General features: G+C 34.0%; 7 protein-coding genes and 1 pseudogene across 8 annotated transcripts in view; 6 read left to right on the top strand and 2 right to left on the bottom strand.

Moving 5' to 3' along the window:
* The window catches only part of LOC122587680, a 1,482-nt gene extending 1,353 nt beyond the window's left edge, over positions 1-129 (top strand). The window contains exon 2 of the mRNA XM_043759848.1: positions 1-129. This exon is cut by the window's left edge and continues 920 nt beyond it. Coding sequence (XP_043615783.1) covers positions 1-129 — 129 coding nt within the window.
* A 2,698-nt stretch (positions 130-2,827) lies between these two features.
* Positions 2,828-4,440, top strand: LOC122587679 (GDSL esterase/lipase At5g33370-like). Its single transcript, XM_043759847.1, has 5 exons — positions 2,828-3,092; positions 3,177-3,325; positions 3,437-3,670; positions 3,896-4,145; positions 4,217-4,440. Exons 1-5 carry the CDS (start codon positions 2,828-2,830, stop codon positions 4,438-4,440), a joined length of 1,122 nt encoding a protein of 373 aa, XP_043615782.1.
* Positions 4,441-5,058: 618 nt separating this feature from the next.
* Positions 5,059-6,507, top strand: LOC122590255 (protein IQ-DOMAIN 20). 2 transcript variants are annotated; one of them, XM_043762586.1, is made up of 3 exons: positions 5,059-5,324; positions 6,078-6,200; positions 6,320-6,507. In XM_043762586.1, the coding sequence occupies exons 1-3, from the start codon at positions 5,064-5,066 to the stop codon at positions 6,338-6,340; spliced, it is 405 nt and encodes a 134-aa protein (XP_043618521.1). In that variant the 5' UTR covers positions 5,059-5,063; the 3' UTR covers positions 6,341-6,507. The 2 variants fall into 2 exon arrangements, with proteins under 2 accessions (XP_043618521.1, XP_043618520.1); XM_043762585.1 differs by having other exon boundaries at positions 6,078-6,507.
* A 15,702-nt stretch (positions 6,508-22,209) lies between these two features.
* Positions 22,210-23,514, top strand: LOC122587678. The gene has a single exon (XM_043759846.1). It carries the CDS (start codon positions 22,210-22,212, stop codon positions 23,512-23,514), a length of 1,305 nt encoding a protein of 434 aa, XP_043615781.1.
* Positions 23,515-35,860: 12,346 nt separating this feature from the next.
* Positions 35,861-40,635, bottom strand: LOC122589059 (bifunctional nuclease 1). The gene is made up of 10 exons (XM_043761301.1): positions 40,244-40,635; positions 38,845-39,063; positions 38,676-38,722; positions 38,543-38,599; positions 37,629-37,694; positions 37,460-37,531; positions 37,156-37,265; positions 36,962-37,053; positions 36,562-36,612; positions 35,861-36,285 (listed from the first exon to the last, which is right to left on the bottom strand). Exons 1-9 carry the CDS (start codon positions 40,524-40,526, stop codon positions 36,563-36,565), a joined length of 996 nt encoding a protein of 331 aa, XP_043617236.1. The 5' UTR covers positions 40,527-40,635; the 3' UTR covers positions 35,861-36,285; position 36,562.
* Positions 40,636-44,773: 4,138 nt separating this feature from the next.
* On the top strand, positions 44,774-45,743 carry LOC122590053 (EG45-like domain containing protein). Its single transcript, XM_043762386.1, has 3 exons — positions 44,774-44,890; positions 45,108-45,390; positions 45,499-45,743. The coding sequence occupies exons 1-3, from the start codon at positions 44,776-44,778 to the stop codon at positions 45,503-45,505; spliced, it is 405 nt and encodes a 134-aa protein (XP_043618321.1). The 5' UTR covers positions 44,774-44,775; the 3' UTR covers positions 45,506-45,743.
* A 485-nt stretch (positions 45,744-46,228) lies between these two features.
* On the bottom strand, positions 46,229-49,531 carry LOC122587460 (ankyrin repeat domain-containing protein, chloroplastic). Its single transcript, XM_043759639.1, has 7 exons — positions 48,683-49,531; positions 48,168-48,244; positions 47,787-47,885; positions 47,571-47,669; positions 47,322-47,420; positions 47,126-47,224; positions 46,229-46,625 (listed from the first exon to the last, which is right to left on the bottom strand). Exons 1-7 carry the CDS (start codon positions 49,416-49,418, stop codon positions 46,506-46,508), a joined length of 1,329 nt encoding a protein of 442 aa, XP_043615574.1. The 5' UTR covers positions 49,419-49,531; the 3' UTR covers positions 46,229-46,505.
* Positions 49,532-62,565: 13,034 nt separating this feature from the next.
* LOC122589721 lies at positions 62,566-64,953 on the top strand (annotated as a pseudogene).
* The last annotated feature ends 7,136 nt before the right edge of the window (positions 64,954-72,089 follow it).

Here is a 72,089-nt window from a genome sequence, read left to right as displayed (position 1 = left end):
TTCACCTACACTCAGCGTGATCTTCGTACTAATGGTACATGGGTATCCACTGTAAAGCATGATGGCGTTTACACTGGCGCCAACGCTTACAACTTTTATTATGAATCCACAGAAGTTCCATTGAATTAAGCATATCTATAAGTCGATTATTGTCCACGGATCGAGCTAATTAAGCTACTATATATACAGGTACGTAGCTGCTTGTGGAAAATAAGGAATGTATGCCGACCTTAATTGCATGCTTATGATTTAATTAATTTGTACGTGTTTCTTATTGTGGTACGTATTGGTGTACTGGCAGATACTACGTCTTTTGTTTCATGTAAACCTTTGTACAGAATAAGGCACTGCACGTACGTACGCATGCATACATGCGCGCAGTCCATCGTTGTATATGTATCATATTACTTGATGCGGTTCTATATATATAAAGTTTGTTTTATTATACGGATACAAATTTGCAATTGATTCAACATTACTTGGTGCGTTTCTCAAACTTAAGTTTTGCTTCATATCAATTCATTGCTAATCCGGCCAATTTCTCTCTGTGTCCACTTTTTCAAAGTCAATTTTTTGCAAGTTTGACCTTGAATATCTTTGTTTGTATTTTATAATACTCGATGAAAGTTATATCGATCTAAAAATTTATAAAACTCAATCAACTCATATAATTTTCATCAAGTATTACACAACACAAACATAGATATACAAGGTCGAAGTTGTAAAAAATTGACTTTGAATATTTAACAGTGAAAGGTGATGCAACTTTTATACTTCTTCCGTCCTATTAGAAGTCTGATGTTTTGAATTTTTAAAGTCTAACTTTACTAACTTTAAATAAGCGTTGAGGATTGTATATCTTAAGTTAAGACAGGAATTTTATAACAATCTCTGCTTCGATGCCATAAGTGACTGCCTGTGTTGTGTATCCAATCATTTAATCCCCCACAATGATGAAGCTAAAATAAAGACCCAATATTTGTGTTACCATTAAGTAGTGTCTAGATTGAGGTTGGGAATTATTAGTAGAAGTCATAATAAGTATATTTGCTTAATGACCATGTACACAATTCCTAAAACAGATTCATTACTTCTGCATCTCGCAATAACATTGTTTTAATTAGTGATCTGATTTTTCAAGTTTAGACAGAAACAAAAAGTGAATATGATTGTTTTAGAAGCTAACATCTAAAACATTAAATTGTTTTTATTTGTATAGATTACTTTAGGTTTGTGTGATTGAAAGAGGTAACAAAAAGTTGAATGTAATAGTATATGTCGCTCAAAGAGATGGGTTTCACAAAATGTGCCCATGGTCAGTCTATACGGTTACACGCATCTACTTCTGTGCTTATAGTAGGTGTTTATGTTGACGTTCTTTTAGTCACGGGTTCACACGAAAGAGAAATTTTGAAACTCAGAAAGAAGATGAAGCAGGTGTTTGAAATGACTGACCTTGCTTTCTTATTAATCTGGAATTTGAAGTTAAGCAAGAGAAGGATTATTGAATTCTGATCACCAGGAAGCATATGCAAACAAAAAATAAAGAAGGGTAATATCTTTATGTGGAGGGTGGCCATATATACCAGATTCTGAGTATATAACTGCTCTTCATTCAAGAAATTGTTCTGTTGAGACCAATGTTTGTGGTTTATGCGACCAGTATGAGGAGACCATGGATCACCTTCTGTGTTTGTATGAAGTGTCTACGGATATATGACATCGTGTTGGCGAATAGTGCAAGGTCAGTCCTATATTATTTTTTTTTGTTAAAGTCATTATCGAGATGCATAAACACATTGGTATTTGGAAGAAGTTGAGGAAGGTGTTTAAAGGGATTAATTGGTTTTGTGGCTTGGTGGTGTTTATGGAAAGCTATAAACGAAGAGAGGTTTGACAATGCGAAGATAAATGTAGAGAAGGTATTTCGGTCATTTCTTTCTATCTTGCTTGGTTACCGGTCTTTCTGTCTTTAAAGAGATCGGTTTTTGTCCTTTTTCTGGTATCGCTCAGGAGATTAGATCAATTGGATTCTTGTGGTATAAAAGTTGATCAAGTATGGCCAATAAATTAATTAGTTGGGAGACTTTGATTAAATCAATGTAATGTAAATATATAGATTGTATTCTTGTTGCCACTTTTTACTGTGTGAGTTGGCGTTTTGTGAATAAAAGTGAGTATCTCACAATTAAAATTGTAATGAGTCAGGCATTTTGTGAATAGTAGTTATCTTTCGGAAAAAAATTCTAATCAGTTGAAAAACCTAAGGCAACCTATGCCGACTACTTATAATTATCGAACAAAGTGAAGCATTCTACAGAAATATTCTCTGTTCTTTCCTTTATCTGAGTTATACTTTGATACCAGATTCTAACACTTGTGTATTGTAAGACCATGCCTATATTTAAATCGTTTCCTCCGATTTTTAACAAATTTATATGCTATAAGTCAAACCTTAATCTGGTTTGTAGTAATTGTCTTTATGTTCTTGTAGTTAACCAACACGCCAAGGGCATAATAGTTAATCAGAGAACCATTGGGCTAAAACTAGTTCCATATCTTGCATGATATCATTATTAGTATCTTTAGAATAAATCATATATTACCATGGTAATCTACGTACATTTCTTGATGTCAATGATAATACAAACACAAAAATACATTGGAAATTACTAAGGGGTAACTCAAGGTGGATACAATGATGAGTATTATTATTGATCCAGTTTTTTCTGTTTTATCTTTATCTTCTTGTCCATTTACCTTAAACTCTCTTATAAAAGGTTAAGTTTTATCACACTAATCCACATGCAATTGATCGATCGATCACATGGCTAGTACTGCACAAAAGCTTTTGTTTTTTGTGTTATATGCGGTCGTAAATGGTGTGACGCTGATGAAAGTAATGGCGGAAACAGAGTATAAGACCAATTCACCCATATTTATATTTGGGGATTCAACCGCAGATGTTGGGACAAACAACTATCTGAATAAATGTACTGCTAGGGCTGATCATCGTTACCATGGAATCGATTTTGCTTACTCTAAACCTACAGGACGGTTTAGTAATGGCAAAAACACTGCTGATCAAATTGGTATCTCTTTCCGTTTTTACTATTTCCATATACTAACTTATTTTAACACATTTTGCTGATATGAATTTGAATTCACTTATGCAGTGAGGCTATTGGGGAATCACCAACTAAGCCCACCACCTTATTTTGCTCTTCTTTCGCATAAGCAGACCCTTCAGCGTAACCTACTTCGTGGATCCAACTTCGCTTCAGCAGGGGCTGGCCTTTTTAGCGAGACAGGCCAAATACAATTTGTTAGTCAATTTTCATATATATGAACAACGTTTTTACCAATTTTAGTAAACGTATAGGGAAATTAAATTGACTTTATGTTAATATGTTGGCAATTCACAAAAAAATTACAGATCAAGGTAATATGTATGGAGGAGCAAATACAACAATTGGCTGCAGTTCGTCGTGCTATAACAGATTTATTAGGTTCACCAAAGACTGTTGATAATTTATTTCACAATTCATTATTCATCATCAGCGTTGGAAGCAATGATCTAGTCGAATATACAGTTTCTCATGGCGGTATAATTGAACACCCCAAAGACCTCATTGCCAATCTCACTCAAGCCTATTCCAGACATTTAACGGTTCGTTAATCAATAATACCATATATTTTGATCCGTTATATCTTGGGTAGAATGTGTGTGTTTTCTTTTTTTGAACGGCTGAACTATTATCAGTTAAAGGATCACTAGCAAGATGCTAGAGACTAAAAGATACAAAAAATCTAAGAATACAACAAATTACACAGACTACCTAAATTCTTCGGTAGAAAGTGTTACATATTGATTTTAATGACGTTGTACGTGCAGAATTTGTATAATTTAGGTGCAAGGAAATTTGGGATAATCGGTATTCCACCAATTGGCTGTTGTCCAGCTTCACGTGTATTCAACACTACCGGTGGGTGTTTTGAAGTAATGAACGACATCGCTAGATCATTTTACAAGTCAATGGAAACTCTTTTGGTCGATTTCAGTTTCTTGTACAAAGGATTCAAGTACTCACTTGGGAATACCTACGCGATGACCATGAACATTATTGACAATCCACGTGGAAACAGTACGCATACGTTTATCTTGTTTCTTTATATTCATAGATGATCAAGACTCTTAATGTTGATGTATATGCAGATTTTAAAGAAGTGAAAACCGCATGCTGTGGAAGCGGAAAATTCAATGGAGCAGGAGAATGTAAAGAGGGAGCAAATCTTTGTTTCAATAGAGATGATTTCTTGTTCTGGGATTGGTTTCATCCGACTGAAAAGGCATCTGAACTTGCAGCTCTAACACTTGCTTATGCTGAAGGGACTGAATATGTGACGCCCATGAATTTTAGTAGCTTGGCTATAGCATAATGGGTTACTTGATATTTCTTGCTTTTTTTCATAAATCATTTATTGAATGAAAATATCAATCTTCATTCAATAGTGTGTGATGATCATGTATTGTGTCAGACAGGTTAGACACAGAAATAAAAGAAGAATTGGAGTATTAATTATACATATTTTTTCTTTAGCAATTTTTAGTAGACAACAAAATTTAATTAACTATTATAATAGGTTCGTAGCCTCATTGAAAAATAATTATACATTAAAAGTGTTGTATTCTTTTATGTATTAGTATATCGTTTTTCCGGTTCATAGCCTCATTGAAAAATAAGTTGACATATAATTTTCTTAATAAAATTATTTCATATTTGAATAGATTAGAATGTGATTTTGACTTGTTCAAAACTAGCTAGAATAGTATCCCAAATGTTTGAAATCTTGAAAATGACACAATGATTTTCTTGAGCAATTTATTATATTCATCCCCTCACGTTCTCATACACTCTAACAAGTATGGCCCAAACCAGTATTACTATTATACTATATGGTGCGCACATCTCCATTCTTTACGTCTACTACTTCTTCAACTTTCATATATATTCAAAGCTTTGAAACCAATTTGATCATATACGATTATCTGTTACATTCCAATGGCAAAAACCCGAAGATGGTTTGGGATTGTCCGACGAAAGCTTCTCCGATCGCCTCCACGTTCTTCTGAAACCGTCATTGTCCTTCACACAAATAATACAACGTTCTCCCAAGAACAACAACCATTAAATAAACCATCGCCGTCACCACCTCCCCCGTCAACCACAACCACCATTATCGATGATCACGTATCCGAAGTTTCAACCATCAACAAAAGTGTTGCAGCTACTAAAATTCAAGCTTCCTTTCGACGCCACCTTGTACATCAATCGCACCTTTTTATTTATTTATTTAAGTTGTACGCTTTGTGTATATATGGTGGGATAGTTAAAAGGGGGACTTATGAGTTTAGGGCGAGCCAAAAAAAATCATAGGCTAAGTGCAAGGAATTAAACTATACAAACTATTTTTTCAAAATGACGATATAATATTATATCAATTAACATACAAAATTTATTGTTCAATATATATATATAAAAAAACATGGCAAACTCATACTATATGACATATATATACATAACTATTTAAAAGTTCAAGCTCTTGGGAAATCAGGTCCACTTCATCCTATGCTTAATTAGGCCGCCCATGGACAAGATTGGGCTAAAATAGTTCATGTTTTGGGCTTTTGGCACCCTAAAGTTGGGTTCAGGCAAAACACTTTCTTTTCCAATCTTCTAAAAGACTAGCCTTGTAGTGACTCAAGTAATTAATCGAGAATTATAGTGCGTCGCTACATTTTAAAAATTCCAACCGAAATCTAATTTCTTGTAAATTGTAATTTAGATATGATGAAAGTGGTTTATCGCATACTAGAACATATACCGAGTGACTTATTTGATCAATTCTGTTTTTTTAGCTAAGAAATTACTAATTTCTAATAAATTAATTTTTAGAGATTAAACATTCCTCAAATTTATCCATTAAATGAGCAAATGGGTCGAAAGTCCCATTGGCTGGATCTACATTCTTTGTTAGGTACTGATTTATAGGAACATGTGAATATAATGGTGTAGGCAAAAAGAGCGTACAAGGCATTGAGGAGTTTGGTAAAGCTGCAGGCAGTAGTACGAGGCGCGTACGTGAGGAAGCAGTCTCGTATAGCTTTAGAATGCATGCACGCTCTTGCACGTCTTCAGGTTGTCGTTCGAGCTCGCCAACTTCATCTCCTCAGTTCTAACCCAAGTTATACTCCAGCTGTTTGAATGTTTTCAAATTGAAATCTGAATTTTGTTTTTTTTGTTTTTTATTCATATAGCTTTGGGGTCAAAAGCAATGATGGATAATTTTGGGGCCAAAATCTAAAATGTTTCAATTCAGTTATTCAAGCTTTGGGCCCGCATTGTGATCGAGGTTATTTAGGGCTTGTGTTGTGACTTGTGAATTGTGATGGTTTTAGGCCCGTTTGATTGGGATACAACAAATAAACATAACTATTTCTGCTCAGTAAAGTTCCAGGAGAAATACATTTAAAAAAGAAAAACATCAATGTTTATTTTGATAGCATTTTTGCTCATATTAAGTTTTGAACTTAAAGAACTTAGGATCTCATATCTTCTCAAATACCAATTCATTTATTTAATAATTACATTTTTTAAAAAAATAAATAAATACATACCTTTGTCATTGATATTTTTTGAATTCTGTTATTGTTGTCTATATTTAGGATCAAACCTGGATAGACCCTCCAATTTTAATCTATAATTTAGTCGTGTACTTTCAATACATGGACTTTATTATTTATAGGATTTGCTAAATAGTGCCTCGATTATGATGTATTCAATAAAGTCAGATATTCCTTAAATATAAAATTATTTGTTATGATTCATCCAAAAATGATAATTATCAGAATTAATGAACATTAAATATAAATTTTGATAATTTAGGAATGCTTCATAACTACTGTCCCAAGAACACTAATTAACAAATCTCATTATTTATTTATGATATGATTTTGTTTAGTCAAAGTTGAAACCGAAAAAAAAGAGACTTTTTATTACTTGAACTAATTATTTTTTGAAAAGCAAGTAATATTGGAAGTTAATATATATTTATACTCCTTATAATATAAACTGAGAGTTCTTAAATCATCATTTTTTTCTACCTAAAATACCCCTGTACATAAAACAAAAACCCTACACGTTATTCATTTCCCCCCTTTTTTCTCCTCTGTCCACACTGAACACAAACACATATCTCATCATAACCACTTACCGTCGTCAATCACCGCAACCAAAAATTCTCAAAACCATCACCGTTTAGCCGTCGTAACGCACAGACATCATCTAGTCTAAATAGAGTACAAAAGCACATTTTTAAGTCAGTGATTTATGGGTTGAACCCAGAAAAGTATAGTATCGAACAATTTAATCATTTGTTTAGTTAATGAATTAAAAACATTTTCGTTTGTTTACATTCTTGTGAACGTTTTGTTTAGTCTTATACTGTATTTTAATTTCCACATTCGTGAAGTTAAAGAACTAGACATATTCTTTTTAATTAGAGATAAGTATCTTATAACAAAATTTGAACGAATGTCTATAGTAGGAAATAACTAAAGTTATGTGTATTGTATATAAATAACTCAAAAATAATGTTTGTTGTATGTAAGAAAAAAAGTATTCAACCAATTAAAATCAGACAAGTAACACCTCTATATGGTTGACACGTATGTTTTTTTACATACAATAAACATTTTTTAAAATTGTTTACATACAATACGTACACACAACTTTAGTTATTTCCTACTATAAACATTCGTTCAAAGTTTGTTACATTTCAGGATATTTATTCCTTTTAATTACCTACCCATAACTATAGATAATTCCAATCTTCGACAACTTTATCATTTCCTGCCATTAGACACAACCCTGTTTACCTCTCATTTTGCATACGATTTGTTTTTATACTTTATTTATGCGATACTAATATTCAAATTCATTAGACTATATGTGCTATCCACATAGATTAAATTTATGGGACGGGGCACAACACGTACTTACATAAATGAGATGTTGACACAATATCTTTGAAAATTCTATTTGCCCTTTTAGTACAAATCCTCATCTTTATTAATTAAGCAAATCCTCCCCATTCTCTCTTTCGTCATATATATTCTCTCAAAGGCAAAGGTCGATACTTTTTCGACCAAAGCATAACTAAACTATGAAGTTTTATAAGATGACCAAAAATGCATGTGTGGAAATATCTATATAAATCATATTCGTTAATCGTTATCACAAAGACAGGATAATCAATGCATGTGAAGTATGAAATTTGCATCAATAAAGAGGAGGTTGATGACACAAAGATATAGATTGAGGTTTTTACTTTAGAACAACAATCATACTCCTATCTTTTAACTACGAATGTCTAGTACATCCAATATTTGCACCCACTATTATATACCTTCATGGAATGTACACAATTACACATTATTTTCTTGACAAGTGCGGATTGTATATATCAATTCAGGGTTTAGACCATATTGTTTGAAACGGGTCCACGCTACGACCTTTCACTCAATACCTAAGAGAACCCCTAATAGTCCACTCATAATTTTTTAAATTTAAATAAAAATATATGATAAACGAAATGTCTATGTTATAAACAAACAATTAATGTACATAATATTTATAAATTAAACATCTTTACAATATCGAAAGACAAACAAAATTGAGCGATGTTAATCTTTAATTAAAAGCCCCTTCCAGATCTTACACTCTTACGTACATACTATAACATTGTCACTTCTATTTCTACAAATGAAAAGAAAAAAAAAATACAAGGGTTGACGTACAAAGATGTTTTTAAAAAAATACATGGGTGAAATATATATTTTGTCACATATCTATAGTTGACTATATGATTTCGATTTATATATAAAGAACTTTTTGAAATATTTATTTTTTATTATGTTTAAAAAACAAATTAATAAAATCTAAAAAGATGTTTAGATAAAAAGATTGAATATTTGCTATGAAAAACGTAGTTTTAAAAAAAACTTATATTAATATATACAAGATTTTCAATCGTAGCTTTCAAAACACATATTCTGTTTTGAAACGAAACGCAACACCAATGACCTCCTTAGCTTTAATGGCAGAGAAACAGTGAACAAACTAATGAAGTAACCATACCTATCTTTGTTTTAATGTCATAAGATCTTAAAGCCACAACCTAAGCAGTGAATTTAACAATTTTCAAAAAAAAAAAAAAGAAGTGAATTTAACCAAAAAACAAACGTATTATTATTTCAATAATTTTTAAAAAAAAAAGAAAGAAAAGAAAACCTAGACGTAATTTTTACACGTCTCATTTTCTATTTTTCCTAGAACGACATATTAATAATGAGACATTTTTTTTGTTTGAAAGGTAAATATCGTCGCTGTCGTGATCGAAAAGTATATCATGTTTTGTCTTAACCGAGTCGCGCTAGAGAGTTCCATTGAAGTAGGAATGCCTATTTCAAATACCCGATGAAGAAAAACTCCCTACTAATCCGCTCGAAGGCACGACACTTAATAGAGGTAAACTTTGTCCCCTCTAACTTGATCACTTGAATCAATTCCTCTATCCCCTCAAAGGTTGAACACGAGACCTCGTACAAAGAGATAACCATTCAACCATTAAGCTAAAACTCAAAGATAATAAGTCACAAACAAAAATTACAAATACAATGCCTAGAAAACAACACACAACATAATCGAAGGCACAACTTGGGATTTTGCGAGGTTTACAAAATTAAAATGGTAAAAAACACTCTTGTCAACTACAAGTAAGACACAAGAAAAACCCTTAACAATGACGAGTTATCGGTTTTCACTCTTTTAGTGTTTTGATATAAACCCAAAATAAACCGCAAAGGAACGTACGCGAACACTAAAATTAAAGAGGGTTTTAAAATCACTCAAAAAAAAAAAAAAGATGCGTACGTAATACCTCCGACGTTGTTCTAAATGCTTGAGAAAATATGAACATCGCTAACCTTGAATCTCCTAGAAATTTACAACCGATCGATATAATATTACACACAAAAAGGAAATGTTTAAGTTTAATTTCAGTATTTTAACAGCTTATAATATATCAATAACAAACATTACATCTATTTTCTAATTTTTTTTTATTTTAAATTTTTATTAAATAAAATGCACATTTTACATCTAGGTTGATTAGCTAATTACACGAAAATGTTTAAATTTAAATTCTGGATGACTTATAAATAATTTTCAATAACCAAATAGTAAAATAATAATAAGAGAAAAATCTTTCGGATTTAACATTAAAAGACCAAATTTTCTATCAATAATTAATAATCAAGAATAATAATATTCTATCAACCAAAAACTCGTTATTCTATAAAAAAAAAAAAAAAATCTAGTGATAAAACAACACACAAGAAGTGAAAGAAACCCTTTCTTAAAGAAAAACAAAGACAAACAATAAACCCTAAACGCACAAAAAAAAAATAAAAATTGAAACAACCATTTATACATGTCGAATAAGTGTTCAAAAAGAACTCTTGAGTCAAGATCTTTTCAAGTTGTATTGGATATACGCTCTTATTTAATCTGCCATGAAACTTAAAGAAAAATAAAACACATGATCAAAAGATGGAAATCTAACCTTAGTGAAAAGATGTCGAAGGATATTTAGAACAAAATGAAAGAAAACTAAGATATTGGCACGGCTCAATCAGATGACAAAACCGAGACGTTTTTTTAAAATCTGAGTGAACCAGGCCAATATCATAGCCACACTTTCATGCTAGCTACATGATGATAATGAAATGAAAATGAGAATGAAAAAGAGGAGAGAGGTGAATAAGGAGGGAGAAGGTGAGAATGTCTTTCGGTAGGTATTTAATAGCGAGAGAAGCTCCTTACACAAGCATTAAACATCTCCGGCTACCAAAACAGAAAAAGGGTCCATTGCATTTAACTCCCCATATTCTTTCCTTTTGATATCCTTTTTCTATAATTTATTTATTATATCAATATATTTGATATAATTTAGTTATGTACATATATAAAATTCTCCATTAGATATGATTTGTTCCATAAAAGTGCCTTTCGTATTTTGGATTTTGATTCACTACTAATATATTAGGGTTTAATTAAGTGTGTATTTGTCGTGTCTTATTTGTTCTACAAGAGTTCTTAGCCCACTAGATACAATTTTGGGAGTGATTAAGGAAAAGTTTGAAATCAAAACAACGTTTATGTTACGAGGGTTGGTGCTCGCGCGTTGTGGCGTGATATCACACCCCACCTTAGGCGGAATTGTAGGATATAACGAAAAGATATAGCAATAGTACATGGAATTTGTAATAGAGTTATACTAAATGAAATCCAAATAAATATAATTCCCACAAGCGGGATAAGTTTAGGCAACACGCCTCAAATAGCAAAAGATGTAACAAATAGCAAATAGAGTTCAATGATTAAATACAACTAGGAGTCCATGAAGGATCTCTTTATTAGTCTTCCTAAAGTCCTTATGCTCAATCTCCTTAAGCATTGTTATTACCTGAAAATGAATGCTCGAAAATGTCAACATAATGTTGGTGAGTTCGTAGGTTTATAGGAATACAAATGAATTTGTTGTGCATGATAAATGAGGTTTGGACAATAGTGTAAATATAAACATGTAGTAGCATACTAAATACTGATCAATGACATCATTGTTATCCAACAACACAATCCCCATCACTCCTGCCAACAACTCAATCACACATTAAATACCAACAACTACCAGCTGGAGTATAAAGTTGGTCGATAGTTATCCAATAGTCTTCAATAGATATCAACAGACATCTATTGTATCATAGAAATCAACACAAGCAAGCTAACATACACATTTCATAAGTACACGTATATGTCCAATAAACAAACTAGTTTTGGCACAGCTAGTAAAGAAATAAAAATATTTGAGCATCATTTTCCTCCAAAGAAATAATATAAAAAGGGCCACGAAACTCACCTCAACAAGCAAGTACAAAGTCCATACAAGTCCAAGGTCGCTAGAATCTACAGAACATATATATGAACAAGTTACAATTATAGACATGGTCAAGAACCATCCATTGTAACCCGTATTTGATGATATATACATATATGGCTACTTTCAAAATATTCCCAACTGATTTGTCATATATTATTAAGTTACAAGTCACATAACTTAATATAGAGTATTTGTTTTAATGATTTATGATTTAGTTCTACAAGCTCTTATTCGCTGAAATTTTTGGTAACTTTATCTATTTTTTATTAAGATGAGACAAACAATTCAAGTTTTCAAATCTTAACTACTGTAACCTTAGAGTGTTATAAACTTACATGAATTTTTACTTAATTTATTTCGCATGTTAACTATTTTTAAAAATTTCATAATTACAGACTAGTCAGAAAATTCACTGTTTGCGCGCAGAAAAATTTTATAAAAGTTAAGGGCCTTCGAAGCTTCAAAAAAAATCCAAATTTTTACTGTACACTCTTAACATCTTAAAAATATTTCTGGAAAAAAATAATTTTCCAGTTCATAAAATCTACCAAGATATGACTATTTGAATTCGACCTAAATCTGTTCAGAAAACTCAACTTTGTGCAGTTTTGTTATAAAATTCGTTTGACAACCTAAAACTTCATATTTTGACACGAATCCACTTCCACCAGAAAGTAGACTTACTTAATTTTAGACACCAAAATCGTGACTTAACCATCTTCCATGACCAAGATACGACCTTTCAAAGTTAACAAACCGAATCTGTCCAGATTCTGAAATAACTCAACTTACTGTTATAAAGGCTATTACAACTAAATATTTATAGATAAACTTTCAAATTTTTCCAACACCTATTTACATCTGTTATTATGATTTCCATGCCTTCATAATTGGATTTCTTTAGTTACATTAATTATTATGCTACATTAAATACTTAAACTTTTAACATTAATATGATTTATACTTCAAGCTTTTGACTTAACCCTAAAAAAAACACCTTTCATTCATTATTATAAATTTTGCCATAATATATATATTCATCAACATAGGTTACTTATAAATAAAGATTAATAAATAAAAAGATATGCTTATATATATATATATATTATATGAAAAGAGAAGACAAGTGATTTACCCCAAGATTGATGATTTTTTTCTTAGATACCTTGAAAAAGAATAGAATATAATCTTTAAGAATTTTATTATTAATTGTAATTTAAATCAAGATTCATAAGAATTAAAATTAAGCTTACCAAAAAAATTATAAATTTGATCTTGAGAGTTTCCCTCTTTTTTTCTCTTTGGGTGGACGCAAGAAAAGAGAAGAAGGAGAAAAATAGTTTTATTTTTTTTTGTTTAGGTATTTACTTATATTTATTATAAGGATAAGTGTTTTAGAGTTTGAATGTAATTGAGATATATATATATATATATTTTAACAAGAGTTCTAATAGAAATATAACTTCTCTTTTTTTTTTTCTTTTGGTCGTCCCCCTCTCCCCCTAAATGTTATACTCCACCATTTTTGATGTATAATCTTATTATTATTACTATTTTACTACTTGTATTGATTATAAAAATTATTTTGATAATTATTGATTTTATTCACAAAAATTCTACACTTGTTATACTATATAGGCACATTGACTAGTCAAGAAATTTGGAATTTAAGTTAGAGGCTATAAAAAAGTACCGGTTTTGGTGACGGATGTAACACGTGATGATAATACAAAACAGTAGGGGAAGAATTGATATGCGTGTGTGTATATATATGAAGAAGAGAAAGAAGTTACTGTGTGTTATATTATGGTAGGGTGTTTGTTTTATTGTGTCTAAAGATATAGAATTAGAGGATATGTGTGAATTAGAGGTAATATGAGGATATTGAAAAAAGTGTTTAAATTAATTAAAATAGAGTTTCAATATGTTTTATAAAGGTTTATAGATTTATAGAAATAGAAATGTGTAGATTTTGAAGTCTAAAATAGTTAGTCTTTCACGAATAACCTGAGTATAAAAAGTCTTTGGTTTACCCGTTTTTAAGAATTTTTGAACTCAACATAAAAATTGTGTACCTTTTAATATTTAAAACTTAGACCTACTCTAGCTATACTTGATTATGAAATAGTTCAAAGATGATCTATATGTAGGTTTGCACACGAGGGGCCTTGCTTGCTCTGATAGTCTTGACTCGTGAGAGTGATATATATATATATATATAAGAACGCAGAACAATTCTGAACCACTCATTTTCTTATATTTTCTCTCTCTTCCATTAAATAAGAAAATTCACCCAAATCATTTAAAATGTTTTATCTTACAAACCATAAATCGTTAGACGAAACAAAAAGTATGGGTAGTCTTAAAATTTCGCCCTCTTTCATTAGAGATACAATTCGATATAATTTTGACGACTTTTTAATTTTTATTTTTTTTCCCATCGCGTTCATCCTATAAATGTGTAGGTTCACCCTACACATGTGTAAGATCATTGTTTTCACATGTAAATTAGGAAATGAACATATGTACACAACAATGAAGGTCAAGGGCGGAGCCCGTCAATCCATGGCAGAGCCATGGTAGCCAAGGATGGAGCCCGTCAGTTCATGGCGGAGGAATAGCGGCTAAGGGCGGAGCCCGTTAGGTAGATCACCCCTCACTGGTCACCCCCTATGACCTGTCACCCTCTATGACCTGTCACCCTATGACCTATCACCCTCTATGACCTATCACCCCCACTAGCTTTGTTTTATGAATATCCTTAAGGGCGAAGCCCGTTCCGAATCATAATTTTTGTTCAACCTACACATGTTTAAGTTCAACCTACACATGTGTAAGTTATGTGTAACTACCAAAAGAAAACAAAAATTAAAAAGTCGTCAAAAGTATATCGAATTAGATCTCTAATGAAAGAGGACAAAATTTTAAGACTACCCATGCTTTTTGTTTCGTCTAACGATTTACGGTTTGTAAGATAAAGCATTTTGATTGATTTGGGTGAATTTTATTATCTAATTGAAGAGAGAGAAAGAAGAAAAGAATGTGTGGTCCAGAATGGTTCTTGAATTCTTTTTTTTAGAAGTTCTCAAAATAACTCACCCCTATATATATATATATATATATAATTAAATAAGAACCCTTTTAAAATAAGAACGGTGAGAACACTTAAAATAAATCATTTTGATACATTAAAAGTACATAAAACTAACATAGTGATTAACTAATTATCATTATTTAAGTGTATAACAACACATTGGCCTATCAAAATCAAGAGAATCATGTTTTTTATTTTGTGCATCCATCTTGGATGCATATTCTTCAAAATGATGCATCCAACAAAAAACGTAATTTTTTCGATTTTGACAGATCAATGTGTTGTTAAACACTTAAATAATGATAATTAGTTATGCACTATGTTAGTTATATGGACTTTTAATGCATCAAAATGATATTTTTTAAGTGTTCTCACTGTTCTTATTTAAAGATTGTTCTCACTGGAGTGTTACCCTATATATATATATATATCAAATGAGAACACTTAAAAACTACATTTTGATGCATTAAAAGTCCATAAAACTGACATAGTGCATAACTAATTATCATCCAAGATGGATGCACAAAACAAAAAACATGATTTTTTCGATTTTGAAGGATCAATGCGTTGTTAAACACTTAAATAATGATAATTAGTTATGCATTATGTTAGTTTTATGGACTTTTAATGCATCAAAATGATGTTTTTAAGTGTTCTCACCGTTCTTATTTTAAAAGTGTTCTCACCGGAGTGTTACCCTATATATATAGGGTAAAGTTATTTTGAGAACCTTTTTTTTTGTAAGAACCTTTGAGAACTTTTCAAATCAACCCCAACCGATGATTGTTCTTTACATGAAAATTGTTTTTTGATTGTTTTTTGAACAACTTATGTGTAATTTTGAAGTTTATAATTGTGTAAAGCATGAATTATCATCCGTTATACAATTATGTGAAGATTTTGATTCTTGATCACATGTACACGAATATTGCTATGATCACATGTATACAAGTCGATCACATGTAATCATATCAATATTTGTGCACATGTGATAAACAATCCAAATCTCCACATAATTGTATAACGAATTATAAGACATGCCTCCACACAATTATAAACTTCAAAATTACACATAAATTATTCAGAAAACAATCAAAAAACAATTTTCATGTAAAAAATAATAATTGGTTGGACTTGATTTGAAAAGTTATCAAAGATTCTCGTAAAAAAAGGGTTTTCAAAACTTTTCAATATATATATATATATATATAGGCTTCTCTGTCAAAGTAATTGCATAAAAATTAATTACTAGTTTTTGATTATCAAGTTGATTTTATTTTCCTTCTTGAAAAGCATTCCAAGAGTTGAAGGTAATGATGAGTGTGAAATTACGCACCTATATGATTTTTATCGAGTGAGTTTAATTATGGCTGTTACGAGGGACTCGATCTTGACTCTTGAGATTGCCATACTACTCACTTTACATCCAAACAACCTCTTGTCACATGTTTTTGTCGATCACAAGAACCAATTTTTATGTATCTAACATATGGGAAAATTAACTATAAATAATACAAAGTAGCTGAAGCATAAAAAAGGTTTTTTTTTTTTATATATAAAAGTTACAACTTAACCATTTCGATCTATAAATATACATTACTGGCCTGATATTTAACATAGATGTACCTAATTTTAGTATAATGCTAGCTAACAACACCCATGGTATTCCCATCTAACATACATACACTTGATCATTCTTGTCTTCTTTACCATTTTCGACATGAAAGAGAATACCGGCCTTCCTTTTACTTGATCTGAACTTTTGACATATAAGGAGTAAAACATGTGTAACAGCCATTATGTAATTTTTGTCTTCTTGTTATTTAAATTTTTTTCGCCTTGACCAACAAGTGGATAAAAATGATTAGTTGTCCAGGTGTTACCAGACTCGTTGATGGTTCACTGATTACCTGCATCAGTGACCACGTCTTTATCAACGAATCCTTGTTCCAACAATAGAAATGTTCCCTTTATAAGAAGAGTAGTGGAAGAAGGGGGAGGGGGAATATAACTTAGAAAAGTTTCCTTCTGAAGTCGTCATTCCTCTTATATCCCGTGAACTCATCGACGACCAGTATCAACGAGCAGCCGTGCAGGTCAAGCTAGTGCTTTAAGTATGTTTAAGCACTTGGTTAGGGAGATGTTATTTGCCATTCAATAGGTGCTTCTGTCATGTATGTCGAACTTAATATCATATCTCTCACCTTGTCATAATTCATTGAATTTTTAATCAAATAAAAAATTATCTATTTAAAAGAATATCTAAGTGTTGTGCTTCAAAATGTATTTGTGTTTGTGTTTTTTTACTCGGTTAACACGAATTTGGCGAACCAAACAAATCCGTCTATTTGGACTAAGCTAGCATTGAATTAAAACATGGTTTGGGAACAATGGATTTCATTATGCGTAAGTTTGGACTGTTCCTTCAATTCATAGGGACCAAGAATGCAATTTACATTTTATGATTATGATAAAAGCTTACGTAAAAAGCAATATATTGGAGATGGCTATAATAAGTGCTAAATACGAATGTAGAGAGCTCGAAACATGCAATGCGAATGAGGGGTGATTTAATTTCCAACTTTTTCTCGGTATATATAGTATAGTGTATATTTAAAAGATTTGAAACAATAACAATATAGCCAGAGGTGGCTCAACAGTACTATGGAACTAGGCGGTCGCTTTAGGCCCTTAAATTTTCGAGTCCTCAATATTTTGTATATTCGACTTAATGTTTAGATTTTGGACTAACTACGATATATAATTTGCATTATAGTAACGCCCTTATTGGTTTTGGTATCAACTTCTATATCTTTTTTATTACTAGTAGCTTATAATAAAAATCGAGTTACTTTTTTTTTTTTTTTGTTTTTCTCTTTTACTCTAATTTATATGGTAATGAACTAGGCCTCAAAAATTGATACCATTTGAGGCCTCAAAAAACCTTAAGCCGCCACTGAATATAGCTTGTTTGTTGTCTGGATTCCTTCAATTCCCTCCTCAGATGCGAGTTCAAATCACTGTCTTTGTATATGTTTTTTGGGTATTTAAAAAGGGTTGAATCGAACCAGATGATCAATAAAACCGGTTGACCCTATTTTGGAAAAGAACCTCTTACGGCAGTTGACAACGAAAACTTTCCAGCTAGCGATTGATCTATATCTAGAACCAGGCTGATTCCTTTTTCAAAACCATTGAAAAACCACGAAATTCACTGAGGGTTGCATGAGTAACTGGAGTAAGAACATGCTTAATCTGAACTTTTTCTTTTATTTTTTTAAAGTTGAATTTCGCTAGAAAGTTCGTGTCATGATTCTCGATGTAGAATTGCATATTACGAATATCCGATAGAGAAAAACGCATTCTAACGTTAAATAAGCCCCCCCCCCCCCCCCCCCCCCCCCCCGCCGACTTCAACTTCCTATGTTTTTCCTTATAAGTTTTGAACACAAGACTTTTTAAATGTAGGAATGACATTTCTAACAATTGATTTAATGCTAAAAAACTTATAGTTGCCTTTCTATTAAATTTTAAATTTTAAATATCCAAAACAATTAATGTTCAAAAAAAAAAAAAATCCAAAACAATTAATTTGCGTATAATTTGGTCTATATTATATTGTTATTAGGACCTAATTAACTAATAATTAATGACGACAAGTAAATTAGTCCGAATAATAGAAAAATCAATCATGAAAACAAGCTAAATTATCACTCTAAAGTTGGTCTAATGGTGTGACTTGTGAGAGGAATGATAATATGCGTTAGTTGGCCAAAGGTCATCATCATATCGATTTAAACATGAAATACTACATGGTTATGTAGTATATGGACGGTGGGTTTCCCCGAATTTGGAGATGGTGCGCTTGAGTTAACCAGCAGTGTTTGCATTTTGAGCGTATTCAGTCGACCTTCGTTATTACATTATCCCGAATAGTCAGATTTTATATGTTAGACATTAAAATTAGAGGCAAGGGTATAGAGCCAAATATTTGGCAAATAGGCTTAGTTTTCATCCAATAGGAAGATGACAACTGTTTTTGTCAAAATGAAGCCAAAACTTGCCAAAAGTCATGGTGTAGTGTCAAAACTTGTCAATTCTTTGGTAAAAAAAAAAGTTATCAAATAAACCCTAAACTTTCATTAATTTTAAAAACACAATACAAATAAATAAAATATTTCATTTAAATCTTATACAATCAAACAACTAACGGTTATATGCCATTTTAATTATTATTATTTTTTCCTTTTATACTCTATTTATACCCAAGAAACAAACCCATTTGAAACCACAACCATATCTCAAATCCTTTCTATTTTTATCAAATCATTTCATTCAACATCACAACCAAATGGCGTATCATCCGTGGACTAAAGCAGATGATATTTTGTTGACGAGGTGTTGGATGTTGAGGCGACCTGACTCTTTCACAGGTAGATGTGAAATGGCTAACCCAACTGAAAGCTTGTGGAACGACATCAATGAAATGTTCAACAGGGACACGACTAGAGGTCCACGGAGCGAACATCAACTAGCAAGTCACTTCAGAAGAATTCGACACATATGTAAGCACTTTGAGGCAATATGAATACCGTCTCTGATGAGTTGTTTTATGCAACGACGCATCAGGAGTACCATAAGAAGTTTGGGAGGCGTTTCAGTTACGAGCACTGTTTAAAGGAGCTTATCATGGTTGCTTTTTAATTGTTTTGAATTATGAAGTGTGTTTTAGTATTTTAAGTAAGTGTGTTTTAGTCAACTTGGTTATGTTATGTCTTTATGTATTTTAATAAAAGATGTCTACTTGGTAATTTAATAGCAACGGAAATTTATTTATAATTTAAAAACATTACAAACTTAATAAAGAGAAACATACAACATAATTGTGTTCCAGAACAATTTAAGAACAGAAATTATTCATTGCTTTTGCCCATATGATCAGATGGTCCAAGGTGATGACCGCAGAAACTCCATAGCAATTGTAATCTCATCGATCTCCCCCTGCAAATAAGCAAATAAATAAAGTATTGACACTCAAGATCAGTACAATACCCGGCTTGTATATAATCAATTTCTTGTTGACACCATTGTTTCTTCGTATCTAGCTTTCGCATAACTGCAAGGAGTTCCTCTTTGACCCTTTGGTGGTCGAGGATATCAATCATGATACTCTCATGCACATGATCAACGGTCATTTTATTTGATGAATAAGCCATTTTTCAGATGTATAAAAAGTTTGTGTTTTGAGATAATGTATCAGATGAAGGACCCAGTATTTAAAGTTAAACTACAACAAGCTCCTTCAACGTTCAAAATTCAAGATAGTTACACAATTAGTCCCTCCAACGGCAAATTTCAAAATATTTACACTTTCAGTCCCTCAAACGGCCACTACAAAAAAAATGTTAATTGCTCACATTTATTTCCTCGCATTTCTAAAAAGTGTGAAAAATTATATTTGTAAGTGTAATCTAGAGGGGGGGGGGTGAATAGATTATACCAATTATTTAACTTCTTTTTGAAAATTAATTTGTAAAACAAATATTCAATTCTTAGTTTGTGCAAGATACAATCACAACAATAATTATATAACAAATAAGATTGATATGAAAAGATAGAGTAAGAAGATATCACCAAATCAAGAGACACCACGATATATAATGGTTCGGGCGAATGTTAACGAATTCGCCATAATCTACTCCCCGATTCACTAATCGAGAGTTTGTAGCACTAATCTCTCCAAACCCGGTGGAGAATCCAAAATTACACCAAGTATTCTAACCACTAGAATACACCAAACTCTTGACAATTCAAGAGATGAACACACAATCTCTAACCACTAGAGATATCAATGAAGATGAAATCCTAACCACTAGAACTTCAACCCTCTATCACACTCACTAGTATGAATACAACACAATTTGTAGGCTAATCAATATAACACATATATTTCCTCACTACAATTGTATCACTCTTGCTAGATTGATGTTTGATATAAGATATGAGATATGAATATGTATTTTCCAGGAGATGTAGATGCAAGAGGTGAAGTCCAAATATGTCCAAGTCTTCAATTTATAGTCAAAAAGTGCTTTATTACCGTTTGACTCGGACTGCTCCAAACAGAGGCCGTGCTTCATGGCACAAGAGTCGTGCTCCAAACAAGAGCCGTGCTATACCTGGAAAACTACAAAAAGCCTTTGCAACCTCCCATGAAATCCCACTCACAATAACAACTTTCCTAAACCAATATTAACTTCAAAAGATAAAGAAGGAAAGTTGAGAAGATGCTTACCAAGAGAAGGAGGTTTGGAGAATGGGATAGTCATAAGATGAGTTATGGAAATGAATCAAAATCCAACTATCTTTTCACATACACATCTGAATTTAATCACATGTTGACCAATTTTGACAACTTAACCAATTTTAACTTTTGGTGACCTTCAACACTTAGAAAAAATTTGGCCTCCAAATTTTGGTGAAAAATCAAGTTGTTTAGATTTGTAATTTGACACTTTCAAACACCTTAGAATGATACTATAAGTGAAACGCCCCAAACCATATTAACTCGAAAGGCATACAATCATTTGAAACTCATGTTAAACAAGCTAGACGATTTTATACTTAGAAAATTTAAGCCAATTTTCGCCAAAAATCAAAGTTCTCAAATTTGAAAAATGACAAATTGAACCTTCTTAGAATGTTAATATGGTTTGGGGCATTTCAAGTTGGTATCAGAGCCGAGGTTTAAGGGATTTAGGTATTCCCTCGTTTAGTGAATGCCTAGACTTAAACCTTAGACATGACTTGACCTTAGGTGTTCGGTAATTTTATATGGGACCCGAAAGAGTGTTTGATGATGTTAGCTTATAAACTTGCTATTATTAAAGCACAATAAGAAGCCGACCTTATTGTACTTGAAATACTAACAATTTTATAAACTAACAACATCAAACCTTGGGACGGTTTTGTATGAAGTTATAGGTTGGCTTTAGTTCGTAGAGATAATAGGGTTATGTGCTTAAAATCCGTTTATCTATTCTTATTATAGTATGGCCGAACATCACAATGAGGAGGATGAGCATCGAAGGAACGAAGAAGAAGTGATATTTCCGGAGGGTAGTATGGATATCTCCGATCAAATCGGGAGAGCTCTAGAGAAGTACACCCCTCTTTTACTTAAGAGGCTTAATCAAACAATGGAAGGAGCAATGAATGAGCATATTGCTCAAATGATTAGGGAGGAGGTTGCAATCAATGTGCAACGGGAGTTTGAAAAATGTGAAGCCAAGGATAAGGGTAAGAAGGATGAGGAGGAAAAAGATGTGGAGGTTACGGGAGGAATAATTTATAAGAAGAAATTCACATTCCGAGACTTTGAGGTATGCCACCCACCTGAGTATCACGGTGATCGTGATCCTATTGTTTGTACTCGGTGGATATCGGAGATTGAAGGGGCGTTCCGTACTAGTCAATGCCCCTCACATTTGAAGGTGATCTTTGCAGTTGTTATGCTGAGAAATAGTGGAAAACGTTGGTGGGACGGATTGTTGGCAATCAAGAAGGGGGCTTTGGATAATGTTGAATGGCCCGAATTCAAGGCTATGTTCTTTAAGGAATTTCGGTCGGAAGCCGAAGTGACCAAGTTGAGAAGTGAATTTCTCAACGATTGTCAAGATAGCATGAGCTTGAATGAATTTCGAGCCCAATTCTTGGACAAGGCTCAAATTTGCCCGGAATTTCTCGATAATGATCAATTGCTCAAAGAGCAATTTTACTTGAAGTTGAAAAAGAGCCTACGAGAGAAGATTAGCTTATGTCAAATGGAGTCCTTCTCCATGTTGGCGGATGTAGCACGGGACCATGAAATCGAGCAAAGTCGAGTCGATGAAGAAGGCCCAAGAAGAAAGATTGAGGGTAGTAACTCCCCAAACAAGAAGCCTAGGCAAGTTGAAGGTTCAAGTGGAAGGTTCGCAAGGAACGACATTCCTTTTTGCCATCAATGCAAAAGGAACCATCCGGGTGTGTGCAAAGCGTCGATGAAGGGATGTTATAATTGTGGACAGGTGGGGCATATGAGTCGAGATTGCAAGGCGGGGCCGGAGAAGTCAATCATATGCTTTAAATGTTTTGAAGGGGGACACATGAGGAGTTCTTGTCCTACACTAACCGAAGAAGAAAGGCAAGAGGAGAAGAGGAAGGACGTGGAAAGAAGGAATGCTCGAGCTTATGGAAACCAACAAGGTAGGTCTTTCCAACTTATCTTAAAGCAAAATGAAGATGTTAATAATGTGGTCCCATGTACACTTCTTAGGAGTAATGTCCGTATGCGAAATATTTCAATTCTTGGAGTCTAATAGGTCGTTTGATGTCTCTAGATTGAGTCACATTATTTCCGTATTGAAGCTCCATTCCGGCATCATGTTACAAATCAAGGTTAGAAGTAATAAAACAAAGTTAGTGAGGGATGAGTATAATAAATGTATCGCCAAAATTTTCTCAATCTAACTTGAAATCCCTTTCCGATGATGGAAATTGATGTAGTAATAGGAATGAACCGGTGGAATTTTTGAAATGTTGAGTTGTGGGTGTGATGAAGAGGCGGTGCAATTAAAGAACTTTAAAGGTGGAACTTGGTTGACAATCGAAGGGAGCGTTCTATACCATTGTACTTTTGCCCGTGCCGTCGTTGTTTATCTCGTAGTTGTCAAGCCTATTTTGCTCATAGCTTCGATGTTGAAAAGAAATCTTCCTTTCAAGTTGTTTAAAAGAAATCTCTCTTTAATGAATGTAAGCCTTTATTTCTATGCATTTGTCAATGTTTTACCCAAGGGCTTAACGGGCATTCATTCCGAACGTCAAGTGGAATCTTTTATTGATTAATTCTGGGGAATATCCCCATACCAATCTCTTTATCGTATGATTCCAAGGTGAATGCAAGGAGTAATTAGATGAGTTCAAGAATTTCTCAACAAGGACCTCCTTCATCTTAGTAATTTCCTTTAGGGTGTGCCTTTTTCCTTTCGTCAAATGAAAGATAGTAGCTAGGGGACGTACCCCGATTATAGCAAGTTCAACAAGGTGGCTAGCAAGAACGACTATTCGTGGTCAAGAATCGATGGTCTACACAAGTCAATGACGAGGAACTACATACATCTTTCCAAGATAAACCTTTGTACGAGTTATCACAAACTAAGAGTGTGCATTGAAGGCATACCAACGCTAATTTTCGCTATTGTTTTAGCCATTTCGAAACCTTTATCATTCTTTCCTAGCTTTATTGACGTTTATGCAAATTTTCACGAAAACCTAAGAATCGTGTTCGTCAGTCATGTTTAACGAACCCTTTATCTTTCTCATTGAAGTTATACTCTTTCATCCCGGATCATGCCAATTATGAGATTTATTCATGAGAGGTGTTGGAAAGTTTAGGCAAGGAGAAGTTTTATGTAAATGTCGATAGTATGCGTTGAAAAAAAAGGGAGGTGTAAACCGTGACTAAATGGCCGATAATGAAGAAATCACAACTAGATTTGGTAAGGTTGTGTATCGTTTAGAATTTATAAATAAGTTTTTGGGTATTTACTCTATCATTTTCACGTGCTACATCTTTGAAAGTGTCTTGACAATAATGCTACCTAGGTGCCTTGAAAGAATCGAAGCCGTCAATGAGTTGAATTGAGTTGAAGGACCTTGGTCATAATAGAATGAGAACTTAAAAGAGTTCAAATGAAATGATAAGGATGTGTAAGATACTGTGAAAGCTTACGAGGATGTGCGTTTGCTCTAGGGAGTACGAGAATGACTTCGTGTGTATCATTGTCTTGGGTTATAGCGCGGATCACGAGGTCGTGATCCATTCCAAGTTGGGGAGAGTTGTAACACCCCAAGTTTTTCTAAAGATAAATAAATTAACCTTTTTTGTAGTTTTGACATTAAAATAACTTCCTAGTATTATATTTTTGAATCGGGGGTTAATTTAGTTGGAACTTTAACGGATAGCGGGTAAAATATCCACAAAAGTTAGTCAAGGGTGTGGCACTCATAGGAAGTGCCAACCATTTCCTTTTTCCACTTCTCACATTTTCACTCTTGTTCATCATCATTCCTCCATGCAACTTCATCTCAATTCTTCCAAAATCAAAGACTAATTCTTTCAATCCAAGAATAAAAATCATAATAATAATCATCACCATCAGATAATCTCCATTCAAGAATTGAAAAGCTAGGGCTTGCGGGTTTCGTGGTGGTGGCCAAAATTGCTAGAGAAAAGAAAGAAAGAAGAATTTTCCAACTTAAGACTAAGCATTAACCTATTGTTTGTTGAGGTATTGAATTCCCCTAATTTAGTTTTTTTTTTTTTTTTGAATTTAGGGTTCATGGATGAACCAAATTGGGGGTTTTTGCTAGAAAATGAATTATGGTTAATTTCTCCCAATTCCTTAGTTAACCTAGTTGTCATTGAGTTATATGATGTGTTTGATTATGAAATTGATAAGTTCAAAGTAATAATTTGAGTTTGTAAGAAAAGATAAAATTTTGCTAGTTATTGTAATGTGGTTGAAAAAGGTAAGATGAACTACCTAATATAGTTGTTAAAGGTGAAAGAAACTCAATGACAAATGGGTTGGGTTTTGGGTTTGGAAAAGGCTAGTGAATGAGAATTTGGTAATTTTGAGAAACTAGATGAAATGGCCACATGTTGGTGGTAAAATGAGATTTTTAGCAAAATGATAGATAATTGAGATTGATGAGTTAGAAAGATTGAGCTTGGTTAAGTGAAACTTGATTTTAAGCCAACTCAAGGAAATTGAGTTTGGGTGAATAGGAATGCTAGTGAATCATTAGTTTGGCTAAGTGAGTTAGCCAAGATTGTGAATAAAGTCTTATGTGCATATTGTATTGAATTGATAGGTTGAAAGCTTTGCACTTGTTGCATTGTTGATTGTTGATAGTCGCGGAGGAGGTGAGTACTCTTGCATACCTTTATGTATACGTTGGGTCAATCGACCACATCATGTTGAAGCCTTTTGTCCATGTGTGGTGTTGACCACATCATTTTGAAGTTTATTTATCCATGTGTGGTGATTGATTCGGCGTAGGCCGATATGGGGCATAGTGTTTATGAGGCCTAAGAACCTCCAGGGCCTAAGAATCCCGATAGTTAATCATGTTGATGATTGTTTAGCGTATGTGGATCCATGTATGTTTTGCTAGCGCAAAAGTGAGTATGCAAGTGATGATATGACGGTATCATTGGCTACATGCGATACTCTTTTGTGTTTTTGCCCTCCTTCGTATGTATATTTGTATGCAAGTTTATTCACTAAGCATTCGCTTACTTTTTAGTTGTTTACCATTTTTATAGGTAGTTAAGAAGGAACTTGTTGTTGATTAAAGCTTGAAGTTTTAGAAGTAAAAATCTTGCAAGACTTGGAGGTATTTAGGTCATTCATGGAAGAATGACAATCTTGTGGTTTAGAGGCTTAGACATCCCTCTCCTCATGGCTCTTGGTATATTTAGTTTTGATGGTCTTGTTATTGTCAAATTTCTGTAAATGGTCAAGTGTGGTTTCTTGAATTTGCAAAACTTGTATTTTGACTTAAAAAGCGTCAAAATGGGTAAGATGACCCATTTACTTGTATAAACTTGGTTTGTATAAATGGATGGTATGGAGACTTTTGGAAATGTTGTGTTAGTTGATTTATGTCAAAACTAAGTTGCTAATCAGTTGTCGGAAGCTCGGTTTTGAGAAAAAGGGTCAAAATTTGTTCAAAGTGTCAAAAGTACAAAACCTGAAGAGGACGGCCTTTGTGCAGAGGACGGCCTCTGCAGGACACAAGAGCCGTCCGCCTGCTGTGATTTTTACACTTTTTACCGAGGCTTCGTTTGACATTTCCGGGACCTGAAACTCATACAATAGACTTATATTAACATTCTAAGAAGGTTCAATTTGTCATTTTTCAAATTTGAGAACTTTGATTTTTGGCGAAAATTGGCTTAAATTTTCTAAGTATAAAATTGTCTAGCTTGTTTAACATGAGTTTCAAATGATTGTATGCCTTTCGAGTTAATATGGTTTGGGGCGTTTCAATAAGCCTTAGGAACAAGTTTCGGGTCAATAACATAAGTAACGAACGCTTGCTAAAATTCTTTGATTTGGACAGAGAGAGGACGACCTCTAATCCTGCAAGAGTCGTCCTCTGGAACCGTGCTCTGAACAAGAGACGTGCTCCATGAAACTTAGAAAATATTTCGACCTCAAATTTGATGAAAAACGAAAGTTGTTATTTTTGAGATTTGTCAAATCCAAACATCTTAGAATATCAAAATAAGGTTATGGTACAAGTTTGGAGTCACGGAAGTGAGTAACGAAAGCCGGAGAAACAAAGTGTATATTGGACAGAGGAGGACGGTCGTTGCAGGGCACAAAGGCCGTGCCTAAGAGTCGTGCTACCAAAGTGGAGCCGTGCTCCAGGATTTGCGACGAAGTGCTACACCAAACTCAAACTTGACGTTTTCATTGTTTTAGGTTCGGAAATAGCGTATGTATGCCTAAATTAGCTTTTATACCATTTTGCAAACATTATATGTATTGTCGCTCATTATCAAAACAACGGAGACGTTTGAATTAACCGTAATGCCTAAAATGCACCAACAATATTAATTTACTCACATTTAAAATTGTATAAAAATAATTCACACTTAGAAGTGTAAGAAAAATTTTAAAAAATCATACTTTTTTCACAACTATAAATGTATAAACAAAATGTTCACACTTAAAAGTATGCAAAAATGTCAAACATTTTTACACTTAAAAAATGTGAAAGTTAATTTATCACACTCAAATTTCTCGCACTTCCTCTTGTGTGAGAAAATTTGGTATCACAAATTAATTCCACACTTTAAAGTGTGAACAATATTATATTTTTACACGATTGAAAATGTGAACTTTTATTTCTACATATATAATTATGAAAAAATGTTGATTCTTTAACTTTTTTCACACTTTTAAATGTGAGTTCTTTTCACACATTTATAAGTGTGAATAAATTAACAATTTTTTCAACATTTTTAGAAAATGCGAAGAAATGAGTGTTAATAAATAACATATTTGTTGTAGTGGGCCAAAAATTCAAATATATTTACACTTTCAGTCCCTGAACGGCTAGTTGTATTGATCTATAAGTACGAACCCAGAGCTCAATTCAGTTGCAAATTACCATCAAAATATTTTCATCATTATAAAAACTCACTTTTTCTAATCAAATGGCATCCTCATCATCAAAAAAGAATGTTCACCGACCTCGTCTGACCGAAGATGAGATGAAAACACGAATCATGGCTGATATCAAAGAGAACAACACCCTCCTTCAAACTGAACTCTCTAGGTCATGGGATATCTAAGGGAGAAAAGACGACAATGCGAGCAAATGGTAAAGGCAATACAAGCATCAGACCCAATATTTCGAAGCACGAATAGCACTATTCTTGGTTTTTACAGGGGGTATCAACAACGTCAAGAGTGTAGTCGATGATGTTTTTAAGGCCGGTCACATGTTGGGTGACCAGTACACTTGGGCTGAATCATTCCACGACAATTGCGAGGAAGACAAAACCATGTGGGAAGTCAAATGCCTACAACACGACAAGTGGTGGCTCGACGATTACGCTTACCGTGGCTTAGGAAGTATGTCAATCAAAGACGATGATGAGTAATCATACGCAGTGTATTTCGTGTTTTTATCATGTACTGTCTTTTTTAATTATCATGTATTTTTTAATAAGAATAAAATGTATTTTGTTTAACTATATTTGAAAAATTTATATGTATGTTGTATATGTAGAAGTTGAGGAGGGAAAGTATAAAAAAAAGGCACTCTCTCAAACCCATTTTTTTAGCCAAAAGTGGTCACGTGGCACAAGCCCAACGTTCACTATCATCGGCCAGAATTAGCCAATGTATCTTGCCAAAACTTGCCGATACAAACTGATGCATGCATGTGCTATAGAATTGCCAATAAGCCGATGCTAGCCGATGTTTTTTTTCCGACTATATACTTGCCCTTATGTCCCTCAAAAACGAATAGAAAATGGTAAGCTTAATTTACGCTCGTTCTCTCGAATTCAAATTTGAATTTTATGTAGAAAAATGAAGACGCTAATTACAACTGTAGCTACCGTCGTTCGAAAACACATAACCAAACAAGGCAAAGTCACTATCGGGGTTCGGAAATCGAGGACATAAATGTAATTTCACCAAGAAGAGGGTGGTATGGGTACGCTTGAACAAAAGAGAAGTGTGGCTCTTAACAACAGTACAAAATAAACGTATCGCCCATGATCGTGATACTCGCTGTCCTACCAAACTTCTAACCCTTTCTCATCAATGCTTCAAGAATCTCTCTCTCTCTCTTTCTTATTCACCCATCGAACTACCACATTTATTATTATCTTTCGTTTCTTCAAATAAGTCCCAATAAAGATTAATGTTCAAGAAAAAAAAAAAAATCCCAATAAAGATTTACTATTACCAATTCACTATTGCATATGTCTTAGTACACATACATTCGAAAATTGACTCGTTCTTAAGTACACTTATTCATTACACTTGTATATATATATTCATGTTCTTACACACAAACCATACATATATATGAATCAATGGTCCAACTAATAAATATACAAGTAATTATCCAACTAAAAAGTACTAGAAATTAGACCTACCTAGTGGCTACTGGCTAGTGCTATAGGCAGGACTACATAAACTCCAAAGGGTACAGATGAACTCACTGAAAAAAAAAATTCACCGTTATTAATTCTAGTGTAATTTAACATAATTTAATATAAAATTATATGAATTTCTTAATTAGAGGCGGATCCAGAAAATTTAATCGGGGCAAAAAGAACTTTAACTTGAAAGTTTTAAGGGCATTAATTACAATATATATACACTTAAAAAATTTGGGCCGTTGGGGGCCGTTGCCCCCGGTGTTTCTATACTACATCCGCCAGTATGACATAAGCATTGATGAACCCAATTACCCACTGATCACGAATTAAGTTTTCTGACTCCGCTCTGGCTAACCCGGCCGTTTCAAATGTAGCTATGTAAAAGAATCTTGTATGTACGCACGAGCAATATATGTACATATGTATGGTGAGGCATTTATTAATATACATACAATTAAGTATGTTGTATATATGTAACTATATACAAATTGATTAAATGGATGTATGTATATGATGAAAGGATGATAAGGGCATGCAGTGGTAGTAAATGCTATGCAGGGGAATCAAACAGTTAGGAGAAATAAGTGAGTGTGTCTGGTGATCAGTACAGTGTGGCCATTTGAAGTATGAAGAAGAAGATGTTGAGCAAATGGGTTGCTCGTGAATACGGTTCAGTTTTCAGACACCTCCATTATCATTTAATTTATGGCTTTGTTTTTGCCTTATATGTTACATGAAATTAATAATCGAATCGAATTAAATGCGCGCCTGATGTATCTTTGATTTACATACATTTCACAAATTAAGTGTACAAGTGAAAATCAAGCGTATGGTTATTATTTGAAAATGTAGAACAAAATCAATTCGGTTTATTAAAATCACACCAATATTAAAATTTAAAAAATATAGTTAGTTAATGAAAACCACTCATATATTTTTGTTTCTTAATCGTATTTTTTATTAACAATTAGATGTTAAATATATAACTTAATAAGCTAACGACGTTAGATAAAAAAAAAAATCAAAACCAAAACCGACATCCAAATTGAACCGGGAAACAGACAAACATAACCGAAGAAAAACCGAATCCAACGATTTTGGATTCTAAAAACCGAAAGGATCGGTTCAAATTTTAGTTTTGAGCCAGAACCAACAGAAACCGACCCTAGCTCGGTCCTAATGAAAAAGGAAATTTGGATAAGTAGTACTCGTATCATTTTATAGGATTGATTAAAAATGCTTACTTACGCTGTTTGTGTTTCTATTTCTTTTAATTCCAAATTAACCCGTCAAATTAAACTCAACCATTGATGCTTGTTATCAAATCTCATTTCCAATTTCAATCAACTTTTATGTCATTTCAAATCTCAACTCATCTTCCTCAACCCTATTAGAATACAACTTGTTTACAATTTCCAATTGATTTTCTTCTGAACGTTCATATCTCGGGTAGGTTTTTGTAATGAGTTTTCCGTACTCTCATTAGGCCTAAACGAATGTGCATTCTTTCGTTCATTTTCTCGCTTGTTTTCTCAGAAAGTCGATAGTAATGCTTTTTCTGGAGCCTTATTCTCAGGAAAGAGGTGAAGATTTTCTCATGAGAAAAAGCGAGAAACGTTCACATATATAATTTTGTTCAAATATGTATGTTCGTTTGTTCATGGAATCACAGGAGCACTCTTTTCTTATCCATGAAATTTTTTCTCATTAGTTTTTTCCTTAGTGTAATTTTTTTTTTTATGTTTAATGAAATGTTTAGTTTTTAATTTGACATATTCTAATTTTGTTACTAATAAGTTATTATTATTGATTTTTTTTTTGATTAATTGGAAATAATAAATTAAATATTTGAAAACTAAGTGATAAAAATTAATGTTTTAAAAACCGGTATTTTAGTCATACCGGTGTGAAAAATTTTTACAGTTTTACCAGTATTATCGGTATTACCGGAAATACCGGGCGGTACGACTGTTTTTAATTTATTATATTTTTTGTGTAAAAATCCTACAACACTTGTTACAATTTAACAAAAATAGTTAAAATGCAATTATAATTACTCAAAAATAATACCAAATATGTATTTCATAACAAAATATAAGTTTTAAAGTTCACAAACAACAAAAAATAACTTTAAAGTATCATAAAAATAATTTTTTTTAAAAATCAAAATTTATTTTTTGAAAACACCGTAAATACCGGAATGGTAATACCGAAAAATACCGAGAATACCGGAAACTCCGACCGGTATTGAATAGTGAAAATACCGGAAAAATACCGGACTTAAAATACTGGCGTTGTCTCCGGTACCGGTAATACTGGTAATACCGACTGTTATTTACCGGTATTTAAAACATTGATAAAAATGTGAGAAAGAAGTAGGATTGGTAATAATTAATAATGCTGAAATATGAAATGGCAAATATATGATATGGTATCGATGTGACAGTGAGAAAAAGATAAGATAAGAAAGAGGTGTGGGTTGTGAGAGACCTTACTAGCTACTGTATTATATTTTCAAAAAAACTACGAGGCGATCAGAACTTCATGCTTTGCAAGATATATGACGATATTAGATACTAGGTATAAAAGACACATTTCATATACTAACAAGTAAATCTTTGATAGTTCAAAAAAAAAAAAAAGTAAAAAAAAGTAAATCTTTGTTTCGCCTTCAATCGATTTACATTATATAAAATCAAATTCCATATGGAAACTAAAATACCATAACCCAAACAATAACTTTAAGATGTATAACATCTGTGAAATCTATGAAGGATTCACCACATAAGATGGAAATACCATTTTCACACTCATAAAAACCTAGAAAAAACCTAGTTGAGGAAGAGTCAAGATAAGGATAAATTTTTTTTTTAAGTTGATATTAATTTTAAAGGTGAAGATGAACAATCCTTAGCCATTAAAATGAATGGTTAAATTTCAAATATCAAGTTTGAATTTTGACCTTTGAATTTAATCTAAGTCCAACTTTATCAGTAAAATTATTCTAATTTTAAAAGATCCTAGTCCTCAAGTATTTTAAGCCGGTGAAAGTATAAAGCCGAAAGGAAACCTTGGTCATTCCAGTAAATCCATATCGACACACACCCATTTACATTAGGCAAGCCCAATAGCCCATCATGTTTCATATGGTTGGTTTCAAATACAATACAACCCCATACCTTAACATGGCTTACTAGCTATCGCAAAAACCCACTAAAGATTTATTCGCGCTATCATTTGAAAAAAAAAAACAAAAAGAATGGTTCGTTCGCACACCAATGTGAAATTTGATATCTCTTCCCCGTAACTTTTTTTTTCATCAATCATTTTCGTTTTTTAGTTGTAAAACTTTCGCCGAAAGCTACGAAACCCATAAAAACATTACCAACAATATATACTACTTGATCATATATTTGTTAATGTCTAAAGTCAGTGAAAAAAACAAACATTTTTCACTAAAAATGAGAAACAAATTAAATAGCCATTGTCTTTCCAAGAAACCATTACACGTAAATATAAATTATTGTGATCATATTATGCCATTAATTATACATATATGATTAGCGGAAACAAGCACCAACTGCCACCATATTTGATAATTAAGTAGTTTCCAACCAATGACAGCATGAACGTGGAATTAAGATACCAACTTCACCTTAAACCATTATTTTTAATTTGTCCTCCTACCACCATATATATTCTTTCGAGTACAAATATGATTGATAAATAGTTAAAATACACACTTAACTTATATATATATAGACAATAGGTTTCAATTCCTAGCTTAAACGAGCCAATATATATATAAATATATTGGTATGTGTATTCGTGCATCAACTGTGTGAGCTAGGAAAGAATTGAAAGAGAGATATGGGGCAATGCGTATCGACAATTGCAACGTCAAATGTACTAACTCGGTCAAGGATGAGGAAGAGAAATCGTAGAGCATTAGTATGGGTTTATCAACATCGTTGCAAAGAGAAACGTGTGATCAAGAAGAATAATACCGGGTGCTTGGCCACAGTTAGAGAAAAACGATCAAGATTTTACATTGTTCGAAAATGTATCCTGATGCTCATTTTGTCACGCTAAAGATGTGTAGAGCAAGTTTCAGGTGCTTTTTTGTGCTGTTTGCTGTTATCATTTTGTGTTTACCAATCTTAAATCATGCAATGAATCATCAAATATGTTAATACGCGTACGTAGAGCATTTCAGGTTTTCATTAAAACTGGCAAGTCAAGTGGATCAAGTGGAAAAATCCATAGTTTTTAATTAGAGGCCAAAAGGTTCAATATCGTGTCTACCTTAACTCTATGTGGTTCCGCCCCTGGTTCTCATGAACGAACTAGATATTGGTTGTTAATTTTAATACTAGTTCGTTCATGAGAACCAGGGGCGGAACCACATAGAGTTAAGGGATAGCCCGGGACGGGCCCGTTAAATTCATTTAGTTCAAATTTTTTTAAAAATGATGTATTTTTTATTGATGTTACGGGTAAAATAAATATGGGATACTGGTCAATGTAACCAACAAAAAACTTTTGAAGCATTTTTCTATTAATAGTACTTATAAAACTTCATCTGTACAAGTAAATGATAAATAAAAACTACTAAAAGTGTCAAAAAAATTCTTAAAATCCTTTATAAATAGCTAAAAGTCATTTAAAAAAAAGCTAAAAATCGTAACAATTTAGTCGTTATCATTGTTATCGTTACTTTATACTGATAAAAGACTAATAGGAAAAAAAAATGTGCTACTGGTCATTTTCGTTTTTGGTTTCGCCACTAATGACTGATGAGAACTAAACCGTAAGTATTCAAAATTTCGCAATCTTAACATCATAGGTGGACCAATTAAGTGAATTTAATATGTTAAATGTCAAATGTCATAATCACCAAAAAAGCATTTTTCACGAAAACTTGTATACATACATGCTCTACAACGAGAGAAATTTTTCTTCAATTTAAGTTGGTATATTGTCGCAATAAAACATTGCTAACGACTTTGCTTTGTTGTGGAGCGCAGCCGAGAGGATACTCGCGGGCCATGTTGCAATAAGACGTACTTCCTTTTTTTTTTTTTTTTGCTAAAATCACCAATTGACGTACTCGTGACTCGTGAGTCCTGGTCAATCAACACCATCACTTATCTTTCTTCATTACTTTATTTTTTTACCAGTATTATTATTAGTTAATTTAAAATATTAGATATAATAATTTTTAATTAAAAATCGCGTATTTATATAAGCTAAAAACATTATGTTATTAAATAAAACTTTATATTGATAAAAAAGACATTACATTAAATAAATTAAGTTGATTAATATAAAAGTTACATATTGCCTTTCAAAAAAAATTTACATATTATAATTAATAAAATAAGTAAATTAAAACATTACTTTAATAAATACTAGAAAAGAAAAAACAACCAAAATTCACGTCAACAAAAGTTTGACAAGAAGTTCCAAATGTGATCCATTAGAATACGAAGCCGATAGTGCATCCGAATATATTGAATATATGAATGTGTACTTTTAGTTGTTTTAATAAAGTGTGAATAGAATGGATGCTGCGTGAATGTGTTATGTGTATATAGTCAGCAAAATATGAGTAAAATGGATGTATGGATGTGTATTTATAATAATAAAAAAAGTTTTAGAAAATCGTTCATAAGTTTAACTAAAAAATTACTTTTTTTCGGCTCACTTCATTCACTTGCTCGTCGCTTATCTGAACTTTCCAAAACGACGACCTAAAGTGGCATGGCTGTACCAACGATTCCAAAAACCAAGAAGGCTCATCAAAACCAATGAGGCTCATCACTTAAGTAATACAGGCCGCTGGTAGAGGTTTAAGAATTCTACATACTCTGTCACTACTGTCTCCTTACTAGGAAGACTTGGGATAACATTGTTAATGACTTCAAAAGATGGTTTGCATCACAGACAAGATCTAAGTAAGAGCGGTCTAAACAATATGCTTCTTGTTATTCACTGGCAATTTAGGAATGCGTACTCCACCAATTCAGAAAACCATACAGAAGATACAATCGATGATGAGACTACAGAAATCTCACCATTAGTTAGCAAATTACTCCGTACATTTTTACAAGATATACTACCTCACACAAATTACTTATAATGAAGCAAAAGGTGATACATCAGAAATAGTGATTCGGAACACATTCTGAAAGCTATCGTTATGCACAACTGATTCGGAACACATTCTGAAAGTTATAGTTATGGGACTGAACCCAACAGAATGTCATCAACTTCCACATGGACAATGTTGTAAGACGCATTGAAACTGTACACAGTTCACTAATTGCCAGTTGTATTACTCTGTTAGAGAAAGATACGCTTCCAACTCCAAGGGAAGAAATTGACGATTTTTCTGTATATGATACATAAATCGGTTAATGATGAGAACAATGACATAGGTAATGCAGGATTGAGCAGAATATCCCACAAGTTCGGATTATGTTACCAAATTAGTAAAACTAATACTACAATTGTTTCTCATATGCTTAGATAAAGAAGCATTAGAAAGCCACTCCATCACCTAGTTCTAGTTAACGTTTTGAAAACAGTGACTGAAGATTTAGAAGAATATATTGTCATAGAACTTGTATTAAGAGGAAAGGAATGAAGATACACATAGAATAAATACCTCACTCATTTTCTGACGAGCGTATATGTAAAAGTTTGTCTCTCCATATAGCTACAAAATACAACAATATCAATTAGATACCGGCATGTGTGAAGGATGAAAATCCATATTGTCAAAGTTTAATCTCAAACCATAACAAAAATTATATCAACATTCCGTTAAGTAGGTTTGTTTTCGGATTACAGTGATGTTGGAGCAGCATATAAAAAGCTGTCAGGGTTTTTTGTTTAAAATTTTTCTGCATTTGGAAAGAAGGTTTTAAAGAGAATAAGCCATTCACTCATTCTATTCTTCCTTACAAATAAGGGTCTCAAGTTTTTAGTTTCTCTCAAGTCTCAATTTCTTTCCAACTCATTTATTTTTTCTCCTTCCATTAAATTCAAGAACACGCCCAAAATACCTGCATCACTGTATCTTTCTTCTTTGACAGCAAGATTCATTTTTGATACTAAGTCGAGCTCCTCGGCAAGAACATCAGGACCATCTATGGCACTGTTAATGCATTGATTCCAGCTTAGCCACAAGAAAAGCTAGTTTTGGGAATGAATAATTGAAGCATAACTTAACAACATTCAGGAAAAAAGGTTGCCATACCTGTCCAAAAGTACATCATATACAGGTTTTCTATCACGCAACTTTCCTGTCTTGTAGACTATCTTAATAGCATCGGTCAACACAATCTGTTTGCTTACATAGATTGGTGCCTACATGCACAGTCATTATCAGCCGGTACTGAAGGAATTATTCTAATCAAGTAATGCAACCAAAATATATTATTCTTGCATTTCTCTTCAGTTTAAAGCTTCTTTCATTTGTAAACATATAAAGTAATTGTGGATGTGAAACAATTATAGGAAAGGATAGCTATAATAAAGAGAGTAGAGATGCATTGGGTTACCCTGCAATGTTTAGCAACATTTATAGCATCTGAAGGACGAGCATCCACTGTAATGATATCTTCTGTGCCTTGCTGCAACTCAAGATACTCAATCAAGGTTAAAGAGACGTCAAACACGTTTCATTTCTTCACATGTAAGAAAAATAAACATGTAATATTCTTTATTTACCTTATGAAAACATATATTTGCTATGTATATATTGTCCACTCTTTCTGTGATCTGTACCAGTTTGACCTGAAATAATAACATCAGAAAAATAAGAAATCAAATTGAGCTCAAGACACTTCAGAAAAAAATCCTTTTAACACAGTTGTTTGCAATGAGATTGTTTCAAAGCTGATGTTATGATAATTCGATCATATTGTATTGAACATTTTTGATAACGCTGAATCCTTTAGAAGGGAAATTATGTTGAAATGCATCCAACTTTCCCATCCACCAACAAAAGTTTGTATTCTGATCGATGTATGTTTCTGGTCACTAGTACAAGATGTAACCAATAGGTTTCCACTATCACCACCATCTTCAACAACATCCCCCTCCGACAACCACTACCTCTGACTATTATGACACTGAACCACCATCGAAATCCTTTAACTTCAGTAGCCCATCTATATTTAACCACAAGGTGAAGAAAACAAAGTTTCTTGACATTCTTTTTGCATCTTTGATCAGTTGGGCCAAGAAGAAAACAGAGAAGAAAGGTATGTGTTGTATGTATTGGTGTGTGTGGGTAGAAGATATAAGAAAAGAACAGAGAAGAGGAGGCGTTTGAGGTTGCTTCAGCTTGTTTGGCAGTTGAAATGTATAACAACTGATCAATCTATGTAGTTTACTGAGGCTTAACATTTTTATAATATGTACATACAATGCAGGGTGGATCATCACTTTGCAAAATGAAACTATCAGACAATTTCAGTCCAATCTGAATAAATATGTGATACACTATGTCTATCAAGGCATGGTCTCGGATTATTATTACCGATGTCTTACTTTAAACGTGCAATCAAGATGGCATATTTAAACAATAAAGAAAGAAAAAGCATGCAGTAGTATATAATGGCATAATAAGATCATCTTACTTCATAGCCCAGTTTCCCTGTTATATTTCTCGCAAGCTGAAACTGGTTTGGAGATCCCTGCAGCACCGCAGAAAAATAATTATTATCGAAGTTACATTGCACTAATTTTCTTTAAATAATAAACAACCTAAACCTCATCTTCCAGCGAGGAGCTTATTAGCCTTTCAACAGCGGATTCCCCTGCAGTTCCGTAAATTAATGTCAAGGCTTATTGCAATCAACACATCCAAAAGCTCTTGGGTGATATTAGATAAAATTTCAAAAAGTAGTTGCATAAAAAACACATCCATGATTCCATGTACCTACGAGTATTGGTAGCAAATAGTCTTCATCACAGTCACATGAAATCTTAAGAAATATAGTGGGACTGCGAAACTGGCTAAGTAATTCTGATCCAATTGTCGGGATGTTAGTTCTGGGACCTTTTCCTTGACCAGGTAAGGGAAATAGCTTTCCAGTAGGCATCCAATTTATTGCCTCTTGATATCCTTGAATACGCATCTGATAGTGCATAAGAGTTTCTGCACAAAATCAATTTGGAAGCCAAATTTCATGACAATGAAACACCGAACTTGAAAAAAGTGTGTGTGTATTCATTATGATAACCACTGTAAAAATAAAACTTAGAACAAAAATCTCACACACACCCTACATTATATGAAGCCCATAGGACTTTTCCCCAGGGATGTCCTTCAGTTATTGGAAGGAATTTGTAGGAAGACTATAATCATGGAGGCCCTGAAAACACATACAAAAGTATGGAAGCCTTAACTACAAGTTTGCTAATTTGATTGATATTTCCAAATCCTTGAAAGACATATGTTGGCGTTGTTCATTAAAAAACTAATAGTTAGGCACCTTAATATTTTTCAGAATCTGATTTGACAAAATCAAACGGCAGTGTCAAAGCTGCTCACTTCTCATTACAACAGGACAATTATCGTCGAGCAAGTTGGGATCTTCCTCCTTTATTAATGCGAAATCCTTGGTTTTATGTGTCTAGATATCTATGTATAGCTTGTTATTGGATTTATATAGTGTCCAGTCATCTAGATGAGAAATTGGATGTGGCATGTCACTCCTTGGGTATTTGGTGCAGGTTGTTGCACGATTGTAACTATTGTGTATAGTCGTTATGATACCTCAGTCAGTCAGCCATATTGCCTGTACTATATATGTTTATTGGTGTAATACAAGCTAACCGGGGTACATACTTTACCCAAAAGAAACTGAATTTCTGGAGATAATAAGTCGTTTTAGTCAAAAGTGTAAAGCATTGTTCAAGGCTTTTTTTCTTTGCATTATGATTATTCAATCCATCATTTCCATATCTTTCGAAAGGCTTTAGCAATCTAATTCAACGACGAATTCTAATTCTTTAAAACCACTCATCTCTCTTCATGGGTCATTTTGTAAAGTCTATCAATTACTAAATTTACGACGGTCACACCAGTTGCATACCCTCAAAAACAGCCCCGGCTTTAGCAGTGATCCACTAAAAATTCGCTAAATACACGATATCAGATTCTGTTACCTAATTGCAAACAATTTCATCATACTTAACCCTCATCTTAACAACTACATTGTCATGATCTCCTAAACAATAACAATTTCTTATACTAAAAATCACAGTAACCTAATCACAAAAATTAAATTATATATGGTAATCATACAATATAATATATATAAATATATATATACCAGTGATGAGAACAGAAGCTTCGAGAAAATCGTCATCATCAAGATAATGGAAGCTTCTAGAAAGACAGGAAATGGAAACAGGAGATTTAGATCGAAGGCGGAGATTATGAGTATTTAATTGAAGAGAAATGGAATATGAGAGTGAAGATGACAGTCTAAGCAGCTGCTTAGGAGAAGATATCAATAATAATGTATCATGATGATGATGACGATGGTGATCTGAATACTCGCCGGCGCCGGAGTTCATGAAAGTCCGGCCACTCAATCCAAGTCCTCCCAACATCTTTTTCTCCTTCTTCTAATACAAATTTTTATTTTTCTAATTCTTTTTGGTTTTATTTAATAAATGATTGTTGTTGTTTGGCAAAACAGGGTTTTTGTTAGGACTTTGATAAACGATCACACCTGATTTTATTTTATATTTTATACATTCTTTATATAAAAAAAACGTCCTTGTCTGTTGGATATCAGGATATCTATTACGACTTACGACTTACAACATACTTTTCCTATTTTTATCTTCACATTGAAATTACTTTCACTATTAAGCCCAACATGATCGAGTCGTTATTCAGCTAGACCTTTTTAAGTTTTAAGTTTTACCAACGTTTTATAAGGTTGGAGCAACTTGATGGCAATTACGTCGGCTTGTACTTAAATAGTTAAATGTTCGATTTTTTTCTCCAAACGGTTTAAAGGTGTATTTGATTATTGATATGATGATTTAGCATCAAAAAATTAAGTTTTAATGTAATGTTACACATAGAAGTGGTTTTATGTAGTAGATAATTATGTTGTTAATGTTATACCTATTTCCCATTAGGACCATCAACCATGGCAATAGGAGAGGCATGGAGGCTGGAGCTAGGCATGCCCATGCCTAGCGGCAAACACCGCCGCCAACGTCAAGGCATGGGCTAGGCATGAGTTATTTAGGCATTGATTGCCGCTTAGACATGAGTCTTGAAGTGTGAGAAATGTGAACGTTAGAAACTATTAACGGGTATATTTGGTTTGAATTCTGACCGTTATAGATTTTGTAAAAAAAAAAAAAAAGTTTTTTTACCTTTATTTAATTTACCTTCTTCATCAACTAGACACCTTCGCCCAAAAGAACACCTCAATATTTCATTTCCATCTTCCATCGATCACCTTAATCACCATGGACCCAAGAAAATCATTTCCATCTTCCATCCATGTCCTCGTCGTCCTTGGAGAATTATGTTTCTTCCCCATCAAGTATCACGGATCTCAGTTGGATATCGGGGATCTCTTTTTAAATAAATATTAATTCAATAAAGTAAAAGATAATTAAAAGAATATGTAATTCAACCTTTTTTTTATGCATAAATTAAAATCTATATTAAGTATTCAATTAATATATAGTATATTTCAAGTTTGGATATAGAGATTGGGGATTTATGGTTTATCATCCTCGTCTCCATCCGGGAATAGATATACATCCCCGTATCCATCCACATCTCGGGTCAACTCGAAAATTCCCTGGTCAAACCAGGTTTGGGTATCGGAACTTCATCGGATATGTATATTTTTGTCATCCCGTAAAAAAGTGAGTTTTCGATATAATGGTAAAAAATAATCTTAACCGATAAATTTAATTGTAAGTAGTTTTTTGTTATACTCGTCTTAAGGTTTAAACCGTCGGGTTTGATAAATCAGTTATAATCAAATAAAAAAAGTTATTTCTTTATATCTAAATTGTTTTGAAAACTTAAATATCTAGTGTTTTCCAAAGTTAATCATTTATCTTAGATGTATAGATTTTACTTTTTTTTTATAAGCTAGATATCATTTTTGTAGATATGATGATAGTGTGTATAACTTCGTTTTTCTAGTCAATCAATTAAACAATCGATTTATAAGTGGCAATCAATTTTTATCAATGTTTTTAATATTGGTATATATACTAATTGGTATTACCGGTAATGTCGGTACCGGAACTATCTCAGTATTTTGTCCGGTATTTTCACTGGCCAGTTTATCTGATATTTTTCTAACATTACCGTTCTGATATTTTATTTTATTTTTTTTTATATTTGAATTTTTTAAAAAGTTGTTTTTATGATTCTTTAATGTTATTTTTTTTGTTATTTGTAAACTTTAAAACTTGTATTTTTGTTATAAAATAACCATTTGGTATTATTTTTGAGTGGATTATAATTGTTTTGACTATTTTTGTCAAATTATAACAAGTTTAATAAAATTTTATAAATAAATTCAATTCAATTCAATTAACCTAAATCAGCCATATCGGCCGCTATTTTACGGTAACACCTAAAAAAATAACCACACTCTACGATTAAAATACTGATTTTTAAAACATTGATTTTTGTTATTTATTCCGTTCAACTAAAAAATAGTTTTTAATATATTGATTAAAGGGTACATAACTTAAAATAGTTTTCCTCAAAATCTAGCTGCATTTTTATTGAACACCTTTTTACTCGTACAGTCGTACCAGAATTAAAAGATAAGTCGTACAGTCGTACCTATACCATACGTATGGAGGAAATGGTTCTACTTTTGAAAAAGCTCTATTTGTGAAATAAAAGTGTCATAACTTTGTCTTCCAAAATATTAATTATATATACATGTGTCATAAAGCATATTGACTTAAACACAAAAAGTAAATGAAATGTTCGATAAAAAATATGGTAAATAATTAATAATTTACGTAGTCTTAGATTAATATGTTTAAACTTAGCATAAAAATATTGTATTTTGATTATCTATATATTTATACTATAATGAAAAAAAGATGTTGAGGTATACTTGACACCTCTTAAAGTCTTTTTAAGCCTAAAACTATTTCTTAATTACTCCAGGTCTCTCCTCTTTTTTATATTTTTTTTATTTACTTAATAAATAGATAATTATATTTAAAACTTTATCCTAACTCTTTTTCTATCAAATTTTTTTTTATAAAAATTTTAAAAATTTATAATACCCTTAAAACTCTCCCAATACATATATATATGTGTGTGTACACAATTACCATTCAATAACCTTTTCAAGGAATTATAATATATACTATCTAAATTTTTATTAATCTTTTTCATTCATATTATTCTTCTCATTCCTATCGCTAATAAACAAATCAAGTTTCATAAATTTCTCAAAAAAAAAAAAACATACAGTTTTATTTATATCACTTTAATTTTATTTTTGGTATTTTGTTCATGTTTGTTTTTTATTTGATATTGAATTGTTATGTTATTGTTATTTTTCATCTCTTTTAATTTAATTTGTTGTCAATTGTAGTTTGATTATGTTTTTTTCTTCTACTACAAAAGGGTTTATTTTTAAAAATTTTTTTGTTAATGTTTTGTTATTTATTATTTTGATATTTATCTTTGATATATATATATTTGATTATATTCAAGGTACAGAGTATTTATAAATTAACTAAAAACTTAACCATAATCCCGGGGTTATGTTCAACCCTTTTAAAATAAGAGAAATGCTATATCTACAAACAATCTTTATAGACTGAGTTGACACCAATAAATAACTTATGATTTTTTCTTTCTTGGTTCTCTCTCCATATATGATTGGTCCATGTCAGTTAATAAACTTTGGTTATAATCATTTATTTGTAACTGTAGCATTCCTCAAAAAATAATTTATAAAGTAAATTAGATGTATCCGTTTTCTATAATAGACCATCAACTTTTTTCGTTATCAAGTTAACATATCGTATTCTTTTATTTAAATTCAAAAGTCGAACCAAACACAAACCAGTTTCAACATATACATTAATCATGTCAACTCGTTTAGTCGTTTACAAAACAAATTAAAAGTAACGAACTTATAATGTTTTGCTCTCTGATTGATAAGTTTAGATAAGTTGGTGTGTCGTAAATAGGGTGTTTATTGACCCCAAACCCATCCAATTTAGCAAACGTGTTTGTCGTGTCAACCAATTTAGGACCCAGACCCATTTGGCCACAATTCAAACATGTTCATTCACATGACGTCTTGCAATCGGGCTCTGTTTCTTTATGCTTTCATGTTCTTTGGACCACGGGTTAGGGTCTTTTTTCCTAAGATGCACATTTCTGAAACTTATCTAAAAAGAGTTAAAAATAAGTTGGCAGGTTGTAAAAAGGTTTAAAAGACCAACCAAAATTCTAGCCTATTTATTAAACGTATTAGTCGTATCAATCTACTTATAACCCAAGCCCATTTATCCCAATTCCCAAATGCAAACCCGTTTACTTTTATGTTGTATCACGTACAGGTCGTGTTGCCGATTTCCACCCTTTCACCAAAATGGAAAGAGGACAAACATAAATTGTGTCACCGGATTTGTTGTTTATATCACATTCATCGTCCAACATTATGTTTAACGTTTTCTCCTTGTTCTTTGTATGGATCACGACATTTGTACAATGTGTTGCATCATTCCAAATATTTACCAATTACTACGAACCCACTTGTTATACTTTTATTACTTTTAACACTTATAAATAACTGTCCATTTCACTAGCTTATTGCAACATCAAATTTCAATGGCATCAGTAAGGAAATACACTACCATTCTCATAGTTACAACCCTTCTCAGTTTCGGGTTTCAAGCATTGTCTGATTCAGGGATCGGAACCATCAACGTCCCTCCATACTTACGTAAATTACACCAATGCACGCATATATTATATTACATGAATTACATTTTTTTCTTTTGATACGTATATCTTCTTTATTCTAACCAGGATAATCCTAACTACAGCCATAAAAAAAATTATATTTTCTATATCAAAAGTCCACCCTGAATTTTATTATAAAAATACAACTATCATTAGCAAGATCCTTATTTTAAATGCATGTTGGTTAACGATCACAGCTTCAGCATGCTATGGGTTTGAAGATAAGGGAGTTATGATAGCTGCTGCTAATGAAGATTTGTGGGATGGTGGAGCTGTTTGCGGAAAGTATTTCCAAGTGACTTGTACTGGGGGAACCAATCTAGGTACCCCACACCCTTGTAATGACAACCCAACAGTGACGGTAATGATCACCGACTTCTGCCCGCCTCCAGGTTGCCAGGGTAATCTTGATTTGGCTAACGAAGCGTTTTCTATCATTGCTGATCCAGATGCGGGAGGGATTCAGATTTCTTACCAACAGTAAGTGTGAACATTTTCACATATATAGTTTACTAGGTCTACACTGTTCTTATTTATACATATGAACTTTTGAATTGTACGTAACTGTTGAGTGTTGACATTGTACAGGTTGTGAAGAAGAATAAATATCATAAACGCTACCTATTAGATACCCGTCTCAAGGGTGTCTAATAAGCCTTATACGTACTGTAAGTCAGATGACGAACAGCAGATCTAGCAGTTTCAAACTAGTATTAAATTTCATATTGGTGTTAAGTTTCTCTTTAATGTCTTGTTTCAATTCCTATTAGGAATGCATTGTAAAATTCTTGATGTTGCTGTTATATTTTCATCATGAAAATGAGTTCTTTAAATCTCACCTATGTCAACTTAATCAACAATCTACTGTCCAATGCAAACTTTTAACACATCTAGCTTCTTACTACCTCAAATGCTTGAGAATATTTTCAAGCCTATAAATGTGTTAAAATAAAAAAGCATACAGCATGTAAACAAAATAAGTTCATGGTTATAGCCTATAATATATACATCGTAGATGGCTATGGCCGTGTGAAAAATGATAGGCCACGAGATCGGAATGAAGTCACTTTGCATTTTATGAGGATAATGCCAAAAAAAGAGTCGGTAGGAAGTGTTTGCTAACAGAATTGGTTGGTTCGATTTGTGATTAATGATCAAAGTCATAAGGGCCAAATATTTAGACTCAATCAGAGCCATGTAAGCCTATAGAGCAAATAAGACTTTTGTACTTTGATAGTTCCTTCTTCGTATGATTATCCTCATTAAGATTGATGAATACCATCGTATAAAATTGCTGCACAGCGTAGGCTTGTACATATATTAAAGAAAGGGATTCAATATAAACATCAAAGTTTTACAAACACCAGCTAATTGCTACATACAAAACATGCTATTGATATGGCTGTGCTGCAAACAGAAGTTGATCCATTCACATTTGTACACATATTTAGATTACCTGTGTCATGCATGGTCTCAGAGAACAGCAAATTAGCCTTCTATTAATCTGATTCCAAGTCGCTAGGGTCTGGCTATTTGTCGACCAATTGAAATTTGTCTTGATGGGATGGCGTTGGCGATGAACCATGAGTAAGCTGCTATTCCATAAGCTGAGCATATTTACGTGGTTTCGGTGGCAGTTTCAGCAGCCTGATCAACTCATAAGTTCGTGTATCTCTTCCACTATAAAGGCAAAGATCCAACGGGCTCAATCCATCCTAGACACATTATAAATGACATCTTAGGCTAAATATCTGATCAAATATGATCTTGCACAGGCAAACACATCTGAAATGGCAAAATGGGTGGGTCAGAGAATGGGTCAAAGAGGGTAATTTTGGTGCCAGTCAAAACATGCCAGGATGGGTTAACCCAAAACAATTATTGTGTGTTTTTACATAAGTAGTGCGTCAAATTTGATTGCAAAAATTATTATGTTTCAATAACAATAATGTAGGGTTGTTCTAAAAATGATAGAGTGACTTGGAGGTTTTTTAGTAAAATGATTGACAAAGTTTAAGGCATTAAAAATATACTTTGGGTGACTTTGTATCCTTTCAACTCATTTAACCTGCTTACTTTCCCTTTTAGCTAATTCGATTAATTTACACTTTTGACCTAAGTTAATACAATACTCGAATGGACTCTTTCATAAATAAACGGGTCGAAATTGCAGCCATTACACAAAAGTCAAACAAGTTCAGAGGAAAGCAAGTACTTGGTTTTTTAGGGTCTTATCGGCTTTCTTGATCAACAGTAGCCTCACCAAATCAGTTCTACGGGCTTGAACAGCTAGATGCAGTGGGGTCCACCCATCCTGAAATAGATTTTAAAAACAAGGTTAGATCAAATGAATGACAAATAAACACAGGTGATGCCCATAAAGTAATCAACAACATAATAATTCAACATACATTGTCCTGGAGGTTAATATCCACGTTATATAGTAAAAGGACTTTTATCATTTGAGTTGACGCCGTGCGTACTGCATAATGCATGAGAGTAGCGCCTTCCTGTTGCAGCGGAAAAAGCAAAATCACAACGCACCAGGGCATTATTTGAAGTTCTATATCCAAGTATATATCATTCCTTTCCAAAAAAAACAATAGCAAGATACATTGTTATCTGATCTGCATTAGATAATGAAATATGCCCATGCTTACTTTGTCACGAACAAATGGGTTGGCTGAATTTCTAAGTAGATAATTACAGATGGCTTGCTTTTTGCCAAGTATTGCTTTATGAATTGCTGTAAGCCCCTCCTGCACATAAACCAATTTAAACTAAAAAACTAATACTAAAGCATGATTTAAAGACTATCACTTCACATAATTTCACAATTCAGAATAGCAATAACCAAGGAATAAGGAAACTTTTACATGGTTAGGAACGTTGATATCTCCACTGAATTTCATCAAATTGTCAACTAGGTAAAATTCTCCGGATGCTGCAAGAGTATGTAAAGGTTGCCATTTCCGCTGTTGAAACAAACATCAACACAAACTCAAAATTTAGTACTCCCCTCAATTCCATCTCATGTACCTTGCACCAATTTCTTTTTGAGACATTCTACCAGAACAGCATCTTCTTCTTTGGGGAAGTTGTCATCTTAAATTATTTTTTTGTCCATTATCTTAACTACATAATAGATTTATAAAATTGAAGTGGGTTGACAAGATCCCTTCAACGCTTCTCTATCAAAGGGTATTTCAGATATCTAAGGAGATACTCGAACAAGTAAGGTGTAACAGGGAACTTACTGAGGTGACAGCTTCCAAATCAGGAACCCGCCTATTCATAAGGACCTTCTCATCCTTTGTAAATAACTTACGTGCACCTAGTCAAGATTATAACAACGCAATTATATCGAAACCCAAGTTATATACCATGAATAAAAAAAGAGACTAAAATTTCCATGATACATATGCACTCTAACAAACAATATTTTCTAATTTAAAATGTATTGTAATACCCACTTCCTAAAACCCGAATGACATATCTTATATCGATACGAGCACACACATACATCATCAATTCTGAAAACAATATCATTTAAGTAATTTTAGACTTAAATATAACACCTTAATACCGTAAAGCACCAATGGAGTTACTTGTTTGCTAACTTACATTACACATCTAAAATACCCACAAAAACATAACAAAGCAACAAAATTCATAACATACAATTAACACGAAAGAACAAAAAAACGTAGAAATTCCAACAAAATACCGAATCCACAATTCGAATGCTAAAAGAAAAAAGAAAAAAACTCACCTTGGGGATCTTTAGCAGCCTCAGGGTCATACAAACCCGAGTTCAAAAACCTCGAAATATCATCCAAACTCCTTCCATACACCGCCATTTTCGGGTTCCTAGGTACCACTCTACTACTACTACTACTAACACCACCCTCATTTTCGATTTCGCTTTCATCCTCATTATCATTATTATCACTTTCCACCAAAAGGGTATCCGGATTATCCAACACAACAGGGTTTAATTCCCTCAATTTAGCAGCTTTATATTCTTTATGACTCGAGTAACCAATTGGGATTGGTTTCAAACCTTGTTTTTTCTTCTGTAACTTACTCCCAAATTCCATTTCCTGGGCCATTTTTCTTCTTTCTTTTTTGGTGATATTGATTTCCGCCTGAACATCTTTCCATTTTGGAGGTATTAAATCCTCAGATTTGACAACTTTATTTTGAAAATGTTGTTGGATAGGAGGGTGGTGATGGTGGTGGTGGTCTTCTTGGAAAATGCCTTCTTCGAAAACTAAACAGTCTCCAAGAACTTGCTCTTCTTCATCGTCATCTTCTTCAAAAAGTTGTAATTGTTGTTGTGGGTTGTGACAGTGGAGAGTGAAGGAGTGAAGGGGTGGTGGTGGGGATTTGATTTGGAAAAAGAAGAAAGATGGGTGGGAGTGGTTTTGGGGGGTTTTAGATGAGGTGGGTGTTATTGAAAGGTGGGAGAAGAGCGTGGTGGCGGAGTGGTGGTTTAATATGGACATAATTTTCTTGAATTCTCTTTTCTTCTCTTCTCCTCACCGGTGGTGACTTAATGGATGAACTTGTAACGACAACGATGATGATGATGATATGAGAAATGTTTTCTCTTTTTTCATTTTTCTTTTTTCTAAGTCACTATGGAAAAAATTGGTTTTTATTTTTATTTTTTATATTTTTTTTAAAGTATGAATTATTTGCTTGTAAAGGGAGATCTAACTTACGTTGTTTTAATCGGATCCGTATTAGAGAACCTTTTTACCCTTAATATTTAGTAGAAGGAGAAACCCCCAACTAAACTGTTCCAAACCATAACAATTAGTTGAGATAAAACTTTTCTCCCTCCATAGAATTCAAACTTGTTTTAATGGATGAATTTGATTTTAAATAGCTATTTTGGTGGATGGATTAGATGATGGTGATAATATGGGGCGGAGTCAAAATTTGATCTCAAATAGTTATTTTGGTTAGAGTATTCACAATGGTATTTTTTTATAGATTTTTTTTATATAAAAAAATGGTGTAAAAGTAAAAGGATAATGAGGGGAACCCTAGCCCCGGTATCACAAATGCATACCTATTGACCCACCTTGTATAGCCATATGATGTCGGTAAAATACCTCCATCCTAATCCTCACATGATCTGGGCACCCGAATGAACCGAATCCGCGTATTTAAACTTTACATATGGGTCTAGGCTTCATTAGTAATGGGTACCCTAAAAGAATTCTTTTTTATGCTCAGCAGGGATCAAACCTGAGATCTTAAGGTCACCAAGTGTTTGCCTTACCATTAGGCAAATTCCTTGTCGGTAAAAACGGTGTAAAAGATACTTCAACCAATTTTTACAAGTTCAAAGTTAAATAAATATACATAAATTTAGTAAAAAAATAAGTTTAAGATATAATTTATAGGTCGGTCAAAATTGAGTTTTTCGTTAACACTCTCACTTTTTTTAAAATGAAAAGAAAAACTAATGACCATGAACTATTACATGCATTAAAATTAGTATTTTATATATAAAAAATTATCTTTTAAATTTCGTATTAGGTCCCTCCTTATATTACTCACGTTCACACTTCTTCCATTATTCATCAGCTTTATCTTTTTTAGAACACTCCCTACTTATACTACCCACTTCTTTCTCACTTCTTCTACTAATCATTCATTATTTTATTATTTACTTTTTTATATTAAATAATTTTTAATATGATTAAAAATTTGTATATAAGTTTATTAATTTACACTATTTTAATAATAATATAAATATTATACTATTTTTAATAAATATCTATATATATAAGTTATGGAGTTAGAAGTACCGCAAAACTCGAATAATTATTTTGTAAATATAGTAAAGTCCAAAGGTTAAAACGAAAATTGATATTAATTTATTACTATATATACTTCTCATTCACTTTTTACCACAAAAAGGCTCCGCGCCCTTATCTCTTTCCCCAGAAAAAAATATGGGACAACAAAAATTTCATCATTTTTTTATTTTTCAAAGGAAACCACGAATTTGGGCCCCACTCTCAAGCTTGGATGCACATTTAAGTATAGAACAAAACCCCAGACACACCATTGGAGGCCACCTTTGCTACCTGCGTCTTTGAGCTCCTTCGCGTCAACCAGCGTCGGACGTGGGCTTAGACATACTATAAGGACCGACCTTACAAATTACAAATTTTAATGTACCGAAATCGTTTATACTTACCTCTTTTAAGAGTGCCTTACAAAAGGGAAATGATAATAGTATCATTATTTTTAATTATGGGAAAAAACCATATAAGGTAACATATTTATTCAAATTTCCTAAAAAAAGAACCTATTTAGTTTTCGTTTATTAAAAGGATTACGTTTCTAAAAATTTTTCAAAAAGGAAAATATCGTTAATTTTGAACGCTAGCCTTCTGTTAAGTGACACGTCATTAAAAAAAATGACATAACCTTACACCTGGAAACCCCATCATACCTCTCTCTCCCCCTTGAAGATTTCGGCCGGCTACCACTCTGCCGCCGTGAGCCATCGCTGGAAAACAGTCACCGGTCATTATATTGAATAAAAGTGCTTCAATAGCAAGAAATAGTGTCCGAATTGGCATTATCTAAACAACTAAATAGAGTAATATATCCTGATAAACGAATGTTTGAGCACGGATCGTCAGGCTCAATCACGGATGGCGCCAATGTTTGAGCACAGATCGTCGGGATCAATCACGATGAGGTTTAGCCGTGACAACCATCACATCTCCCGATACAGTGCAAACCTAACAAACTCTTCGCGAGTCTAAGGTGAGGATGGTTGTCTTAGGATAGAAACATCTTGATTTTTGATATCCTAGAAGGATGTTTTTGATATGATATGATCAATTGCAGACATTGCTGTAGTGAAGTGAGAGTAATTTTCTTTTTGATAGAAATAAAGTGTCTTTCATGTTGAGAATGTCCCTCAACTTTAATGAGAAAGAACCTTTTATAACACCCAGGAGTTAGGGCTTATCAGAAAATTGGGTTATTTCACTGCCAACCCAAACCGGTCATAAGCATATATATATATATTTATAACATATATAGTCGACTTGGCTAGTATATAACGACTTGTTGTCATTTATTTGGCCCACATAAATAAAATTATATATTATGTTTAGGCAAATATATTTTAATAATGTACATACAATTCTTGTTTTCACATATGTAACCATATACATGATCATATAGCTACTATAACCAAAATGCCTCTTGCAAGTACCCAAAAAAAACCTACGCTACCACAGCACTAACTGATTAAAATCCCAGAAAGTGTCTACGTTCCAATCTTAAGGAAAAACACTATCGTTTCTATCTATCTTATTAGTTACTACTATTAAAATATTATAAAACTTATACCTTTATTTATAAACGTGGGATTTGAAAATTTTGTTATAAAATTAACCCTCAATATTCTGTCATTTGAGAGTAATGTGGTTATAAATGAGTCTTATTATTCCAGTTTGATTGTTAATATTAATTATAGTATAATGTTGTTTTACGGTTTAATAAGTTCACATATTTTAGAGCAGTTTTTGTGTCTTTTTTGATCAAGTTCGCAAGAAGTGACTAAAACTGGACAAATATGGGAGAGATGTAGAGATGGGTGAAAACTGAAATGATCGATCTTCTTATTATATAGTGTAGATTGTGATCCATGTGAAAATATTCATGCCGATGTCTTGGAAGAAGTTCTGATGATGGAAACGACACACTTAACGGATGGTTGGCGTTAAAAACTCAAGATCTCCCCCTTATTGAGAAATTTTTGGAAATGGAATCCTTTTAATAAACGAAAACTAAATAGGTTCCATTTCTTAGGAAATTTGATTAAAAAGTTACCTTTTTTATGGATTTTTCTCTTTAATTAACTTATCACATATCAAGTGGTAGAGCTATGACTTTTATCGTTAGGTATAATACTAACAAACGTAAATCTAAACTACAAAATTAAATTACATCAATTTAATTTGTTTACATAAAAAATGATGTAGGTTTGTTTATAGATATTGATGATACGTCGATTAACACCTACGGTTCGGGGAGTATGTAATCTAATATCATTATATAAATAAAGAGAGTTATGTGGGTCCCATGCCACCTAGCATGGGGGAGTGTGAGGAAGATTAAGATATTTGGGTGACGATTCTCTACTGGTAACCGTATTATGTATACGTTTTTACGCAATCCAATCCTTTGAGGGTAGTGACTGTGTTAACAATGTTTTGAGAGATGAGAGTTTAAGTATTCTCTCTGATGGAGTTTTCTTGTTCCTTTTCTCTTGTCTTTCCATCTCGACTGCTGTCACTATTTATAGTGAATGTCCGAAATCTTTGGAAAGATTTTATTCCTTTTGTATAGATTTTATTCCGATTCTATTCATTTTCAAAGATTTTATTCCTTTGGAAAGATTTTATTCCGATTTTATTCCTTTTGGATAGATTTTATTCCTTTCCAAAGATTTTATTTCTTTTAGATAGATTTTATTCTGATTTTATTCTTTTTCAAAGATTTTATTCCTTTTGGATAGATTTTATTCCTTTCTAAAGATTTTATTCCTTCCCAGAAATTCTTGGATTTTTTGCAATATGAGATTGAATGTCATAACTCTTATTTGTATTTTACTTTTTATTTGTGCTATTGGGAAATTTGCACAGATAGGATTGCATACTTATTCTTTTTGGATAGATTTCATTCGTACATATACTATTATATCGTATGTATACAATTAAGCCCCCTAATTAATATGATAAAAATTTATATATTTTTGACATATGAATTGATAAAAATATATATTAAGCCCCCTAATTCTGGGAAACATGGTGTTAACTTACTGCTGGACCGAAATGAAGCCCAAAACCCCAACTCCTTTTATTCATTTATCTTTCTTATCGGGCTGAAAAGTTAGAAAAGGGGGAGCTCACACGTAAGAAGGAATAGCCACATGTGGCTATATTTTCGGATATATTTGGTTTACCAACCATTTGGAAGAGAGCAGTAATACTCATCCTTAATATTGTGTCATAATTTACACGTCGCCATGTAGGTTGCATTAGTAAGCATTGCTATAAGTCACTTCATGTATGACATCTGTAATAATTTTATGACACCTTTAAGAGCTACATATAGCCGTAATGATTGGCTTGAGTGTATATATACTGACCATTAGTTTACCCCCACTATTTGTAATCTCTTTTTGTTTTATATCATGGAGACCAACTAGGTCATGCAATTTCCCACTTCTTTTTTTTTTTTTTTATGTTTGTAGTATGGGATTTTATTAACTGTCCCTAAAACCTTTATATTACTATTTATACTTCTCGATGGATTTATGTAACTCACATATATCATCTCTTTAAATTTCATAACTTGTACTTCATATATATATTTATGACCTACTAATAGTTTCTATTATGATATGCAGAATGAAGCGAACCCACAGGATATGCCTTTCGCGCCAATCTCACCGTCGCCTGTGGATTCCAATCCGTTGAACCTCGAAGGCCCATCGGATTTGGTTTTTGGCTCGCTTCAAAATTTCAACATTAAAGAAGAGCCAGTTGACCCTAATGATTATGTGTCCCATGCATCATGGTCCAAAAGGCGATACCAAGAAGTCACTCAGATTAACTATGATCTTAGTTGCCGTTTGGAAAGGATAACTCATCAACACAATGTGCTCGAACGTGAAAATCTGGAGCTTCGTAGCATGGTCTCCTCCCCCGAAGAGGATCTTGGAGTGTCACGTCAAGAGAATAGTTGGCTCTCTTCTGAAAAGGAGAGACAACGGGTTCAAATATATAACATGGATCAAGAGATTATATACCTCCGCCAGTTGATCGGAAGTCGCTTCACTTAACGGCTATCTGGGACTTTGTAGTTGCTGCTGTAATGTCTTGCAAGTTCTCCTTTAGGGCTTTACCAGTCCACTTTTCCCATTAGTGAGATTTTGCAAGTTTCGGCTTTATAAAATACGTGATATATTCACTAAGTAGCAACCATGTATGCCTCCTATGTAAAATATTTGGTTATGTTATGGAAGTTATTTTCGTTTCTTATTCTTACATGGTTATTTGTTATAGTGTTTTAACTTCTATCAAGATGCAAAAGACGTTAGTAGCTAGGAGTACCAAATATCGTTGACATACTTCTGTCTCAGTAACTATTTTGCAAACCTCATGTATATATAAAAAGTTGCCATGCCTAGCTGTATTATGGGGTCTTCATAGTGTTTTTCAAAATCAACTTTGAAATTTAGTGTATGTGTGCTGAAATGTCAGGTGACTCTCAACATCATAGACGGGAACCATATTTAATGGTACTCCAATATTGGAAACTTTTACGAGTAATTTCTTTCGATACCAATGAAAAAGACTACATCCCACATATTATATTTGTGAGAGATGATTGTACAACTTGAAATAAGGACCACATACCATTATTATTATTATTATTATTATTATTATTATTTATTTGTTTATCTTATTTATTTATATATTTATATATTTATTATTTATATATTTTTTTATATCATTATTATTTATGTATATATTTTTATTTAGTATTCAAAACGTTTTCGTAATCAGTATTGATTATTACTATTAATCAATACAATTATTGTGAATGGCGTTATACTTAAATGTAGAATTCTCTTGTTTCATTATACATCTTTCGTACATAATGTTATAATATTCATATACAGAATACTGTATAGCATTGATACATTTATCGTGTATTTTACGGTATTCTCACCCTTTAATGTCAGGCTTTTTCGCATGTGCTTGTCGACATCTTATTATAATCCCGTAGGAGTCTTTATTGAATAAAGATTTACATGGTAGATGTGTGTGAAATACATATCAACAATTAGGACCACCCTTTTATTTATTGGGTTATGAATAGTAATACCCAGGGATGGTTTAAAAATATTATTTGTCTCTTGGACAACTTAAAAGTGGAACTTGCGTAAGTTACTGATATGCCACATGCGCGGGATCATCTGTCCTTTCAAATTTGCTATGGTGTATGTTCCCGGGCCTTTGATGCTGATTATTTGATATGGACCTTCCCAATTTAGATCTAATTTCTTTAGCCCTTCTTTTTTGCTTGCTTCGTTTTTCCTTAGGACGAAGTCCCCAACTTTGAGATGTTTGTATTTCACTCTGCTGTTATAGTATCTTTCTATTTGCGTTTTGTATTTGGCATTGAGTATTGCTGCCATCTCACGTCGTTCTTCCACCAAATCGAGATTAAGGAGTAAGTTTGTGTCATTTGTAGTTTGGTCAAAGTGGCTGATACGGTAAGTGGGAAGGCCTATTTCTGGTGGTAATACTGCTTCTGAGCCATATACAAGACTGAAGGGAGTGCAACCGGAGGCTGTTTTCGCTGTGGTTCTGTATGCCCATAAGACATTTCGTAATTCCTCTACCCATTGTCCTTTTGCCTTGTTTAGCCTTGTTTTGAGGCCTTGTAGGATGGTGCGGTTAGTTACCATTGTTTGACCGTTGGCTTGTGGATGTGCGACTGAAGTGAATTGTTGTCTTATTTTAAGCTCTTCACACCACTCCCGAAATGGGTTATTCGCAAATTGCTTGCCGTTGTCACTGATGATAACTCCTGGAATTCCATAACGACATACGATGTTGCGCCATATGAACTTGAGTATTTTATGTCCAGTTATTGTTGCTAGTGGCTTAGCTTCTGCCAATTTAGTAAAATAGTCGATTGCGACTACCAAGAATTTCACTTTTCCTGGTGCTTCTGGGAATGGTCCCACGATATCAATTCCCCATTGATAGAACGACCATGGACTTGAAATACTTGTCAAGTCGTGTTGGGGTGGACGTATGATAGGAGCATGTCATTGGCAATTATCACAATTGTCGACAATCTTTGTTACATCGCGGTACATTGTCGGCCAAAAATATCCTAGCCTTGCTGCTTTTTGTGCAATGCTTCGTGCTCTAGCGTGTGCCCCGCATGATCCAAAGTGCGCTTCTCGCAAAACGTAGTCAGCTTTTTTGGATGTTACATATCGCAACCATAGAGTCAAATAGCTTTTTTTGTACAATATATCTTGCTTTATTGAGTACTATGGCGCTTTGATTCTTATTTTCCGTGCTTCATTTGTATCAGTCGGCAAGTTCCCATTTTTCAAGTAATCTATGATCGGATCCATCCAGCTGTTTGTTTTTTCGGTTGAGTTGACTAGTTTGACTTCTATGCTTCTTGTTGGGACAACTTCTACCAAAACATTCTTTGTTAAATGACTAACTGAGGAAGATGCCAGTTTGCTGAGGGCGTCTGCTCTCTTGTTTTTTGACCTAAGAACTTGTGTTATTGTGAATGTATCGAAAGATTTTCTTAGATCTGTCACTTTTTTCAAGTACTTCTGCATGACTCCTTCCCTAGCCACGTAATCCCCGTTTACCTGGTTGACAATTAACAAAGAGTCAGTATATGCATGCATATGTTTTGTTTCCATCTGAATTGCTAGCTGAAGACCCGAAATCAGAGCTTCATATCCGGCTTCATTGTTTGAGGTTCTGAAGTTAAAGCGGAGAGCATAAGTTATTTCTTGACTAACTGGATCAGTTAAAATCAACCCTGCTCCGGATCCGTCGATGCTGGAGGCCCCATCTGTGAATAGAGTCCATGTCGTGTTAGGAGATCTGCTTGATTGGTGATCTGTCTCTTGTGGCTTGCTGGTGGTGACAGTTGGCGCTTCTGCTAAAAAATCTGCCAATATTTGTCCTTTTAATGCGGTGCATGGCTTGTATATGATCTCGTGTTCCCCTAATTCGATTGCCCATTTAGCCAGTCGTCCAGAATTTTTAGGCTTGAGGAGGACCTGTCTGATTGGTTGATCGGTCATAACACATATTGTGTGTGCTTGAAAATATCTACGTAGCCTACGTGCAGTGTGTACCAGAGATAGAGCCAAATTTTCCAGATTTGCATAGTTTATTTTTGGTCCCTGGAGAGCGCGACTGATAAAGTATATAAGCTTTTAAGTATTCTGACGTTCTGCTAAGAGAACCGCACTAACAACTTCTTCTGTAGCTGCTAGGTAAAGGATTAATGTTTCACCTGGCCGTGGAGCTGTTAATGCCGGCAGGGATTGAAGGTGTGCTTTAAGTTCTTGAAATGCTGCTTCTGCTTCTGTGCTCCATTTGAAATCTTTTTTATTTAAACAACCATTGAGAGTTTTGAAAAATGGTAGGGCTCTTTCTGCAGACTTTGCTAAGAAACGTCCTAGTGCTGCTAATCTCCCATTTAAAGCTTGGACATCTTGCAAAGTATTTGGGGATGCCATGTTAACTATTGCTTGAATCTTTTCTGGATTAGCTTGTATCACCTCATTAGTGACCATGTACCCTAAAAATTTTCCGCTTTCCATGCCAAATGTGCATTTTCCTGGATTTAATTTCATGTTAGCCTTGCGCAACGTGTCAAATGTCTGAAATTAAGTTGCCTTCATATCAGGATTTCACCACCATATCATCTACATATATTTCAATGTTTCGACCCAGTTGGTTAGAAAAAATGTTGTCCATTAATCGTTGGTACATGGCACCTTCATTTTTTAGTCCAAATGGCATTTTCTCATAACAAAAAGTCCCGTGTTCGGTGTGGAAAGATGTTTTTTCCTCATCCTCTTTTGCCATACGTATCTGGTGATAACCTTTATATGCATCGAGGAAACACTTCAACTTATATCACTCAAGAGATTATATTTTCTGATCAATTTCTAGTAATGGGTAACTGTCTTTTGGACAAGCTTTGTTCAAGTTTGTAAAATCGATGCACATTCGCCATGTACCATCTACCTTTTTTACCATGACGGGGTTGGATACCCACTTAGGAAAAAACACAGCCCTTAAAATCCGTGCCTCGACCAATTTTGTGACCTCTGCGGTTATGGCCTCATTTCTCTCTTTTGCAAGTACACGTTTCTTTTGCCAAACCGGAAACGTTCGGGGATGAACATTAAGCTTATGTTCTGCCAGCTCTCGAGGTACACCAGTCATATCTGCGGGCGTCCAAGCAAAGACATCTTTGTTGGAACATAAGAATTCATAGAGTTGTTGTTTGAGGGTTCTTGGAAGGTTTGTAGATATGGAAACTGCTTGTTTTGGAGATGACTCGTTGATTATTAATTTCTCCGTATCCCCCGTACGACAGGATGAATCTGGATGGTCTCTTTTCCTAGAAACTTGGTTACAAGTGCGGTGTTGGAGTGGTTCACCCCTAACGATGGCAATGCCATGTTCCGTGGATAACTTCATGATTGAATGTAGGGTGGATGCTACTACGCCAAATTTCCTTATTCCTGGGCATCCTAAAATGACGTTGTAGGGTAAAGGGGCCCTGATTATCATGAAGTTGGTTTTTATTGTCTTGCTCATTTCACCACGATAATCATATAAGGTAACTGGTAGGATAATCGTGCCTAAAGGCCATGATACTTGACCAGCAAATCCAACAAGTGGTGCTGTCGGTGGCCGCATTGTTGCCTTTTCCTCTGCAGTGAGCTGCTCGAAACAATGTTTATACATGATTTCAGCTGAACTGCCTCCGTCAACATATATCCGGTGAATTTGTGTAGTGCCAATAACTGCCTTGACTATTAATGGGTCGTCACCTGTGCAATGTTTGGGTATCGGGTCTTCATTGGAAAAGGTGATATCTGGAATTTGTACTATAGAGAATGCGACGTTTTTGCACGTATGTTGAATCATATGTATTTCATTCTTGGTTCTCGTGTTGTCGCCAATGTTTTGGTTCCATTCGAGTTGTGGAAAACGGGTGCCAGCAGACCCTGAGGGTTTGTTTGCTTGTCCGTGGTTATAAGCCTTCGCTTCTTTGGCTAGGTGAGCCATTCTTCCATTTCGGATGCATGCTTCAATTTCTTTTCGAAGATCTATGCAATCGTTAGCGTCATGGCCATGATCTTCATGAAAGTCGCAGTATTTCGTGCGATCTCTTTTATTCGCTGGTGTGAACATTTTCGGCGGTGGTCGTAATAGCATTTTTCCTTCTGCGGTTGCTAGTATTTCTGCAGGAGTCTTTATGAGGGCAGTAAAAGTGTCTCGTGAAAGGTATGGTCGATCGTTGTGCCTAGGGGAAGGTCTGAAAACATTCTTCTCTCTGCCTCCTAGGGAGGTCTCGATATGTTGCATGTAGCTTCGAATCATGACTTTGACGTCGAGGATCACGCAAGCGATTTTCATTATTAGCATCTTCCGCTCGTATGAAGTTCTTGGTTTGAATAAAAAGGTCTTCCAAAGACGTCGGTGGTCGGGCGATAAGATCTTTGAATAGTCTTCCAGGGCGAAGACCACTGATAAAAGCCCCGCATACCATGGCATCCGAACAATCTGCCATATGTAGCGTTTCTTTGCTAATCGATCTACATAGTCTTTTAATGATTCCTCAGGTCTCTGTCTTATACCCAAGATTTCTGCTTGAGTTTTCTGAAACCTTCTTTACTGAAGAAAGTTTGCTCTAAATTTGTCTATTAACTGGTGGAAGCCATCGATGCTTCCATGTGCTAGGTTATCATACCAGAATCTTGCTGCTCCGCATAGTGCGATATGAAAAAATCTACACAATGCTGGTTCTGGTAGCTTGTGCACATCCATTGTTCCCATAAACACTGTGAGGTGATCATCGGGATCAGTTGTCCTGTCATATGGATGCAGGTTGGTTGGGACTTTTAGGCCATCAGGCATGTTATAGTCACGGATTCGCTTTATGAAAGGTGAAGCCACCAAGTATCTAACGTCTCTATCTGGCTCTTTGAATACAAAAGGCTCATGGTAAAAGTCGGTATTTGGCGTGATTTTTCCTTTCAGGGGCACCGCAGCACCCAAGGTGGTACGAGCTCTTGCTTGGTCTGTGCTATCGCTTTCGATAAACAAGTTATCTTTGGTTCTTCCTGGGTTCATGTCACCCGAATCAGAGTTTCGTGGCTCAACGATCAAGGGATCGACCTCTGTGGGTAAGGGTTGGGGGGAAAGGTCTTTCAGCTTTTGGGCCAGTTCGGAGTACAAGGTGTGAATTTGATGATACGTCGATTAACACCTACGGTTCGGGGAGTATGTAATCTAATATCATTATATAAATAAAGAGAGTTATGTGGGTCCCATGCTACCTAGAATGGGGGAGTGTGAGGAAGATTAAGATATTTGGGTGACGATTCCCTATTGGTAACCGTATTATGTATACGGTTTTACGCCATCCAATCTTTTGAGGGTAGTGACTGTGTTAACAATGTTTAGAGAGATGGGAGTTTAAGTATTCTCTCTGATGGAGTTTTCTTGTTCCTTTCCTCTTGTCTTTCCATCTCGTCTGCTGTCACTATTTATAGTGAATGTCCGAAATCTTTGGAAAGATTTTATTCATTTTGTATAGATTTTATTCCGATTTTATTCATTTCCAAAGATTATAACTTTTGGATAGATTTTATTCTTTTTGGATAAATTTTATTCTTTTCTAAAGATTTTTTTTCTTTTGGATATATTTTATTCTAATTTTATTCTTTTCCAAAGATTTAATTCCTTTTGGATAGATTTTATTCTTTTCCAAAGATTTAATTCCTTTTGAATATATTTTATTCATTTTAGATAGATTTCATTCGTACATATATACTATTATATCGTAGGGGTGAGTTATTTATAGTACAAACATTTAAAAAAGTACAAAAAGTACATGTCTAAGTTAACTTACATATGCTTGTTCCTTCCGTCTCCGACCACCACCACCACCACCACCATTATCATCTCTGACCACCACCATGATTCTCCGGCGACGGCGACCATCTCCGGCGAGACTTACACATGTGTAACTACAACTTACACATGTGTAAGTTAACTTTCCGGCGAGAATCAGGTTCGTTTTCGGGTGGATACGGTACGGGCCAGAGACCCTCATCCGTTCTAAGCTGAACGTCAAGGGACGCATATGGGAATCGTATGGATTTGATGGGCGGCGATCCAAGAGATGGTGACGGTTTGCTACGGTACGGGCGAAGCCCTTGATGCCGGCGCCGGCGCCGTGGTTGGGGTGGTCGGAGATGATGGTGGCTGGTGGTGATTGTCTTGCGAAGGAAATAACCTAGAAATTTTAGACTCTAAAATGCTAAAAAAAAAAAGTTGTACTTACATATGTGTAAGTTAGTTACACATGTGTAACTCTCGCCGGAGATGGTCGCCGTCGCCGGAGGATCATAGTGGTTGTCGGAGATGATCATGGTGGTGGTGGTCGGAGATGGAAGGAAGAAGGAAGAAAAAAGAGGAAAATACCTTGTACTTTTTGTACTTTTTTAAATCCTTGTACTGAATAACTTTTCTCTTATATCGTATGTATACCATTAGATATTGTAGGTTTGTTTACATAAAAAATGTTCCTCCCTCTGTGTAGAGCGATTTTGTCTTTCGGGTAGCCGCACCGCCTCTATAAACCTGGTGAGTTCCCTTAAGAGAACGTTTTTGAAAAATACTGTATATTAATTAACTTTGACTTTTAAAATTTTTTCGCAACTTTTTTGATGGTAATTTTTTATTTTATTTTTATGTACCGAAACCCAGTCAAAACTCAAAACATGACTGTTCAAGTGTGTTCATGAGTCATGACAGAGTTTTTGAGCCCAAAAAACCTGAAAACCCTCTTTGAGCCTGAGGAGCCGAGGAGGACCTACCGCTATGTGTTCTCTCCGGAATTCACATTTGATTTCTTCCTGATCGAACTGGGTTTTCAATTTTTCAAAAGATCGAATTCAGAAAACAAAATCTTAAAAATATAACCAAATATCTTTTTTTCTTTTTTGCAATTTTGGAAGAAAAATGCTACAAAAGATACCAAAATCTTATTTACGGGATCTTTCCACTTTGCGGATCCCAAAACATGGGAATACACTTGTTAGAATCATAACAACAAAGTCTAGTTTTGCTTCCAATACATTATTTGTATCGAAAAACGATTCACATGAAATAAACCGAATGTTAACACACTTTCAAAATAATGTAACATGTATTAACAAAATTCATGCTAAGATAATCACTGCAGGTTATGCCCAGAATGTTTTTATCGGGTCTAAGCTTATTGGAGTGTATTCCGACCTGGGTACGTTATACACGAAAGACGCACGTAAGGTGTTTGATCATATGCCTGAGCGAGATATTGTAATGTGGAACACGATGATTCAAGGTTATGCCAATTCGGGTTTGTCTAATGAAGCGTTGGATGTGTTTAAGGAGATGTTGGAACGAGGTGTGGTTTTGGATAAGTACACGTTTACGTTTGTGTTAAAAGCGTGTGGTGTTGAGAAAGATGGAATGACGGGTCGTGTTATTCATGGGCGTGTCGTGAAATGTGGGTTCTGTTTAGATGTGTTTGTTGGGAATGCTCTTGTTTCGTTATATGTAAAGTGTCGAGCAATTGAGGCGTGTGGAAGGGTGTTTGATGAGATTCCGCTTAAGGATGTTGTTAGTTGGAATACCATGATTTCAGGATGTGTGAGTAATGGTTATGTTATTGAAGCTCTTGAGTTTTTTTATAGTTTGCTACATGATGAATTGTTTAGCACGCCGGATCATGCCACGATTGTTAGTGTTCTGCCTGCTTGTGCTCAAGCAGCTGAGATTCGGATTGGGTTTTGGATCCATTGTTTCACCATAAAAACAGGATTGGAAAATGACGCTATGGTGGGGAGTGGTCTTATTGCTATGTATGGAAACTGTGGTCATTTAGATTATGCACGTCGTATATTTGACTATATGTCGAAACAAAACATCATTGTGTGGACTGCTATGATGAGGGGCTATGGAATGCACGGCAACCCACAAGAAGCGCTTGATCTTTTCTCAAGATTCTTGAAAGATGGATTACATCCAGACGGGGTTGTGTTTTTATGCTTGTTATCCACATGTAGTCATGCAGGGCTAGTTACAAGAGGGCGTGAAATCTTCAAACAGATGGAAGAGTATGGTGTCGAGAAAGGTCATGAGCATTACGCTTGTATGGTTGATCTATTTGGGAGAGCTGGTTTGCTTATGGAGGCAGTTGAGTTTATTAAATCAATGCCTATGTCACCAGGGACTAATGTCTATGGCGCCCTTCTTGGTGCATGCAAAATGCATAATAATATTGAACTTGCTGAAGTTGTTGCAGAGAAATTGTTTCTCTTGGATCCAAACAGTGGTGGCAGATATGTAACTTTGGCTAAGATATATGGAGATGGTGGCCGATTGAAAGATGCTGCAGCGGTGAGGAAGGTGATGGTAAGGAAAAGTATCAAGAAGCAGTTTGGATTTAGTTCGATCAAGGTTGATAGTGTATTTCATACATTTGGGGCAGAGGATGAAAGAAATCATAGAACAACAGAGGTTTTTGAGACACTTGCAGGTCTTGATAAGTTATTGGCAGAACCAGTTTGAAACACATTGTTGAAGTGTTCAGATAATACGAAATTGCAAAACTGGCAGGTTAACGAAAAAAAGAAAAAAAAAGAAAAATGGGTGCTTTGGTGTCGTATGAGTTGCATTTGATAGACGACTAACTGAAATACCAAGTCTTCGTTTTTTTACGCCAAGATTTTTTCCTATACTAACCAGAATTTTACCTATTCATTCTAAACACTTACATAAACCGTTAGCAATCTTCAACCTTTTCTACTCTTCATCCCAACTTTTAAATTCCATATTTTTTTTTTACACAAATAGCACTCACTGGAACATAAAGAATTAGGGTTGGGGATTAAGTTTTTATGATGTGGGGCATATGCTGAAATATAAATTCCAATGGTTGAATTTTATAACCATTTTTGTTACATATCCTAAAATATAAATTACCTGACCATTTGCAACATTTACATATGCATAATACAAAGTACTATTTCAATTTACTCATCCTTCTCTATCTTCGTTTAGAACTTTAACTTTTATGTTCACATTTTGTATATATATGTAATGCTAGCTCCTATTTTTAGATTTAATATATGCTTACTAATGTTATGTGGATCACGTTATAACTGTCATGTATAATAAGGAAAATGCAGGTTCAAAGTATTTTAAAATAATATCTTTTAATTTGGCAGCTGGGTTAACATCATACGAGTTTGCATAAGTTAAATTGCAACCATAGAAGATTGCACACCCTACTGTCCATAGAAGATTATGGTGTCCCTTAACTGACGAGCAAAAGAGGAACCCACGACAAAGAGGAACCCATGACGTTCTTCTGATTGTACACATTGGTGCCTTCCCGGAGTTACTGATATTTGGAATGAGCTTCTACTGGCTTACACTTTCCCAACAACAAAAAGCGTTAGTAAAAAGAATGTTAGAAAGCCTAGAAGACGCGCGCTAACAAATATTTGTGTTATGGATTGCATACAACTATGTAATATATGTAGGAAAACCGTTCACAAAATACAAATTTTAATCAAAACTTACTTCGAATGACAATAAGGAAATTACAAGGAAAGAAACTACAATAACATAAATTAAACTTACAAAAATAAGAACAAAGAAACGGCTACTCAGAAATTCTGTATAACAAAGGTCCCTTAAAACAGATTTAAGGCCACCTAGGTGAACATGTGTGTTTCTAAGAGTACAACAATCGAAGCATTGAGCCATGTAGCTAAGTCGAGTTCAAATCCAAGCTGAATTTAGCTAAAATGAAAAGTAACTTTAAAGCGGCTCGCGAAAATGCAAAGTGCGCTATTAAACGCTACATTATGCCGAATATTAGTTTGCAATATTATTAGTATTCAATTTTTATTTCGGTTGATATTTATTATTATGGATTATTTTTCATTTGACTTTTTATTTTCAATTATTTTGAAAATTTAGCTTTAGTTGTGTTTGGAATTTATATTTTCTTAATATGTTATAATATTATACTGTTAAATTTCCTTAATGTATAATAACTTCTTCATCAAAGAATCCATGTCATCTCAGTTTTTTAAACTATATAATGTTTTCGAAAACAAGTTGTAAATTTTATTAGTATATAAACACAAATAAAATATCTCCCGGAGCAACAGTACAAATAACACATTTTCATTTTAAATTAAAAATGGATCGTTTCTTGGAGGTCCGGTTAGAACCGTTGACCGGTTTGACGGCCTGTTTTGAAAACATTGAAAATTTGGTGTCGTGTCCTCCAAGTATAACTTGTCTAGTTGAGCTTGTCCAGTTGCAGTAGTTCCCCTCCGGTGAAGATGGATTCCTTGTCCGTCCCCAGAGTAGGTTTTGGTTTTGGTCTGCTATTCGTCTTGTTGATCAAAAGCATTAGATCCGGGAACTTGACCCTTAAAGGCTTTTCTCCATTCCAATTTCCATCCACCCAAAAATTGAAAACCCTAACCCTAAAAGAAGAAGAGACAACTACTGGTACTATTTCATTCCAATTTCCAAATGAAATCATACAAGAAATCCTTTCCAGACTCCCCATCAAACCCATTCTCTAATTTAGATCAGTATCCAAACAATGGCTATCTCTCATTTCCCATGATCCTTCTTTCCCCAAACTCCACCACACCCGTTCTCTCGCCGCCAACCGCACCGCTCTCCTCATCACCGCTTACGATACCGCCACCGAAGAACGACACTTACTATCAGCACCTCCTGATGGTGGGCCCGTCACTCATCTCGTTACATTTGACAATGTCCCTTATCAGTTACCGGCGCAACCTCTCAATGGGTTAGTCTTATTTACTCCTAGTTTCTTTAGTGAAAAACACACTTTGTCTTTTGTTGTAAATCCCGCGACTCATAAGGTTTTCAAACTCACAATTCCTGCTGGTTGTAGTTACTTCTTTGGGTTCCACCAATCTAGCAATGAACATTATGTATTATCCATTAAGAAGCCTTTTCCTGAAACCACAAATTCAAATGCTGTCGAGTTTATGATTTACTCATTGTCGACTTATTCTTGGAGAAAGATTGAGGTTAATGAGGAGTTTCATTTAGATATAACCGGCGATCAATGGTTCAATAACTACATAATCAGTCTTTGTGTCAATAGTGTTATATATATGATGCTTTTACATATCAACAAAATTTTGGCCTTTGATTTAACAACAGACAAGTTTTCCACTATTGACATTCCTCCAGATGCTATTCCCCATGAAAGATATACCTTGTTGTCTATTAGTCTGGGCGTGATGAATGTCAAATTGAATCATCCTTACCTCATCAATATCGATGGTTGTCTAGGACTTGTTTCTGATAATTGTGTAGTGGAGAGGAACGATTTATATTTCTGGAAATTACAAGACTATGATGGTCGTGTTTGGGTTAAAAAAACTGCTACATTCTCAGAATCTTGGATTGATTTAAATGGTATTGACTCAGTAGGTCCTATTTATGATATGGACAAGATTGTGTTTTCGGTACGTAGGTTGTCTTCAGATGAGGTGACTATACCTATATATGACATTAAGACTAATGACTTAAAGCTTGTGCAATGCACTCTCGGTCCCTAGTTTTTACATTCTGATACGATGGAGTTCGGTAAAGTTAGGTGTTACGTTGAAAGCATCTTGCCTTTAGAGAAGAATGAGGAAGGACTTCATGGAGATGATAATCAGGTTCCGTAATAAAGTAAAGTTTATCGTTGCAGAAGGTTTTGAAAGTGCTTGCTTCTTATTACTCGAGTCAGCTTTGCAGCTATTTGGTATTTTGTTGGCAGTCCTAGTTGCTATATGTTCTTTTTAGGTTTCTGATGTTATATAGTATTGTTATGTAAAATGCTTTATATTAGCTGTAAGAAATCTAGGATTGTCGTTAATTTGCTTTTAAGTACGGTATTTACATTTCAACTCTTTGCAATATTATGGTCAAGGTTATCAACCTATCAGCTTTTTAGTGAATTTAATCCCATATGTTCATGAGTTTCAACATTCAAGTTGTTCAGGTAAAACATTGGAGACCTTTAGTTTTCTACAATGATGATTTAATTGGAAATTTGCGGCTTATATAACCAAGCACAACAGCATGACGTTGTTTGGCATTTTGTCAAACTGTGTATTGACTATTGACCTACCTTTAACCTGTTTCTTGCTCGGTGATTGGTATATGCTTTGAAAGTTGGTTATGTAATTGATGACTTGTACTCCTAAGAAGTTTTAGTCTTAGTAAAATCCTTTATATGTGCTATTTGTGGCCTATAATTGTGGTATCCTTTGGAAGGATGTATACTTACGACTGTCTTTCAAATCCTTAAATGGTGTGCAATGCCTTAAAATTTAGGGAGTGTTGCGGTAGCTTTTGTAATGTTAAATTGGAAATTAATGGTAGGTTATATGTACGCTCTATGTTATTACGCCTGAAATTGTGTTAACTATTTCAATTTTGTTAATTTTGTGTATTTGTGAAAATAAACCAATCTTGTTGGTAGTGGTAGTTGATATATGCTCTTTGAGTGTTTCTGATGTTAAATAGTGTTCCTACCGAAGCTTGTATTTGAAAGAATTTTCCAGTAAAGGTCAAATAGTGTTTTTTGACGAACTGTTACGTAGTCTTGATCATGCATTCATGCTACTCGTCGAGGTTCAGGCTAGGTTGATGCCAATCAGCCAATGCCACGACATTATTAATGTTTCTTGGCTTTCAATCATTTAATCAGTTTAGCTGCAGCATGCTGCTGAACTCGTGTAATGTTGAAAGGTAACGAACCTCGATGTCAAGGGATTTTCGGTGCTATACGAATGAGCACAAAATAACACACCATTGAGGTTTTTGAGACACTTGCAGGTCATAATAAGTTATTGGCAGCACCTATTATGAAACACACTGTTGGAGTGTTAGATAACCTGAAGTTGCAAATTTGGTTAACTGTAATGATTCTTAGGTTAAGGAAACCAAAATCGGTGTTTTATACTATATGAATCAAATTACCCAAAGTGAATCATATGCTTAGCTCGAAACAGGTCAAATGATCTGAGAGATGCCCAATGTGAACCAAGTGCTTTATCTGTAATCGACATTACCAAATTGACCGTTTTGGTCTGTTTCCCGGATCGCCAGAATAACCTATTTTGCCACAGATGCATATCACAGATAGATAATTTTTTTGGATGATGCCGCTTCCTAAGTTGCTCGTATTGAAACATATCTAGATATCTATAGGTCCAGCAAGAAGTTGAATCTGAAACTGAACCTAGGAAAAAACCCCGAAGCCGAACTGGGTCAAACCCGGGTTTGACCAAAACCGGTTCGGGTTTTGGAAAACCCGGTGCGTTGAAACCAGTTTGGTTTTCGGGTTTCGGACAAGATTGAAATTAGGTCCGTTTCAGTTTTTGGCAAAACACTTGAGATAAACCTGGTCACAATCTGGTCCATGTTTGACACAAAACCGTGTTCAATCCAGTTTGGGTTCGGTCAATCCCGTATTTGGTCCTGTTGACCAAAAACCGGTTCGGGTTACGGGGTCGGGTTGGGTTAAACCCAGTTTTTGCCCATCACTATAAATATCACATTTGGTCTGTTCCTAGATGCCGGAACAACCTATTTTGCCACAGATGCATACCGCATACCACAGATAGAAATGTTTTTGGATGATGTCGCATCCTAACTTGCTCATATTGAAACATATCTAGATATCTATAGGTCAGGAAAAACCCGAATCCGAAATTGAACTGCGTCAAACCCGGGTTTGACCAAAACCGGTTTGGGTTTTGGAAACCTGGCGGTTTGAGATCGGTTTCGATTTCGGGTTTTCGGACCGGGCTGAAATCGGGCCAGTTTCGGTTTTAGGCAAAAAAATCTAGCAAAAACTTGATCACAACCCAATCTATGTTTGACCCAAAACCAAGTTTAAACCAATTCGGGATGGGTCAAACCCGGTTTTGGTCCCGTTGACCAAAAACAGGTTCGGTTTGGGTTAAACCCGGTTTTTGCCCACCACTATAGATATCACAAGCTTCTGATTTGAATTGATAAAGCCATAGCTACCGGCCAATGAGATGGAAACATATTTTGAGATAGATACAAGTAGTTCTTGGTTTTAAGATCATGACCTATTCAGAGAGGTTGAAGCCTATCTACGGTTTGATCTGATTATGAACTATCTAATTATCTTGAGGTTAAAGTATACAACTATGCTACATTATACAGATATCATTATTCCTTAATGTATACCATTTTCATGTTTAAATTGTGACCATTAAGCCTAATCATGCATGTCGAACATTTATGTCTATCATTGGCGGAGTGATTGCTGGAATATTTGGATTCACTGGCCTCATGGAGTTTGTCTGGTCTATGTACTTGTCATGGCTATTTGCCTATTACACCAGCCTGTCTAACAGCCAAGGCAGGTTTCTCAATCCATTCATACTTTGATACATTCATACTTTGATACCTTCAATAGGGCTTTACTGTGGGAATTTCTGGGCGGGCGTATGATAGAGTTCTCAATATTTCAGTTGTGCATTAATAATTTAACACCTCTCAAGGGTCAAATATGTTTTTCCTTTTTGGGCAGTCATTGCTGCTGTTAAGGATGTATTCTTTTATTTTTGCTCTTTTCTTTATCACACTCTCCCCATATGAATATGTTTTGTGCTGTATGTTAAGAATCCCGAGTATGTAGATTAGAGGTGGCGATCTTGATGTTTTTGGCTTGCAACGGGTCAAAAACTTAGGTAAAATAGAAAGGACTCAAATGGGTCGACGGGGCAAAGTGGATCGAAAAGTCAACCCCACGGCTTTCTAATGCCTAAAACTTCCTGAATTGGTTTACTGAAAGAAATCATATTATTACATACAACTTGACTTGTTTGAAAAAAATTTCGTTTTGACCATAACCTGAATTGTCTAATTACCCGACCCAGACCTCTTGCTATCTAGGATGAAGATGATATAATTTTCATTGTTGCTCATAAAGGCTAGCTGCTAAAACACATGAATGACCAAGTTTTAGAGTGTTTTTGATTAGACTGTCTTGTGTGGTTTGTACATCTTTGATTACCTTCACAAGCAAGATTTGAAAACCAAGCGGTTTGAAACCAGTTTTGATTTCGGGTTTTCGGACCGGGTTGAAATTGGGTCGTGTAACACCCCAACAAGGCGGAATAATGGGATATCACAAGAAAAGCACAGCACGACATGGAAATTAAGTAAAGACAATCTAGAATGCATTAAAAGGATTGGAAATCCATATAATTCAATCAACTACAGATCCAAGATCATACAAAAATGCATAAGGAGCACGAGCATTAAACGTTTACAAAAGAGAATACAAAAGATGGCATATGATCCTAAGCATAACCCATAAGCGGGAACAATGAATCACGGATCCATGATAAAGTCCAATTCCAATCCTAGCATACAACCAATCAATCATCATCCAATACGTCTTCCATTAACCTGCTCACCTGAAAAGTGTACTAAAACGTGTCAACATAAAGTTGGTGAGTTTGTAGGTTTAAACGTTAAAGTCATAGTGTCGGGATAACAACCGTTAACGATACCCGAAGATTAGAATACCAATTCACATTCCAAGGGAAACCTTAAAAGGTTTCACGTTATTACAAATCAACACATAACACCAATCAACACATATCGGCACGACTTACATATATTTCACAGGCGTGTTCATTTCGGCATGACTTACATATTTTTCAAATGCATGATCAACGACATGACTTACATATATTTCAAATGCATGATCAACGGCATGACTTACATATATTTCAAATGCATGATTAGCGACATGTCTTACGTATATTTCAACGGCATGATCATAACAAACATTAATGATTATGTTTACGGGAAACAAAGCATTTACGTTCACAAATCATCGTTTAATATCAAATCATTTCAAATAATTCGCTAAAACGTTTACAAGAAACAAGTACACTTTCCACCCCAGATATAAGAGAAACGGGGTTACGAAACTCACCTTTGCCTTACACCGTCAAGTTACAGTTGAATTATAAATGTACGATGAGTACGAGTGTCCAGAAACCTTCAACGATCACGACCTATATTTACATTCATATAATTCGTATATTAATACATTTATGTTTATTTATATACATATATTTGGTTAACGTTTGTCTCACATAAAAGAGTTTAGGGTTTCTCGACTTGACATATTAATGTAAATACGAACATCTAAACATTTTTACG

Source organism: Erigeron canadensis, chromosome 2 (genome assembly GCF_010389155.1).
Source record: "Erigeron canadensis isolate Cc75 chromosome 2, C_canadensis_v1, whole genome shotgun sequence".
In the NCBI taxonomy this organism is placed as follows: Eukaryota; Viridiplantae; Streptophyta; class Magnoliopsida; order Asterales; family Asteraceae; genus Erigeron; species Erigeron canadensis.
The sequence above is the reverse complement of the archived record's forward strand: the minus strand, read 5'-3'. Positions and strand labels throughout refer to the sequence as shown.

Excerpts from the sequence above, each read along its gene's own strand:
- LOC122589059 (XM_043761301.1), bottom strand. The coding sequence starts at position 40,526 with ATGTTGGGAGGACTTGGATTGAGTGGCCGGACTTTCATGAACTCCGGC. Across the intron at positions 38,723-38,844 it reads TTTGCTACCAATACTCGTAG|GGGAATCCGCTGTTGAAAGG; the intron begins GTACATGGAATC and ends ACGGAACTGCAG. Across the intron at positions 36,613-36,961 it reads AGAAAGATACAGTGATGCAG|CTATATGGAGAGACAAACTT; the intron begins GTATTTTGGGCG and ends TGTATTTTGTAG.
- LOC122590053 (XM_043762386.1), top strand. The coding sequence starts at position 44,776 with ATGGCATCAGTAAGGAAATACACTACCATTCTCATAGTTACAACCCTT. Across the intron at positions 44,891-45,107 it reads CAACGTCCCTCCATACTTAC|CTTCAGCATGCTATGGGTTT; the intron begins GTAAATTACACC and ends TAACGATCACAG.
- LOC122587679 (XM_043759847.1), top strand. The coding sequence starts at position 2,828 with ATGGCTAGTACTGCACAAAAGCTTTTGTTTTTTGTGTTATATGCGGTC. Across the intron at positions 3,093-3,176 it reads AAACACTGCTGATCAAATTG|TGAGGCTATTGGGGAATCAC; the intron begins GTATCTCTTTCC and ends TCACTTATGCAG. Across the intron at positions 3,326-3,436 it reads AGACAGGCCAAATACAATTT|ATCAAGGTAATATGTATGGA; the intron begins GTTAGTCAATTT and ends AAAAAATTACAG.
- LOC122587678 (XM_043759846.1), top strand. The coding sequence starts at position 22,210 with ATGGCCGAACATCACAATGAGGAGGATGAGCATCGAAGGAACGAAGAA.
- LOC122590255 (XM_043762585.1), top strand. The coding sequence starts at position 5,064 with ATGGCAAAAACCCGAAGATGGTTTGGGATTGTCCGACGAAAGCTTCTC. Across the intron at positions 5,325-6,077 it reads CTTCCTTTCGACGCCACCTT|GCAAAAAGAGCGTACAAGGC; the intron begins GTACATCAATCG and ends ATAATGGTGTAG.
- LOC122587460 (XM_043759639.1), bottom strand. The coding sequence starts at position 49,418 with ATGTCCATATTAAACCACCACTCCGCCACCACGCTCTTCTCCCACCTT. Across the intron at positions 48,245-48,682 it reads GGCTGCTAAAGATCCCCAAG|GTGCACGTAAGTTATTTACA; the intron begins GTGAGTTTTTTT and ends AATCTTGACTAG. Across the intron at positions 47,421-47,570 it reads ACCCATTTGTTCGTGACAAA|GAAGGCGCTACTCTCATGCA; the intron begins GTAAGCATGGGC and ends CCGCTGCAACAG.